This window comes from Pseudopodoces humilis, chromosome 19 (assembly GCF_049639895.1).
Source record: "Pseudopodoces humilis isolate 2021_Gansu_Grassland_sample_001 chromosome 19, ASM4963989v1, whole genome shotgun sequence".
Classification (NCBI taxonomy): domain Eukaryota; kingdom Metazoa; phylum Chordata; class Aves; order Passeriformes; family Paridae; genus Pseudopodoces; species Pseudopodoces humilis.
This window is the reverse complement of record NC_142218.1, coordinates 3,283,480-3,351,121: the sequence shown is the minus strand read 5'-3', so window position 1 is coordinate 3,351,121 and position 67,642 is coordinate 3,283,480. Positions and strand designations below refer to the sequence as shown.

General features: G+C 53.7%; 1 protein-coding gene across 3 annotated transcripts; it reads left to right on the top strand.

The window, feature by feature from the left end:
* The first annotated feature begins 32,356 nt into the window (after positions 1-32,356).
* Positions 32,357-62,624, top strand: MTCL2 (microtubule crosslinking factor 2). Of its 3 annotated transcripts, none has more exons than XM_014254193.2 (16): positions 32,357-33,073; positions 41,634-41,858; positions 43,318-43,476; positions 45,921-45,983; positions 48,652-49,884; positions 50,875-50,994; positions 51,168-51,293; positions 51,635-51,865; positions 52,013-52,120; positions 52,388-52,555; positions 53,549-53,800; positions 53,925-53,996; positions 54,360-54,430; positions 54,675-56,121; positions 56,217-56,358; positions 57,302-62,624. In XM_014254193.2, exons 1-16 carry the CDS (start codon positions 32,357-32,359, stop codon positions 57,328-57,330), a joined length of 5,163 nt encoding a protein of 1,720 aa, XP_014109668.2. In that variant the 3' UTR covers positions 57,331-62,624. The 3 variants fall into 3 exon arrangements, with proteins under 3 accessions (XP_014109668.2, XP_014109667.2, XP_087920560.1); XM_014254192.2 differs by having other exon boundaries at positions 32,945-33,073; positions 50,878-50,994; positions 57,302-62,623; XM_088064434.1 differs by having other exon boundaries at positions 32,945-33,073; positions 53,931-53,996; positions 57,302-62,623.
* The last annotated feature ends 5,018 nt before the right edge of the window (positions 62,625-67,642 follow it).

Genomic DNA, 67,642 nt, shown 5'->3' with positions numbered 1-67,642 from the left:
CCTTTCCTTTCCTTTCCTTTCCTTTCCTTTCCTTTCCTTTCCTTTCCTTTCCTTTCCTTTCCTTTCCTTTCCTTTCCTTTCCTTTCCTTTCCTTTCCTTTCCTTTCCTTTCCTTTCCTTTCCTTTCCTTTCCTTTCCTTTCCTTTCCTTTCCTTTCCTTTCCTTTCCTTTCCTTTCCTTTCCTTTCCTTTCCTTTCCTTTCCTTTCCTTTCCTTTCCGCTCCTTTCCGCTCCTTTCCTTTCCTTTCCTTTCCTTTCCTTTCCTTTCCTTTCCTTTCCTTTCCTTTCCTTTCCTTTCCTTTCCTTTCCTTTCCTTTCCTTTCCTTTCCTTTCCTTTCCTTTCCTTTCCTTTCCTTTCCTTTCCTTTCCTTTCCTTTCCTTTCCTTTCCTTTACGCTCCTTTACGCTCCTTTACGCTCCTTTACGCTCCTTTCCTTTCCTTTACGCTCCTTTCCTTTCCTTTCCTTTCCTTTCCTTTCCTTTCCTTTCCTTTCCTTTCCTTTCCTTTCCTTTCCTTTCCTTTCCTTTCCTTTCCTTTCCTTTCCTTTCCTTTTCCTTTCCTTTCCTTTCCTTTCCTTTCCTTTCCTTTCCTTTCCTTTCCTTTCCTTTCCTTTCCTTTCCTTTCCTTTCCTTTCCTTTCCTTTCCTTTCCTTTCCTTTCCTTTCCTTTCCTTTCCTTTCCTTTCCTTTCCTTTCCTTTCCTTTCCTTTCCTTTCCTTTCCTTTCCTTTCCTTTCCTTTCCTTTCCTTTCCTTTCCTTTCCTTTCCTTTCCTTTCCTTTCCTTTCCTTTCCTTTCCTTTCCTTTCCTTTCCTTTCCTTTCCTTTCCTTTCCTTTCCTTTCCTTTCCTTTCCTTTCCTTTCCTTTCCTTTCCTTTCCTTTCCTTTCCTTTCCTTTCCTTTCCTTTCCTTTCCTTTCCTTTCCTTTCCTTTCCTTTCCTTTCCTTTCCTTTCCTTTCCTTTCCGCACCTTTCTGCACCTTTCCTTTCCTTTCCTTTCCTTTCCTTTCCTTTCCTTTCCTTTCCTTTCCTTTCCTTTCCTTCCCTTCCCTTTCCTCCCCAGTTTCAGTGCTCCATGACTGGTACCTGCAGCAGGATGAGGCACTTCAGAAAGCAATCAATGCTCTTCTCATGCATTCTTAGAAAACAATTAGCAGCAGGAGTGATGAGTGCACATCTAATTACATCCTCTGTCTCACCCATAAGCTACTTCAGTAAGTAAAGGGCATTCAGGAAAAAAACAAAACCAAAAAGGGGTTTCATTCAGTGACAATTGACTCAAGGGAGAGTTTCACTCCCCGTTTATCCTGACCCCCCAAAACACCTCCATGGGTTTTGCACATGGGGGTATCACCTCTCTGCCTAGTGCTGCCCTTTCCCACTGGTACTTAGGGCAGTGCAACATTTGGATGCACTTTTTATTGCTTCCATTATAATCCAAAATTACACTTTTTATAAGGCCATTGTGTGATAGGGCAAGGGATGATGGCTTTAAGCTGACAGAGAGCAGGGTTAGAATTGATTTTGGGAAGGAATTGTTCCCTGTGAGGGTGGGCAGGCCCTGGCACAGGGTGCCCAGAGCAGCTGGGGCTGCCCCTGGATCCCTGGGAGTGCCCAAGGCCAGGCTGGATGGGGATTTTGTTGGGATAGTGGAAGGAATGTTGGGATAGTGGAAGGAATGTTGGGATAGTGGAAGGTGTCCCTGCCTATGGCAGGGGCTGAATTAAGGTCCCTTCCAACCCAACCCATTTTGTGATCCTGTGAAAAGCAGCTCCCAGCTCAGGGAGAGACTCAGCTACTCTGGTACAGACAGGAAGAACTAGTTTGACCTTTAAAATACATTTTTTTGGCTGATGTTAAGTGATAAAACACTTAACTGGGGCTCACCAGCCTTAGTACAGAAAGCCTGACCCGGTGTCTGATTTGGAGAACAAGTCTCTGCTTCATCCAGCCTTGTAAATCCATTAAGACAGCTCCAGAAACACACAAAAACATGCATTTTTCTGAAGAGATCAACACCCCAGCTACCTGTCCCAGCTGCCAATCCGACAGCAAACAGCTCTGCAAGCTGCCACACTGATGGAACAGCTCAGGCCTGGCTCCCTTCCAAACCCCCGCAAAGATTTGCATCCACCTCATTTTAATTGGCCTTTTGCCAGTCTCTCTTTGTTTCTGCAAGTTGTTCTCGTCTCACCAGAGAAGTCACGAAGGCTGTGGATGCTCGGCTGGCCTTGGGAAGGCTGTGCCCCCCGTGCAGCTCCTGAGCTGGTGTTTCTGAGCTCTCCTTCCCTCTGGAGAGCCTGGGAGAGGCACACAGCACCCTCCTCACCACGGCTGTAGCAGCTGAGCATCCCTTCCTGCCCCCAGAACCGCGCTCACCGAGCGCTCTCCTCCACGGGATGTTCCAGGCCAAGGGCTGGGGCAAGCGCTGAGCAACGTGAGTTAAAACAGCGCTAAGCTGCATAAACACACAGCTCTGCTTTGTAATTATTTGCAGGACTTGGCTAGGAGCTTGAAAGTAGCATTTATCTCACTGAGAGTGATCTTCTCCGTGTGCTTTTCTATTTTAGACTTCCCTGCAAACAGGTAGGCCAGGCAGTGTGGGACAGCGACAGAGAAAAGCCACAGTTCCTACCGTGGGAGGCCAGAAGAAAGGGCAGCTGCAGCAATTTGCCATGATACCCCAATTTTTGAGGAATGTGGGTGCACAAAATTAATTTGAAATGGTTTTGTATCTACATTGCCAAACGCCAACAAATAAATTGGGCTTACTCTCAGCTTTGGAAAAGGGCACAGTGCAAGGCAAGGTGGGATGTGATCAGAGACTACTGTAAAACAGTATAATTTTAAATCTATTATCTAAAATACATAGCTCGCTGTCTTTGAGACTGTAATTGAGCCTTCTCTTTTCCTCTGTGGATTTCTCTTGTTCCTTTCTTGGCTCATGGCAGTCAGATAGATGGCTTCATCTTCCCAGGAAAAGTTCCAGTTTTTAGAACCCTCCTTTAATTTTATTTTTTTTTCCTCCCCTTTTTCCTCCCACCCCCTTTTGCTCTTTGTTCTGTTTGCAATTAATGCGAGTCACAGAATATTTTATATTTGGAATCCTGTTATTTGCAGACAGTAGTCAAACGTGTTTGGGTAGCAGCCAGATGCTCAGCATATGCAGCAGAGGAGTGAGATGAAAGGCTGGAGGTAAACAGGGAAGACACACACACTGCTAGAGAGACTGACCCCCACCCCTCTCTGTGCTGCTGCACGTGCCAAAATAGGAGCCAGTCAAAAAAGGTAAATAAAAACCAAATTCAGATGGAAACCAGAAGTAATTTGGAGGATAAATTTTTAATTAAAAAGTCAGTATGGGATAGCAAGTTTAGAAAGATTGCTTCTGAAAGCTTAAGGCTCTGTTTCTCTGCCCTCTATCTTTAGCTTTTTTTATTGACTTGGAATGAGGAGAGAGCTTTTCTAGGTGCCTGATAGGAAAGCACAATCCATTCTATAAGCATCTTTCTCATTTGCATCCAATATTACTGCTATGCCCTTTGAAAGTTTGCAAAAAAATACAAATACAGAAGAAAGGGGCTGTCTGCTTCCAAATTATCTATCTCAAGCAGGGGGAACACAGATCCAGAGCTGGAACATCTTCTAATTGTCTTGCAAGGATAATTTAAATTAGTTCAACTCTTTATTTATGAGTGTGACATTTATTCCTTTGTATTACAGCCATTCCTAAATGCCTTAATGTGATATCAATAGCACTTTGCACCAGCCAGACCTGAACAACGTGCTGCTCCTCGGGGAGGGTTTGTTTTGCCAGGGCTGTTTGCCTGACCAACCTTCAGCCAAGACCTGAAGGACAGGGCACTGCAAGATGGAATTTTGCTTCCCTGGGTGTAGCTCCTGGTGCCCAGCCAGGCTTTTGTGCAGTGATGCCAGCATCTCACTGAGCAGGTGTGGCCTTTGCCTGGCTGGAGATAAAAAGGAGAGGGAGAGAGGATGAGTGTGGTCACAAATACCAACGTGGAAAACGTGGAGCTGGAAATCTTACTGCATATAAATTTAAATAATCCCACTCTACAAACTCATTGCCAATTCACAATGCATATGACAGGGAATATGTCCTGAGCCCTTTCTCTGCCTTTATCTTGTTCTAATAATCCACCCCAGTAGATAAAATCAGCCAAGACATGTCTGCATGGTGCTCTCCAGGTTTTATCCCTGGAGAGCTGATGGCAGGAGAACGTGCTGCTCCCCAAATCACACCTGCCTGTGGTATGACAAGTTCAAGATTTTGATTTGCTTTCTATGGCCACAAATGGATGAGTTCAATAAAATAAATTATTTCTATGGCGTGTCTGTATCATGAGATGGAATCGCACCAGAGGTCAGAGGAAAGGGAATGGTTGTGGTAGGAAAATAATCTGCAAACCCTAAAGGTATGTGGTGTTGGAGACTGGAAACTGTTGTGTCTGAGAGAGATCAACGCCAAAAAAACTTTTTAGAGGAATTTCTGAGATGACAGATCCCTCTGCAAGATGTCACATTCTCTGCAATTACACACTCGTGCCTGTCTTCTGAATCTTTAGGGTAGATCGATCAAATTAAGGAGGCAAAAGCAGAGCTGGAGTTTGTTCTGGCTTTAACAGATACAGATCAGAGCAGCTCCAGCCAAGTGAGGAGCAACTCACTGAAATCAGAGAAGGAAGAGAGACTGCAAGGCCAGAAAGGGACATTCCACAAGGCCACTGATGCTGGCACGGGCAGAAATATTTGAGATCTAAGTAAATGCGGCTGGCCAACACCAACTGTCTGGTCTTAATATTCCCCCTCCCCAGAGGCCAGCTGATACAGCAAGTGATTATACATGACGAGCTGAGCCTCAGAGATGAACAAGCTTGTTGATAAAGGACAAACCAGCATTATATTTTAATGACAGGAGAAATTTGCACATCAAAATCTTGTTCTTCGTTCCGGCAGAGCGCGTTTGCGGCGCGGGAGGAAGCGGATGCGGGGCAGAGGGCTCCCCTGCATGGCAGCACACGTTTGTGGCTGTGTTCAGGGGGGTTTGAAGTGGCATTCGAATTAAAATGCAGCAGAAGAATGGTTAACAGGGGGTGGTATTTTAAGTCTGAGGGTGCCAGCTTCATACAAGGCGTCTCCTTCCCTGTTAATTGCAGGGCACACGCAACAGAGGCCGCTGGCTCTCGAGATGAAGAAATGCATTAGCAATTCCTGCTCAGTATTGCTGTTAAAACACCTCAGGCACGTCTGGCTGTGGCTATTTCAGGAGAGGAGCAATCTCTGCTGCTGAATCCTGGGGCATAAAGTAAAGGCTGCAGCAAATTAACAACAGCCTGCAAATATTTTTGCAACTATCACCTTTGTTTTCAAATCCCACGTGGCATTAATTATTTTCCCATAAAAGTGACATGTACAGAAGCGAAGGAGCTCCAGTGAGGATTTGCTCTTTGTTTTATGGCTCCAGATGGTTTCACAGCTCAAGGTAAGTTATAAAGGACAGGCAGGAAGAGAAAAAAAATCTTGCTTTGTGACTTCTACCTACAAGAGCCTGTAGGAAGGGGATGAGTGGGTGGGGGAAAGTTACCACTCCCATTAACAAAAATGCCCAAACTACCTCTATTTATGTTGTTTTACCCTCTCACCTACTCAACACACTAAACTACAAATGTGGCTGATACAAGCTCGTGTCTCACCAGCCTGTCTTGACAATAAACAACCTTGGCATTCTACAAGTAATTTTCAAAATTGTTGAGAGCTAAGATTAGGGCTTTTGGGGTTTTTTTTTACATGTATTTTTATGCTATCCATTTATCCATTATCCATTTAAAAGAAAACAACTGTGAGTTGTGTTCTACAGGAAAGAAGGCAATCCTTTTCCAAGGTTAGGTTTCTGAGAACTTCACTCTAGCTGTGTCCCTATGCTATTTTTTGAGAAATGGACACTTCAAACTTGAGACAGAGTCATTGATTGAGTGAAACCCCAGCAGCCATTTCTACCCAAAGTAATCAATCCCATCCTTTCACTTTCAGAGGGAATAGGGGTGCTCATCCTGGTAGTATTTTATGAAATTTGCATCAGTTGCCCCCTACATAAAGGCAGCTTGAGATATTTCAGACCTGTTTATTTAGAGGAATGTCTGAAGACAGATACTGAAAAGGAGAAAGCACACACAAACAGCCTGGACTGCCCACTTGGGCTGCAGAGCTACCATGGCACTTCCTAAAGAGCGAGGCAATTTTTGACAAGGTATAATTCACCTTCTGTTAGGCAAACCAGCATTGATATGAGCAAACCAGAAAGCTGCTGACACACAAATTACAAACCAAAGCTGCTATGTGGAAATCATGTCCTTTTCCCAGCAAATTTACAAAGTCAAATGGATACACCAACATTCTGTTGTTTTTTTTCCCAGTGTGCCCCTTCTCTTACTTTCCATCAGGAATCTGCTGAGTTTATTTACCCCTAGATGTTTTAGCCTGCTGCTTGCTCCAGGCAGAACTGGGGTGTCAGGGACTTGCACTTTAAAGCATGAACATTGCTCTCTGATATGCTGATGGAGTTGCAAAAAAAAAACCTGTTCTGGTGAAGACTAAGTGCTACCTGCTCAGAATTTAAACCTGGGAATCAAATGCCCAGTGGGATGCACCAGCAATAAGAACTATAGACAAATCTTCGAGGTCCTCCCTTAGACATGCTGGGAACATTTTTCCACTCAGCCTTGAAAGAGCCAGGATTGTTCCAAGTCACCCAAGTAAAGCTAAATTGTTGATCAGCATCCAGATCAGGGCTGCCTGGTGGAGGCTGTGAAAGAAAAATGGCTTTATTAGGGGCTGTCAAGGCACAAAGCTGGTCCCATGCTGAAGATACAGAGTCTGTGACAGTCTGTGCAGGGGCAGGTTCAGCTCCAGCAGCACGAGAAATGGGCAGCACAGCCTGTCTGCTTCTCTCTGTCTTCTGGGGTGCTTGGCTGGTGTCCAGCCAGAGGACATCAGAGCTGTGTCCTCTTCTCAGAGCAGAACTAGAGCTCAGCCCATCCTCAGTCCCATTCTGCAAAACTAAGGCAGGAATGTTGTGCTCGGTGCCAGGTGTGTCCAACAGACAAGCTGCTCGATGTGTGTCCATCAAACGAAAGCCAGGGACAAGCTCTGGTCACTGGAAAGCAGCCTGGGCTGTCTCCTGCACCCCTGGTGCTTCAGCAGGGAGTGCTCCTCGATTTTGGCAGGGAGGAGTGATTCAGCATGGACAGACAGAGCCAGCTGCCTGTTCTCACCATCTCCTCTCCAAAGCAGACAGATAGGAGACAGCTCCAGACCAGATAAACCTAATAGTCATGTCAGCATGGCACAGAGCCCAAAGCAACATGCCAAGCCTCTCCCTTTATTCCTGCATTGTTTATACATGTTTATAATCTTTAAATCATAGCTCTCTCCCATATTGAAAGGTCCCAAACAGATGCAACAATAAACTGAAATTCAAGACAAACAGATTGTGAGGCAAAGAGACAAAGCACATTCATTTGTGGTGAATCACAAATGATAAAACAAAATAAATGAATCAGTCCTAAAGAGTCTAATTAATAAAGGTTAATTTATTTATCATCCTGGCTAACCTGATATCTCTGAACTCATCTAAATTAATGCAAAATGAACAAAGCACAAAAAGGGCAGCAGTAATTGGAAAGCCACAGTAGAAGCACTTTCCAGAAGCTTCCTTTTCTGCTGTATAAAAAGCATCCCAGGTTCACTTGGTCAGGTGCACAACCAGGCTGGTTGGCAGCAGCATAATTAAAGGATGTTAATGGATTAACTCTTTCTGCCTCAGAGATCTGTCTTCTCTCCCCTTTATCGTGAAAGGCATCAAGACCCAGCTTGTCCCACACATAAAATAAACAGAATATTTTTTTTATTTTAAATAAAAAGAATTAAGTAAATAAAATGTCTCCATCTGGACCAGATGGAAATGGAAATGGAAATGGAAATGGAAATGGAAATGGAAATGGAAATGGAAATGGAAATGGAAATGGAAATGGAAATGGAAATGGAAAAAGGCTCTCAGCAAATCCAGCCTGGGACACTGACTAGCTGAGAAATAGTTGTTTAATAAGCTTAACCACAAAATCATTCCACTGTAACATGCTACTGCTTTTATATATCTGTATTACCCCCTAATTTACAGATAAAATTCAGCCTCTGGATTAGCAGAAACCTCCTTGCACTTGCTGGCTGGTGGTAACTGCAAAGGCAGTGCCACACACACTCCCTCAGCCCTGGTCTCCTCTGAAAGAGAGTTCTGTGGCTTCTTTCACAAGAAAAACTTAAAGAAAAAGGATTTTCATGGTTCACAAGGATGAAGTTGATGGAACACCACACTCTGGGCTGAAGGTGCCCCGTTCCTTCCTGCATGCAACAGACCTGTCCAAGGGCTCAATAGCACAGAGAAAATCTAAGTTTTGTGCTTTCTGTTGCATCATTACACCACTTCATCTTACGCTGGGTAAATTCAAGGTTCCCTCAAGGCCGTTAGCAGATTTTGATCTCAGGGTTTCACGAGGTGCTTCCCTTCCAGCTTGGCTCTTTAGTGTATAAGACTGATTTTTAATATAATTAAACATTGAAAGAAAAAAAAAAAAAGCCTGATGTCTGCAAGGACTGTTTCATGTTGCTGATAAAAAAGTTTTTTTTGAGATATCCTAATATCAACATTTTCATGCCTTTCCACTTCCAGATACTCTGTTGCATTCCCAGCAGGAATTTCTGTCTTCCATCATGAAGGAAAGATGTGGCCACCACCGAAAATCTTCAATAACAACCTACAAAACATGGTTTGAAACATGGAGTAAATAAATAAAACAGAGGCAGAAAGTAGAATCTGAGATTAAGCAGCAGGGCTGTGGTCGTAAGGTCACTAATTATTTTTTATTCCCTTTTTTCTAAGAGGCTTTCTGTGCTGCTGTGCCCTGTGCACTGCCAGGGACAGAGTTTGATTTCTAAAGACATAAGTGGCTGTCACTTACAGAAATACCCGTGGGAAATGGCAGGGGAGCGTGTCAAAATATTCCATTTCAGGTGGGCACGTGGTTTTTCCATCACTTCTTTCCCTGACAATTCTTCAGCTGTTAAGGAACTCTTTCCTCTTTCAGAAGAAAGAATAAAAAGATGCTCAGGACTGTCTTTTTCTGATTTTTGGAAATAAAGATGGGTTTCTGCTGTCTGAGCAGCCCTAGGAGCTGTGATACACTACTGGAGGATACAGCAGAGCAATTCTGGGATGTTTTAAAGGGCACAGCTCAACTGAACTGTAATTGACTTTCACTCATTGATCCAGTATTATTAGTGTTTGTTTAAAAATCAAAGGTTATTTAATTTGAAGTTATTCTACTGCTTTCAGGGGCTGTACATACCATTTAACTGCACTAAATTTGATCAATCCACCAAAATAAAATCTTTTCAGTTTTTCTTGTGGTAATCCTCTCCTCTTCCCCTCACTCCAGACAATTTCTCCATTCCCAAATGCCTGTGGAAGCTCCAGAGCAGCATCCACTGGGCTTTGGCTTCTCCATTGTCAGGAGCTCTACCCATTACCACCCTCCAGCCCCCAGATGGGGACGACAGCTCTGGCTACAGGTTCTAGATATGGTCAGCAAGAGCCTTCAGGAGGCTCTGGGTGGGAAAACATCTTTTTCTAGCATGGTTCCTCGAGGTAAAACAGCTCCTGTGGTGCTTTCTGCGGTCATGGGCTGGGGCTGTTGGCACCAGGAGGTTCCAGGCTTCCATAGAAGGGTGGAACTCATTCCTGTTTAATTTCCACTGGTCCAGATGACTTTATTATTGACATCCTGAAAGAACAGACACACCACAGCCTGAACACCCAAGTGGCTTAGTGAAAATTCATTTTCAGTTGCTTATTCATTCACTATTTCAGGAGAAAGACTTCCAGATATTTCATTTGATGAACATCATTTAAACTTTTTTTTTTTCCATTTAGGTAAATAAGAGGACACATGGTTTAAATACTGTGTACAACTCCATGATAAACAGGCCTTCTTGGGATAGAATTGTCATTATTAATCTCAATTCTCACCTCAGGCTGAGACTGACAAAGTCAGTGTCTTCTTAAGCTTATAAGAAATTCATTCAGTTTGCTGGAGCCCCTGAGGTTTGAGTCTTTAGGATGTGAAGTTTTCACAACAAAAATTATAGCGATATAAACTTCAATTTCCTGTTTTAAAAGCAGCAATTTTCATATGAGTGCATGACTCTACCTGGAACTTGAAGAAAATGGTGAAATGCTGCAGAAGAAAAGCTATGAGCCACAGGCACTGGCTAGAGGGAGAGTATGAAGCTCCTGGAACGTCACTTGGTAAAAGCACAGCCAGGTACTGAGCATAATTGGTACTAACATGTATTAGATCCCAGGGCAGAGACTGGTTTTGTTGGATTCTTCACAGCAGCCAGCAGAAAAATGCCCTGGACCTGAGGCACAACAGTAGTATAAATAATATCAATAATTTAGGCACTGACCATATGGGAGCAGACCCAAAGCTGGAACAAGATGAGTGGATCTGCTGCAGAGGAGGGAACTGTGCCAGCCTGTGCTGAGGAAGTGGCCTGAGAGCTGATCCTGTTCGTGGGGACCAGATGGTGGGTTTGGATTTTTTTTATTATTTTTTTTCCCCCATTTAAAGTTCCTCAGACTGGCAAGGGGAAAAGGGAGAGAGGAATGGCGTGGTGCAGCAGGTTGGTGGGTGGTGATGTGGCAGGGGGATGTGGCACCAGGAGCCTTCTCCTCCATTTGTGGAGTATGACACAGAATGAAACAGCACTGCAGGCTAACCAAAGCCAGCCCTGAATGTGAATGCATTCCTGCTATTGGGTGGAAGATTTTCCATGTTCTCTTCCACTGAATCCAACAAAAGATCTGGCTGATTTACTCCACATATGGGGTCAAGTCCAAGTCTCCTACACATCCCTGCTGTGCCCCTCCTCACTGCAGCTCCGAGGGGAGCGCTGGCAAACACGAGTCCATCAGCTCTCCTGCACGCTGCTCCACTCTACCCACACTTCTCACATGGAAGCAGTGAGTAAACCACCACACTACTTTACTCCCTTCCTCTTCTTTAAAAGGAGTTTGGCTCAAGTTGAAATGTTGAAGAGCAGCAGCTCCACAAAGCGCAATGGGTAGGTCAAGGAGCTATTTAAGACCTCCCCGGTAAATTCAATTTTTGGAGAAAATTAATAAGCTCCTGAGCAGGCAGTAGCACAGAGGAGTGAATTTTCAGGAAGAAAAGCTCAGTGGCAGCTCTGCCTCACTCTGCCAGGCAGCAGCTCTCCTGGAGAGCTCTTCCAGAGCTCTGGAATGGGTGGAAGGAGCAGTGGCTGGCAGGTCACCCACATCCCCAGCGTGAGCCTCGCGTGGGTTTGTGCCTTTGTGTCCATGTGTGTGCAGCTGAGTGTGTGTGTGCTTAAACAGGCCCACACTGCCAAAATCTCAGTCAGTGCCATGGACTGGGGGTCTTTAAGCATTGTGTTCTATCGTTTATTTTTGCAATGAAATGAAGATGTCAATCCAGCCGAGGTTTGCCAAGGAATTGTCACCTAAGTGCGTTCTGTGAGGGCACAGATGTGAGAAGGTGCTGGGGAGACCTTAGAGCATCTTCCAGTGCCCAGAGGGGTCTGAGGGAGCTGGGGAGGGACTTTGGGCAAGGACATGGAGTGACAGGACAAAGGGGAATTTCTTTAAACTGACAAAGAGTAGGTTTAGGTCAAATAGCTGGAAAAAATTCTTCCCTGGGAGTGAAGGTTTGCCCAGAGAAGCTGTGACTGCCCCTGGATCCCTGGCAGTGTCCAAGGCCAGGCTGGAGAAGGCTTGGAGCAACCTGGGCTAGTGGGAGGTGTCCCTGCCATGGCAGGGGGTGGAATGGGATGATTTTTCAGGTCCCTTCCAACCCAGGCTGTTCTGGGACTCTGTCTCTTGCAGAATGCTCTGGGCACATATTGTCATTCCTGACCAACCTTAAACTTGGAAGAGCATCCACGGCAGGCAGAGCAGGCCACACACAGTCAGACAACCACCACACACTGCTCATGATCATCCCCTTCCAGCAAGAACCAGATCATTCCCCAAATCATTTGATTTGCTGGGCTGGGGGGAGCTCCCCCCACCTCCCCCAGCTGAGGGCTGCAGGGAGCAGATTTCCACATTAGCACCCCCAGAGCACATCTCCAGCCGTGGAGAGATTTGCCAGGTGGTGAAAGCACAGCAGGAAAAGGCAGGGAACAGCATCAATAAATTCCAGCAGAACCTCTCTGCTTGCAGGGGGACACTGCAGAGGCAGGGATGAAACCTCTGATGATGCTGCTAATTGCAGCCTTTGGCCCACGGGAGATGCTGTCTTTATTAATGCAATTATGATGTAGCCAAAGGCAGCAAATGCTTCTGCTGACCTTGCTGGGGGAACAGAGGCCTTGAGTCTCCACGGGAAATTGCTGCCTCCCCTGGCAAATGGCACATAACCCAGTGTGTTCCCATTCCTGCAGATTCACCATCTTGCCATTGGACCAGACAGGATGGAAATTGCTGTTTGATGCCACCTCCCTCGCTCCTGCAAATCAGAGATAAAATCCTACAGTGTTTCCTGTCTTTCAGTACAGGAAAATCAGCAGTAAAACTTAACACTATACTAGAAATCAGTCTTGTATCGTGAATTACAAAAATAGTAATAATAACCCTTAAAGAGTCCTAATTACAGATATTTCTCAGCTGTGCTTTAATTGTAATTTGATGACTGAATTCAGTTAGCCTAAAGGCATTCAATGTGGAGACCTGCTCTCAAAAATATATGTACATAAATTGAAATTCTATATTGTGGCAAGAAGCTGCCACTAACAATAACAGGACTGGGGGGGAAAATGTCTCAACCACTAAAGATTGGGATTTCTGACCACACACTACAGACTTGTAATCAAAGCAGGTTCCAATCTCACAGCAACTTCCACTGCTAGTCAAAAAGAGCATTTCCTAAGGTTATGATATATCCTTTGTAAATACAAATTTGAAACAGGATGGACAGCTGTGCTTGGCTTTTAGAGGACCAAGAAATTGTTCTCCAGACATTAGTCCCAAGACTTTAACCCCAGGAGCTCTCAAATTGCACTGACTGCCACCAAGATTTGAGTTTTCCCATAGATCAATCACTGAAAGAAGAACATCCCACTACGGGATGTCTCAATTTGACAGCTCAAGGCAGGCAGAGAGTGAAAAATGAGAACTGCTGCTTTCCACAAAAACCTGCTGAGATCTGGGGGGGCTGGAGGCCTTGTCCAGTGTCAGTCAAGGAATCATCAACACAATTATGGAACCTCCTGGTGACACTGGACCTGGTGGTGGCCCCAGGGCAGCCACTGTGACAACCACAGGGTCTTTGGGCATCGCTCTGGAATAAAGCACAGCCTCCATCTGTTGTCATCTTTGAAGACTTTGTGGGGTTTTTGGAGTCATCTAAGGCAAGGAGACCTGCAAGACCTTTTCTCAGAGTACCTGGAAGAAGGACAAAAGCACCAACAAGGTCATTTTGCAAAGGAAGAAGTGAGTTGAGACAAACAAATGACTGCATGCAGAGGCAGGGGAGGCAGGTTGGGCAGGCTGCTTGCACCTGCCCTGAGAGCTGCTACAGACTGGGACAAGGCCCTGGGGAGCCCTGTGTCACCAGCCAAGGGCCCAGAGAAATACACAGGTCCCACAACGTGAGGGAATAGACGTGGCCAGATGCTTTTAGTCAGATGACTCATTGCCAAGAAGCCTGGGGGCCAGAGTTTTAAAAGACATTATAATGCATTAGTCAACCTTAAAGTAAAGGCTTCTGTGGACCTCAATATCTCAAAATAATTATGCCTTGGAGACATGCCCAAGGTGGCACAGCCACTGTGACAGCACAGGGGAACAGCTCTGCCCCTCACAGCCCCCACCACCCTCCTCCAGCCCAATCACAGACACCATTAACGAGCACAGGGGGATTTGCATGAATTTCCCTGTGCTGCTCCCAGCTCGTGATAGCTCTCCATTCTGCATGATGCTAGAGTTTAGTCTCCTACTGTTCAGCATGAAAAACTGGCATAAAAGCAGCAGCTGGTGCTCGCAATATCTGCTCAGTCCCTAACACCACCCAGCATGTGCTAGTACTGAATATTGATGAAATTCAGATCTTATTACAACAGAGCACAATATGTTCCTTGCCTATACATTCCCTTTAAGCACAAAAAAAATAGTGCTAAATTAGGATCCAGGTCAGGTCCAGTTTCAAAAAGCCCACTTAAGGCAAGGTTTGGGGGAAGCCTCGTGGTTTTTGCCTGGCTCTAGGGAGGATTGCTTTCTACTGCAGGAGGATAACCCAGCTGTAAATGAACCCAAACTTCGGGAGTGTCAGGGCTTCATCCATCTCTGCTTAAGAACACACTTGGATCCAATCTGATGTCATGTGTCTTGAAGATAAAGGCAAATTAACCACTTCAAAGCAGCAAGTGCTTCCATGCACAGCCAATTCTGTTCTCTCTATAGAATCCAAAATAAAAATCCCTGTTTACCAAAAAGCGGTTTTTCATCTCTCTGCGTTTCAAGTTCAAAACAGGAAATGAAATGTTATATGAGCTGTATCAGTGCAGAAATAGAAACAGAAGTGTAAAGGATAAGACAACACTATTCCAGATACAGATATATTTTGAACAAGTTTTACTTCTGGGAATTTAGTGAACTTAGAACTGTGCATCATTGATTCATCCTTTGGTGCTGTTCCAAATTACACAAGATCCACATTATTAACTTGTGTAGTTGATAAAACACATTATGAATTCCCACATTCACCCCCACAACCAAAGAAATTTGGAGGAACAGCAAAAGCAGTTTTAAATACCCTGGTGGTCCTCAAGGCAGTAGAAGATTCTCTGTAAAGAGAAGGAAAGCTCTGAAAGTCATGGCAGGGCTTCATGCACGTTCCTGCCTTCCAGCACCCACACACAGGGCTGGCTCCTGATGGTGGGGCTGAGCCCAGGCAGCATCCCAGCAACCCTCTCCCACCTTACAGGCCAGAAACGAGGTGGGAAGAGACCCCAGAGGGCAGCCCTCTGCGCTGGGGGAGGATCATCTTTACACAAAGCATAGCTTAGCTCCCTTTTCTGACACCGTGCTTGTGCTGAAGGGCCCTGAGGCCACTGCTGCCAGTCCTGGGTTATCCTGGGTTATCCTTCCTGTTGGGAAGTCACACTCAGTGCTCTGAATAGCTGAACCTAAGCCCATGACTTCTCCCAAGAACAGTGGGCAAAGAGAGCATTTTAGTTTTATATCCTAATTCTTCTTTGACATATTTGCAGCTGAGACTTTCTGCTTGACCTCATCTGCAAATTTAATAAGAACGATCTCTATCTCATCCTTGAGATGATTAATGAAGACACTGATTGACAGCAAATCCTTTGCAGAACCCCACTTTGTGAAGCTTTCTCTTTTGATAAGAAACAACTTTCCAGCATGGCTTTCCAACCAGTTTTGCAACCACCAAATGAAAATTTTCTTCGAATGAGGTTTCTCTGTCTTCATTATCAAAACATAATTGAAGAAAATCAAAAGCTTTATTATGTCATTTTATACTAAAACTGCTGCTTTTCTTTTGCTCATAAAACTGAATTATACTGTCACAGGTGAAAAATCAAAATGTTTTGGAAGCCACTTGTTCTAGACAAAGCCCACGGGATGCTGCTGACCTCCTCACTACGTGCTAACATTTTCATTATTTGCTCCAATATTTTCCTGGCAGATTAAGCTAAACTGCTGGTCTGTACATGGAGCTTCCTTAACCCCATTTGAATGTGAATATTTATTTTTGTTTTATCTTTGCCAGGAGACATTACCCACACTTTGCAACGTCTCAAAACCAGTGGCGAACATCTCCATGGTGGAACAAATCACCCTGTGGTGATTTTCCCCAGCACCTACGTGATTCGAGATCAACAATCCAAGCTTTAAAATTTCTTTGTTTTTTTCCTGTGCTGGCTGCCTGGTGGCAGCTGCACATTTGAGTTGAATCTGAAGCAATTCAACATCAGCACAAACGAGCTGGGCTTTGCTCCTCCACAGCCTTGTGCTCCGGGGACCAGCCCAACACGTCCCCAGCTGCCTCTTGTGTCTAACACACTTGTGCAGAGCATCTTCCTCTCTGTCCTTCCCAGTTCCCTCTCCATTTTGTGCCCTGGCCCGTTTGTTCTGCCCTCCCAGCCTCACACACTAGGCCTTTGTGCTCCTCCTTAGCAGTTTGACCCAGTTTCGCTGAGTCTGGACTGTTCCGCTCTGCATCGTGACTTAGCGCTGACAAACAAAGCCTGGGAGCTGCAGAGACAAAGCACATCAGAGGGATCTGGGCCACCAGCAGCCCTGTCCAGCACACCCATTTCCCTCTGCAAACTGGTCCCAGGGACCTGTGCCTGCAGGAAAACAGGACAGACGTCTGGGGGATGCAATTAGCCATCATTTGCGCAAATGCCGGGAAGGACGGCCGTGGCTCGGTTGTGCTCAGCACAAAGGAGGAGGCTGTGCCCTGGGTGATGCAGGTGTCACATGCCAAGCTGGTGGCACTGGCAGAGGGAACTGGGATCAGCAAGAAGCACAGGGCAGGGAGCTGGTGTGGCCTCTGTCCACCACAGGGAGGACCTGGAGCTCTGCAGAGAGCCCAGAGCAGGCACCAGGGTGGTCAGAGGGATGGAGCAGCTCTGCTGGGACAAAAAGGCTGAGGGAGTTGGGGTTGTTCAGCCTGGAAAAGAGAAGGTTCCAGGGTGATCTAATTGCAGCCTTAAGGGAGTCCCTTAAGTGCCTGAAGGGAGCCAAAAACAAAACAAAAACAATGGAGAGAGAGTATTTCTGAGAGCCTGGAGGGACAGCACAAGGGGGAATGGGTTCAAACCCACAGAGAGAAGGTTTAAATGGGATATTAGGAAGAAATTGCTAACTGGGATGGACTGTCACAGATTCCCAGAGAAGCTGTGGCTGCCCCATCCCTAGAAGAGTTCAAGGCCAGGCTGGACAGGGTTTGATGTAGTGAAAAGTGTCCCTGCCCATGGCAGGGGGGTGGAACACGACAATCTTTAAGGCCCCTTCCAACTCGAACCATTCCATGATTCCGTGATTGCTCATTCCCCCTGTGACCTTCTGCTGCCCTCAGTTAGAGGAAAGAGGCAATGAGGAACCAGGGAGGATACACTTGAGCATCCCCACAGACAAAAATCCCATTTGAGTGCTCTACTTGGTGTCAAGATTTGAAAAAGCCCATGGTGAGGAATCTAGGAATTCTTTACAGGCAGAGTTTGTCCAGCTGTGGGAGACTGCTGAGGAGAGGCTGCAAAGATGCTTGGCCAGAGGGCATCAGGGAAGGAATGCACTTGGAGACACTTGAAGAGTAAAGACAACAGCTTTGGTGCTGAAGGGAACAGCTTTTGCTGTGACAGGGAAGGGGAGCAGCAGGGGCACAGGCAGAGGGGAGGTGGTCCTAGAAAATTTGCTAAAACAGGATTCTGGGGTGTTGAGATGAAAAACGAGGGATGGGACCACCCTGCTACTTGAGGTGATTTATTGCTCAAGTGATATCAGTCTGAAGAGGTGAGATCTGGGGAGGAGCAACAAGTCAGCCAGAGCTCAAGGCAGTCATGGGGTTTCTTCCTCACAGAGAAATATATAACATTTTGGTCCAGCAGACAGTTAACACAAAACTTGTTTCTGCTTAATAACCAATTAGCTTTGCTTAATTTGGCAGCACTGCATCTGTCTTTCAGCCAATAAACTGGCAGGTCACATACCCACACACACACCTCTAACACAGCTTCTAGATCCTTTGCCTACCCTGTAAGTCACATTATTACAGCTTAAACCTCTCACTATTTTACCTAACATAATTTCTTACTTACTCAAAGCATATTCTTACAATTATAGGAACATAAGTTTATCATTTTTCTACTTAATGTTTGTGTACTTTTATCTTTACATTAACCCAAGGCTGCAGATTGAATCCTTCAGCATCGGTGGAAGTTTTTATTTTTCCATTTCCCACACTCAGGGAAGTTTTAACTGAGCAGAGTGTGGCAGGACTGCATTTGCTGAGGGAAGAACAGGGCAGCAGCAGAGGTGAAGGCACATTCCCAATTTTCTGACATGTCTGGGTTTACCTGAACACCTAGATGTGGTGTTCTTTTCCAATCCAATGAATAAAGTCTTGTTGAGGAGAAGAAAACAGGGTTCATGCTATTGTCCAGGTTTGCATATTTCTGGCAGCCCATTAAGAGAAATAATTAGAGCTGGCTTGAGGTACCTCCAAACCTGCAGCACGCTGGAGAAGCCCCAGACCCACAGTGGCTGTGGAAGATTTTAATACTTCCCCCTGCACTGTGTATCCCTGGCAGCCCCAGAAGAAACACTGGAATTCTGGAGAAGCTGGCAGGCACACACAGCACACCTGCACAGCTGGACCAGAAGGGCTGAATTATAGAAATGTTAGGCAGAAATTCTGCAAAATTCAGAAGTAGCTTCAACATCAGGACTCAGAGGGAAATCTGAGTCTAAGGAAGCAAAAGGGAGCTGACCTGAATGATAATCACAATATTGGCAGCAGAACAAGGAGGGAAGGGCACGGGGAAGAGGCTGAGGACTCTGCCATGTGGAGATTGGGCTGATGGCTCTAACTCCAGAGGACACTGAAGAGACAGGCTGAGATTTTTGTATGGACAGAGGAAACACAAGAGGAGTGACCAGGCAGAGATAGAATTCACAAAATCAGGAGCTGAGCAGTTCTTCAAACCACAGAATGGTTTGGCTTGGAAGGGATGTAAAGTTCACCTCACACCTTCACTGGCCCAGGTTGTTCCACCTTTGCAGCAGGTAACAATTCACTGTAGCCTTAGAGCAGAGGTGCATTTTATCACAAAACACTTCATAAAGGAAAGACTGGGGAAAGGTCACCCCTCAGTGACTGGGTGAGACAAATTAATCACATTTGTTGGTGAAAAACACAACTGATCATCATTTTTACTGCTGTAGAAGCACGGCTTAAAATAACTGTGTGGACAGTAATGAAGGGCCCTGCCAATCAACATGAGCAAGAGAAAATCCCAAAATCAAGATTATTTTGCTTTTTGGCATGTTACAGGGGTAGGTTGCAACTTGTGTCTTACTTGTTAGCTGGCCAGCGTATTCCTCAGAATAAAAACAAAGAGAAAAAGGCAAATTCAACTACCTGAATTAATTGCACCATTGCAAGCCCATTGCCTCTGGCAGTCACCCACATCTCCCCTGGGGTACAGAGACACAAACATCACTTGGTGAGAGCACAGAGCTCTGCCCATCATCACCCTGCACCCAGGAGGGACAAATCCCACCCCAGCCCCACGGTGGGAACACGGGCAGAACCCAGGAGATGCCACAAAGGGGGGTTAAGGAGCCAGGCAGGATGGCAGGGGCTCAGCTGCTGCTGGAAGCAGCCAGGGCACTGGAACTGGAGGGGATCTCTGTATTCATGGACAGCTCAGGGCACCTTTGGCTCACAGTGCACTTAGACAGCCAACACACAGAGCTGGGAATTGCTGCCTGAATTATTCAGCCTCTCTCAATCCAGTATTTACTGGGACTGAAGAACTCGGAGGGGAAAACTTCCTTTGACTTCAGAGGACTCCAGATCAAACCCCAGTAATACTTTTATTTCTAGATGGAGAAGCTCTGAAATTAAAAAATAAAAACAGAGGTTGACATTAAATTCCTGGATCTTTATGTATTTGCCACAGCACCTTCTTTTTTTTTTATTTAATTGGAATAACCCAGCTATTTGCTTGAAAAGAAAGCAGGATCCCTGTGGCAAATATTTGTCCATTCATTCACTTTCTTGCAGTTTCTCTGCAAAATACCAAGTCTTCTGGCACTATCCACATTTTCCATGGCACTGATCAAAGGTGTCACTATTAACAAGGAGCATCACTGGACAGGGCATGTTCCAAAAAAATCATTTTCCCCAAACAAGGCTCTCAGATCAGGAGCTCAGCATTGAAAAAGCCCCAAAAATCTGCCAGATGCAGAAAGTGAGTGGAGGAAAAAGGCACTGGAAGGGCTGTGGGACAGCAATCCCACAGGGTGAGCACACACCCTGGAAGCCAGCACTGCCATCACCAACTGCAGCTTGTGCAAAGAGCCCAGGACTGCAACAGAGCCAGAGGGGACTGGGGTGACAGAGACTTGGGCTGGCACTGGGGACTGCAAACACCTCAGACAGAGAAATGCAGACCCAGAGCAGGGCAGGCTCAGCTGTAGGAGCAGCAGAAAAGGCAGAATCAGCAACACATACATGGAAAGTGCATGGGATAAACTTAACCACAACTCAGCTGCAGACCACGAGCTCTAAAGGCTTCTTTGGTCAGCAAAGGTGCAAAGGTGTGTCAGCAAACAAAGAACTGGCCCAGGACGAGAAAACCAAAATCACCACTGAGAACATCATAACCCTAGCAAGGGATTCAGGCACTGGTAAATTGCTGTAACATCCCTCTCTCCTCCCAGAATGAAACACCAGCCAAGAGCCAGGGGAACAGGGATGAGCATAAACACCTCCCCCCAAAATAGGGGTAAAAATGCGTGTATAAATACTTTAATTTAATTATTTTCTGTAAAAACTTATCTAATTAAACTACTAAGATATTGTATATACCAGTAATATGTCCTGGGCTTTCCCCACACATTAGATGTGCTTCCTTTTCCCCTGCAGTGACAGGAGGAATGGCTTTAAACAGACAGAGGTATTGGGAAGGAATTGTTCCCTGTGAGGGTGGGGAGGCACAGGGTGCCCAGAGCAGCTGTGGATCCCTGGATCCCTGGCAGTGCCCAAGGCCAGGCTGGATGGAGCTTGGAGCACCCTGGGACAGTGGAAGGTGTCCCTGCCATGGCACTGGGTGATCTGAAAGGTCCCTTCCCAACCCAAACCCCTCTGTGATGCTGTGATGAAGCAGAACATCAGCAGCATTAATGTCTGAGTGAAACGTGGCCCAAGGTGCCATTTGTGAATTGTTTAGTGGGAATTGGCGACTCCTCTGCCTCTGATTGGGTTTTCCTGCTCCAGGGACTCTCCCCAGCTGCAGCTGATGTTACTCACTCCTCATTTTTCTCCCTGAGGAGATTTTGCATAGAAAATCCCCATTTTCTGGCAAAGCCACAAATTAACTTTGTGTTACAGGCAGAAGCCACAGTGTCCCTGTGACAGTGTCCCCTATCCCACAGCACCATCTCGTGGGAGACTGAGGCTTGCAAAAACCCACCAGCAAAACCACCAGCTCGGAATAAATCCCCTTCCAAAACTCCTCTGCTCTTCCCTCAGCTCCAAACCCCTGCACAGCAGGACAAAATCTGCACCTTTGCAGGGCTTGCAGAGTTTTCCCCTAAAACATCAAGAGGTGACAGGGAAGCACTTCCATGGCACAGCCTCACCCCAAGTGTATCTTTCCAGGAGCAGAAGTGCAGAAATGCACCTGGGTCTTTTCAAAGAAATCCAGGTCTTTTCTCCCAGGTAACAAGTGTCAGGATAAGAGGCAACGACCTCAAGCTGAACCAGTGGGATTTAGATTGGATATTACAAAAAAATAGTGTTGGCAGGCACTGGAACAGCTGCCCAGGGCAGTGATGGAACCATCAGGCCTGGAAATGCATTTTAAAAAAGGTGCAGATGTGCTTAGGGACATGGTTTAGTGATGGGTTAATGGTTGGAACTTAATCTTAAAAGGCTTTTCCAAATTAAATTATTGAATTACGTGAATTATTATTGAGTTATTGAATTATTTGAACTATTTAGCCCATCTGTGAAGTGGCCTATTGCAATTCCATCCTGCACAGAAGACCCTCCAGCACTGCCTGCTCAGCTCTCACTACAGGATCACAAGAAGAATCCATGCAAACCCCTGTCCTGTATTCATCTCCACCTCCTCAGCTGCAACCTCAAATATCCCTGAAAAGAATCCCCAAAGACATAAAACAATGTCATAAAATCTCTCCTTGGCTGGTCTGGGAGATCTTTCAGTGGGCCCAAAGCCATGTGCCTGAAGGATATGCAAGTAAAGCTTAGAACAGAGAAAGTTTTCATCACCTCAGGAACGCATTTTTATTTGTGGTTCCATCTTTTGGAGGCCGTGGCTGAAGTGGGCCAGCTATTGCTGGGATGATTTTTCCAATATTTACAAGACTTCCCATGGCAGCACTGCTGGGTGTCAGGGAAAAAGGGGGTCCAGGATATGGGGGAGGTTCCTGCCCAGAGAATGTGCCAGGCTTAGACTCGTGCTCTTTCTCCTGAGTTTTCCTGGAGAGCACATTGGAAGGTGGAATTAACATGTTAAAAATCATTCCTTAACTAAACTTCACTGATTTTCTACATGGAAAAAGCATGATTTCTATCTCAGCAGGCTGCCTGCAGCTTCAGATTCGCAGGATACCAAGAAAACCAGAGGAGAAAGAGTGCTCCCAACCCTGGGTGCTGCAGGACATCAGTCACGTCCCACCATGGGCCATGGAGACACCCAGTCCCTTCCACCTGCTAGGAAAGCACCACCAGAGCCTGTTTCTACAGCTCTGCTTTCCCTGATGGGTCTCCACACAGATATCCCATAAAAACAGCTTTAATAAAATTATCACCCTTTTTAGAAACTCTCACCCTTCCCAGCCAACGCTGCAGTGAGAGAACAGTGGGAGTAGCAAGCAGCTGTTCTCTGCTGCAAACATTTGACATAAAGCACAGCAAATTAGCAGCTGATGCCTCTTCCCTCCACATCCCACAGCTCTGGGGATCCCCTGGGAGCAGCAGCCTGCACACAAAGACAGGAGCCCCAGACTGCACCTCCCGCCTCCATTCCCAAAAGCAGAGTTCAGCCTCCAGCTTGGAGCTTTAGGAGCTCCCAGTTCCTCCAGACCCCCGCCCTGGAGGGTAATTAATGTTCTCCATTTATTCCAGCACGCTGGAAATGTGGTGAGGCAGTCAGGAAGCCTCCAGGATGATTTATTTTTGTGAACAGAGTGAGCTGGTGGTGGGGAAAGCCCTGTGCAGCCTGAGCCCAGGCACAGGGAGCAGAGCCAACACCTCTGGCCCTTCACACCTGGCTGAGGAGGGAGGCAGAGGTTCTGCAGTGCTTCCTCCCTCCTCCCCCTCTGCACCCCATGCTCTTTGCCAGGCTGGGGAGCAGGGTGAGCCCACCCCACAGCCTCCTGCATCCCCTGCAGGGGCCAGCCCATGCAGGGAAGTTGGTTTAGTTCATGTCCTGCAGCCTGTTTGGAGCAGGGTTTTGTCTCAGCCAGGAGCATTTTGAGCCATCTCCACCCAGGAAAGGCTGACCTGCCCACACCGGGAGTCAGCTGCCAGCTGAAACCTCCCAAAACATTCCAGGGTCCACTCCCGTGGGCTTTCTCCAACACTTATTAACCCATTTATCACAGCACCAGCCCATCAGCTCCCCAGTGCTTCCACCCCTCAAACTCCCTGTAATCAAGCCTGGCAGATGCTTTGTTTGTTCAGAAAAGTGGCTTGCCAGAGGTGGAAAGGTGTTACTGCTGAAGATGAACAGATCACACAGGTCGAGGTGTGGAGATAGGATGAGAAAGTTTATTTTTCCTCCCAGGATTTATAGGTTTCTGACCATGGCCAGGGATTGGATGGTCAGGATAACACTTTCCCACTCCACTGGCCGTGAGAGATGCCCATCACAAGATGTGTAACAGAAGGAATGGATACCTATCTCTATGTTTATAGTTACTGTCCTGGGAAAGTCTTAGAAAACTATGTCAGCAAGCTCAGAAGCTGAGTTTTCAGGGTGACAGAAAGGGTTTCTCTTGGCATCCGGATCTTTGGGAATTAAAGCCCAACATGGAAAAGCTTCAGTCACATTTCAAAGCCTGCTGTGACCAGATGGAGACTGAAGTTCCTCCCTAGACTGCAGGGCCTGCTTGGAGCAGGGGATCAGAGACCAGACCCTCTCTAACAGACACACAAACTCTTAGCAATTAAACTGAAATGGGTTTTCCATTAATGAGCAGTAATTAGGGCTGCTGCTCAGAGCCAAGCCATTCTGGGGGTGGTGGCTGTGCCCTTGTGCTCCGGCCAGCTCATTACAGGGGCTGCATTTGCCACCTTCAGGGCAGACACCCCACCTTGGACTGTCCCCTGTCACCAGTGTGACTGTGCAGTGTCCCCACACTGCCAGGGGACAGGATGGAATAACAGAGCTGAGGCAGGAAACCCAGGGGTTAAACTGTAAACAAACTGAGCATCTACCTTATACTAATATAATATTAACTTCCTTATTCAACACGAATCTGTTCCACTGAGTAAAAGTCGTCTTGCCCTTATTGTTATTAGATGCTCTGAAGGCTCTGCAATGACTAAAACCTGTAAGAAATCCCATTTTGCTCAAGCTGTCAAGGACAAGCAAAGCCTGTGTTCTGTTTCTGAAGGGCCACCTCTCCCAGTTACTCGTGAGCTGACACAAAGCTGCTGAGCTTGGGTGAGAGGAGCTGAGAGCCCAGGCCAAAGAGGTGCAGCCTCATCTCCAGCACTGCTCCTGCAGGAATGCAGGACCCAGCTGCTACAGAGGTGAAGGACAACTCAAATCACCAAACACAGAGCCCTCCTCATACTCCACATGCAAGCACTTTGGGACACAGACCGATCCAAACTTGAATTCAGGAGAATTTTCTAAGTGTGCCGTTCATTTTTGGCTGGACTAAATCCTCTTGAACTCTGAAGGTTTGGTCTCTGCACTGGCTCTCCTCTGGATTTTGCTGTCTGAGCTCTGCTAATTAGAAACAGTCTTCAAACAGCACATGAAACAGATTTGCATGATGAGGAGGACACGGGACATCCAGGGCACAGGGAATGGAGCAGTGCAAGGCACCCTCATTTGATCAAAGAGACCTCCTTGCCATATTTAAATTTACTGCTCATTTAAACTTTTTCTGGTATGCTTTTCACATCCAGCCAGCCTTTTCCCTCACATATGGACACCCTCACTCTTTCCTTGCAGGAAGTTACTGGCCCAGCTCTTTTCCCTTCCCACAAGGTGACAGAAAGCTTCTCCTCTGAGCCTGATCACCCATGGCATGTGGGAACCCTTCACTGTTCTTCTGAGCCCCCCCAATTCGTACCCAAATTTTCCCCAGAGGAAGGCCAGGCTGAGCAAGATCTGTCACCCAAATTAACACCAGGATGAGCTGCCCAAGGATGTGCATCACAGCCACAGGGGACAGAGCCAGCCTGGCCCTGGACTCTCCAAACAGGGGAGCAGCAGCACAGCAACCACAGGAATTTTCCCCTCAAGGGCTGTATCTCCTAGCAGGGAAAACCCTTGCAACACAGCTCTTCCCTAGGGCTTTCCAGGAGCACAGGAACCCCCTGGATTCCCCAGGGCTTTCCAGGAGCACAGGAACCCCCTGGATTCCCCAGGGTTTTCCAGGAGCACAGGAATAGCTCTGGCCCACAGCTGTGTTAGGGATGGAAGCTGCACTGGAGAGCTGCAAACAATTCCTCTGGATGTAAAGGTGGCTGTTCACAAACCAGTCAGCAAACAGCACAGCTAGACAAGGAGTGCAGAATTCCCTCACAGCATCATCCCTGAAGAGTTACAAGAGAGAAACCAGCACAGAAAGGAGCTGAGAGGAGGGTTTGCACTCCAATGGAACTCCACCAGCACATGTGGAGGGTGGCACTGGGGTCCCAGGTGAGGATCTTTGGGAGCTCAAGCTCATCAGTGCTCTCAGGGCAGCCTGGGGGTAGCTGGTCAAGCAGAGACCTTGTTTTGATGAGCTGAGCCCCCACAATGGTCAGTGAAAGCCAAATTACCTCGGGAATCACAACAAAGATTAAATATGAGTGGGTTATTTTCTTCTCCTCTCCAATCACTTGATGTCTCTATCCATTTAGTAGATGTTGATAGTTCGTTTTTAAAGCTACAAAGTGCAGTTCTTGCTTTTCTTAGGAGACCCCTCCTTGGAACAGCACTGATGGTTTCAGGAGCTCTCTTCCTTATCACTGTTCAAGTCTTGCCCTGGGTTTCTGATTCCAGAGCCTTTTCTGAAGGGTGAGTGCAAGCTGCCACTGGGGCCAGAGCTGCTGGGCACACCTATAGCTGCAGGAGACTGCAATGATTTCAGAATATTGCTAAAACTTCAGGCTTTGGTTGTTCACTTCTTTCATTTCTGACAGATATATTTTTTTAAAGCTTGTTATGCATACTGGAGACTTCTTAAAAGCCAGTTTGTGGTCTGCACATCAATGAAAGTGTCCAGCCTTGAAAATTCTCACATAGCAGGAGGTTGTAATTTCTCAGTGGCCAGAATGGCCATTTTTCCTTTGACAAAAGGAAAAAGTTTACTTAGGCTTTCCTTTATGTATTTATGTATTCTGCAGCTTTTTGTTGAGCTGCTGTCCTTCCTTCCTGGACCCCTGTCTGAACATCCTCAGGTGTCTCTGGTGGCTGAAGGGGAGATGGACACCTCTGCTCTCAGCTCTGATGGATTTTACATTCCTAGCGTTGTTAAAATGTTCTATTGGGTATCCAGGCAAAATAATAATAATAATAATTTGTATCCTTTAACTATGAGCCCAATCTTTGCAGTGTTAATTTTCCTTGCACACACCCACGGGTGTGATGGGAGCCAAGGGAAGGTGCCTGAAACAGGCTGGAGCACAGCAGTGGGCTCTGCCCCTCCCTGCTCCGAAGAAAAACCACAAAAGCACCGAAGGTATCCAGCACAGGGATACAAAATTCAAATTAAACACTGGATAAAATCTGAAGGAACTTTGTATCACTTTTATGCATAAAAGCAAAACATAATAACATTTATATGTATGATGATTTATGAGCGTACTTCTACAACGCTGCTGTGTATGCAGGGTGTTGAAAACTGTTTTCACCCCTTTTATTTTCCTTTTTTCCCATCTTTTCGCTATTCCCGAAAGCAGCGAGGAGGCGGCTGCGCTCCTCCCTGCGGCCACCAGGTGGAGCTGCAGCCCCGCAGCGCCCGCCCGGCAAAAATGGGGCAGAAAACGCAGATTTGGAGAATTTTTGCAGAACTTTGTTGTTAAGGGCCTCGATTTGCTTTGGGCTTTTGGGTCAGGAGAAGACTCATGGGTGAGAAGATCCATCTGGGCCATTGTCCCTGTCCCAAACAGCAGCCCCTGAGCGCTGAGCTGGGGGAGCCCTCAGCAGTTCTAGGGCCACTCTGATGTCCTAAATCCCCACAGCCATGCCCTGACCATCTCCATCCAGGGCCTGGGAGAGTGGCACCCCCCTGGTCCCGCTCGAGAGCTGAGGGTTGTGCTGAGGTTCTGCAGCAGGATTCTGCTCGTGGACATCCCCATCCTGCCACACTGCAGTGTCACTGGTGCTGGGGACAGCCAGCCCGGGGCTCCTGCACTGCTGTCCCTGCAGAGCCACATTTCCCAGGCTGGGGGAGAGCAGAGCTGGCCAAGGGGAGGGCAGGATGGACCCCAATGTGGTGATCTTTACCCCAAAAGCAAGAGCCCCCCCAGTTCCTCCCCAAAGCAGGTGCCAGGAGCACTGAGAGGCAGCAAAACAGCCCAGAGCCCCCCTGAGCTGTCTGGAGGAGAGGGCAGAGCAGACTGGGGGCTCTGTGCAGCTCCTGGGCTGGCTCTGAGGGCTGGGTGAGGAAGCTGTGATGGCAGGAGAGTGCGAGCTGCCAAGGGCTGGGAGGTGGGATTGGCTCAGGGAGAGGCTGTGACAGAGCAGTGGGTGCTGCAGCAGCCTGATCCTGGCTGGGCCAGGAGTGGGTGCAGCTCAGGGCCAGGGAAGGAGAGCCCAGAGTGTCTCGTGTTTGGTTTTTTCCCTACACCTGCAGGTTTTTATTCCTTTACGGCCGGTCAAGGAGAAGCTTGTGCTGTGCCCTGGAAACTGGGTGCTGCCCTCAACCCAGGCTGCCCTCAGTATCTGGGGGGCTGCCCTGACTCCCTAAATCCCCCTGGCCATTCCTGGGCCCCGGGCCTCCATCTCCAAAGGCCAGCAGCCGTCTCACTGCCCTCGTGCTCTGTTGTACAGCGCGGTGTTGGCACAGCTGTCTGTCCACAGGCTGCTGCTGAGCCCACAGGGGCTGGGATGGCTGCTCCTTCCTCCTGCCTCCTGTGGAATCCAGGCTGTAGGGACAGAGAAACAGTGCTTCCCACCCTGCAGATGCCAGAGGGGACAGCCGGGGTTTGGGATGCAGCTCAGGTTCTGGGGAGGTGGGACTGGCAGGAGCCTCTGGAGCTGCTCGCTGGGCCCAGCACCAGAGCCCTCACCTGACAGGGGAGAGCAGAGCCTCAGCCTGGGCACCTCCCCAGACCCCTCTCTCCTGCCTGGCCAGAGGTTTTTGCCGGTGTCTCTCAGGCAACAGCAAATTTGGGAGAAATCAGTATGATTTCTGCTGGGGAAGGTGGAAACCCAAGGCAGCCCTGTTGCTATGGTTGCTGCAGCCCATCCTGATGCAGCATCATGTTAAGCAGCTCTGCAAGCAGATGTGCCACAGCTGGAAAGCAAAGTGATTCCCCCAGGTGTGAGCATGGCATGACAGGCCACACAGAGTCCCCCGTGCTCCCACAGGGTGCTCAGCTTCCTGTTCCTATTCAGGACCCTCCCTGGCAGCAGAAATCCCCTCAGGGGATGCAGCACTGGGGAGGGGGGAGCCCAGCTCTGGCAGTAAACAATGCATGTGGGTGATTAAAACAATGCACTTGGGGTACCTGACATTCAGAGAGTGTGAGTGTCTGTACAAAGTGCTGGAGAGAGGTGCAAATGCTGTTTGAACAAGGGGGATGCTGAACGCTGGCTGAGCATGACAAATATTTCTGTATCTTTTTTCCCTAAGAAACTGTAGAATCGTCAGTTTAAGGGAGGGGAATTTTGGCTTTTCTCAACACAGCTTGGGCCCGATTCCCTGCGTCTGTCTGTGCTCTTGGAGGCTGAGGGCTCAGGCCCTGCCTCCAGCCACTCCTCAGGGCTTGCTGCACTTTGCTACAAGGTTTTTAGCACCCTAACCGGTAATGCCTCATCAGGGGGCTGGAGAGGAGCCAGCACCGCCGCTGGGAGCCAGGGAAGGAGCAGCGAGTGTGCAGAGCCCAGGGCCTGATGCAGAAAGGTGTTCAGCAGTGAACACCTGCTGCTGGTTCCTGGTTCTCCCCTGGGCCCTGCCCTTTGCACCGGGGACACAGGTTTTGGGATGTCCCCCTGGGGTGCTCCTGCCCTTGTCCACACCAGTGGTGCCATTGACTCCAGTGCAGCCCCCGAGCTGGTGGCTCTGGTGGTGACAGCTGGCACCTGCAGGGTTGGTGTCCCTGTGCCAGGGCCAGCACTGGGTGATATTGCCTCTGGCCACCTGTCCTGTGACCCCTCAGGTTGGGCTGGGTGGCTGGGAGAGCCCTGCTCAGCCCCAGCCCCATCTCCAGTGGAGTGGTGACGCTGAGGAGACCTTTCCCTCACGCTGATCAGGGATGCGCTGGATCCTGGCTGCGGCTGGCTGCCAGCCAGACCTCCCGAGGGCCCAGGGGGCTGGTTAAGCTCATTGCTTTCCTTTCAGAGGCTTCAGAAAGCCGCCTGCCCACATTTAATTCAAATTTATTGAATAATTCTCCTGGGAACAACTAGTTCAGGACCAGCCACTACAACAGACCATCAATGAGATCGGTTGGCACGGCCCTGGCCGTGGAGCACTCTGTGCCCTCCAGCACAGTTCCATGGCAGCACCAGGGTGATGATGGTGGGCACAGGGCCAGGCACCTGGCCCAGGGCAGCCTTGGCTCAGCTCTAAACCCGGCTGCCTGCATTGCCTCCAGCCCCAGGGGATGTTCTGAGATCTGTTAATATCCCTCCCACTTCCACCCCAAACCTGCTCCTGCCTTTGAGCCCTGTTCCCTCGGGCAGCAGTCCCAGAACGGGGCTCAGCCCTCACCTGCCTCCGAAGCCTCTGCCAAGGTGGTGAGAACAACCTGCCTGTGGGGGTGTGTGGGTACTGCTGGATGCTCACCCTGCTGAGGTGGGCTCGCGTCCTCCTTCAGGTGCTGCGATGGCTTTGGATGGCCGGGTTTACAGCCAGGGCTTTCATCTGTCCTGGGGATTGCTCTGCTGGACATGGGGGAAGCTTCTGGCACCTTCTCACAGAAGCCCCCCCGCCACCACCAAAACCTGGCCACACAAACCCAAGAGATACAACAATCTGGGCAGGAGTGGGGACATGCCAGAGCCAGGCTGGGAGGGCAGGGACGAGTCCCAGGGAGGGGGCTGTGAGGGATTGGCAGGTTTTACTCCGTGCTCAGCCCCAGGCAGAGTGGGGGACGTGTCGTGTCCCTCCTTACGGCATCCTGGGGGCCGTTCCCAAGGAGCAGGCTGCCGGCGTGCTGCCCCCATCCCTCGCTGCCCCGCAGCTGTGTGCCTCCTCCAGGGCAGCCCTCCGTGTGCCCGCTGTTACGCAATTAGCCACCGCTCGGAGCCAAACTAATGACCATCATTAAGGAGCGCATGGCGGGTGGGTCAGCGCCCGCCGTGCCGCTCGGGGCATGTGCAGTCATGCAGCAGGACTGAGTCACGGCGCTGCTAATGATGCTGAGCCCTGCGGAGAGCGGGGACAGCGGGGAGAGCAGCCTCCCTGGGCAGCACGTACAGGGCAGGGCCGTGCCACCCTCTGGCCATCCCCCGTGGGGATGCGGGACAGGCCCTGGCACTGCTCAGCCTGCATTCCTGCAAGGTGAGGTGCCAGAGCCTGGGAAATGGCACCTGCGGCTGCGATTCGTCCTGGAAAGTGCAGGATGCCCAGGAACGCTCCTTTCCCAGTGCAGTGGCTGTGCTGCAGTGTGGGGCTGGGACACAGAGCCCCTCTCGTCTTCCTGCTGTCCCTTATTCCACCCACACCCGCCTTGCCGTGCTCATAAGCTGCTGACAGGCTGGAGACGCCACCTCGGCATTCATGGAGCCACGGGGAGGCTCAGCAAGCCGTGGCCAGAGGCACACACCGATTTATAGCGCTCGCTCAGGCCACGAGCCGCAGGGAGCGATATCTGCAACAAAAGCCTGGGATTGTTGTACAATCCTGATGTTCCCGTGCTGGATGCACAGCTGGCTCGGGGCAGAGCAGGAGCGCAATCCCAGCCTGTGTCCAGAGGGTGCCTGGGGAGGAGGGCAGGGGGCTGTGAGCTGAACAGAGGGGATATTGAACAGTGTCCTACTAAACCCCACGTGTCTTTATTTTAAACACATTAGGACCGAGACGTGCAGCGGGCTCGGGTTTACCCCGGGCAAAAGAAGGCGCTGCCTTGGGGCTGTGCTGCCCAGCGTTAAAAATGGGATCTGAACAGCAGAGTGGGGGTCCCAGGGTCGGTGTGATGCAGCAGAGCATCGCTTCTCGTGCGGCCGTGCTGCCGCGCAGGAAAGCACAGAGGAGCGTTTTACAAGCACAGCCGAGGAGCATTTTTCAAACTCAGCCTTTGGATGCTCCGCAGCGGCTTTGGGGCCGCTTGGTAACGTACGACAGACGCGGCGGGTGGGTGGGAGCAGACTTGAACAGGCACTCGCTGCTCCAGGCGGTCCCCTGGAGAGGCACTGTGCGCGCTCCCGCGGCCGGGAAGGCAGCCTGGAGCTGGCCCTGGGTAGCGGAGGTGGCCCCGGGGACCTGCCACCCCCGGGGCACTTCCAGCTCCGAGGATGCCCTGCGCTGACAGCGGTGCCCCGGGGGACAGCCACTCTCAGTGTCCCTCGGGGACCTTCACCTCTGAGGACCTGCGCTTAGAGGGACACCCGGGGGACTCGCACTGCTCAGGATGCTCTGGGGATCTCCTTCCCCAGACCTGTCCTGAGGGACACTTACCCTCCGGGGTGTCCCGGGAACTGAAATGCCCCGGAGTGACCCTCCTCGGCAGGGGTACCCCAGCGACCCGCTCTGCGGGGGACACACGAGAGGACCCTGTCCCCAGGGATGCTCCAGGGACCCGCTGGGGGTGGCCTGCCACGTCACGGCCACCCAAAGGACACGCGTGGCTGAAGACACCCCGGTGGGACCCCTCACCCCGGGGATGCCCTCGTGCACCGGGGGTACCGGGGCTCCGGGCGGCGGTGGCAGGGTGGGATGGCGCGGCTCCGGGCGGGCGGAGGGGTCGCTGTTGCCGCCAGCACGGCCGCCCCCCCCCTCCCCCCCCACTCCCCCCCCCGCCTTTTGTTCGCCGCCCGCGCTCGTCCCCGCCCGGCGGCGGCGGGCGGAGCCGGGGCCGGGCCGGGGCCGCAGCCGCAGCCGGGGCCGGGGCCGAGCCCAGCGCAGCGCAGCGGGAGATGGAGGCCTCGCCGGCAGAGCCGGGCCCCCCCGCGCCGCCGCCGCCGCCGCTCCCGGAGAGGAAGAAGAAGCCGCAGCGGGCGCCGTCGCCCGCCCGGCCCAAGGAGGTGGCCGGCTGGTCGCTGGCCAAGAGCCGGCGCGGAGGCGGCGGGGGGCACCCGGGCGCGGCCCCGCGGCTGGCGGCGAGCGGCGCGCACCCGCACCCCCACCCGCGGCGGCCGGGCGGGGGCAAGGACGGGCGGCCCGACAAGCGGGGCCCCGCGGGGGCCCGGGCCGGCGGCAAGGGGCCGGCGGGGCGCGGCGCGGCGCGGCCGAAGGGCCGGCGGCACGGAGCCGAGACGGCGGCCCCCGGAGCGAGAAGGACGGGGTCGGGACCCCGCTCGGTGGCCGGGCCCGGGCCGGGGTCCGGGCTGACCGACAGCAGCTCGGAGGTGTCGGACTGCAGCGCCTCGGAGGAGGCGAAGCTGCTGTCGCTGGAGCTGGGGCTGAGCGGCAGCGATGGCGAGTCCCCGGGCAGCGCCCCGCCGCCGCCGCCCTCGGCCGGAGAGGCGTCGCCGCTGCCCGAGGAGCCCTCGGCCGCCTCCGTGGCCAGCAGCCGCCTGCAGCTCAGCACCTCGCTCGCCTTCTCCGACCTCACCGAGGAGCTGCTGGACGCCGGCACCGACGGGCTGCTCCGCGAGCTGGAGGATCTGCGCTCCGAGAACGACTATCTCAAGGTGGGCACGGCGTGGCGTGGCATCCCTGGCGCGGCTCGGTGTGGAGCGACATCCCTGGCTCGGCTCGGTGTGGCATGGTATCGCTGGGCAGTAGTGGTATAGCATGGCATCCCGGGGTGTGGGTCAGTCAGGGTCAGCATCCCTGGCTATAGCCTAGTGTAACATCCCAGAGCTTTGCAGGGCATCTGAGGGCATGGCTCAGCATGGTGCAGCATCCCTGGCCTTAGCATGGCATGGTGTGGAGTCCCAGGGCAGGGTCAGCATGGCTTATCACCTCTGGGCACAATAGAACATCCCTTGTCATCGCAGCCTGGCGTCCCTGTGCACAGTGCGGTGTGGCACAGCATCCCTGGCAATGGCAATGGCACAGCGTGGCACAGCATGCCAAACTATGGCTCAGCGTGACACAGCATCCCTGGCAATGGCATGACGTGGCATGGCACTGCGTCCCAGGGTGTAGCTCAGTGTGGCACAGCATCCTCGGGTCCAGCCTGGTGCAGTTCAGCATCCCAGGGCATGGCTGGGCACGGCTCAGCTCAGGATGGCCTGACTCCGATGAGCAGCACAGCACGGCACAGCTGGGTGCAGGGCTTGGCATGGCTCAGCCCAGCATGGCATCCCTGAACATGGCACAGCCAGGGCTGGCCTGGCATGCTGTGCCTGGCCTTCACTTGGCACATCGTAGCATGACTGGATGTAGGGCCTGGCTTGTCTAAGCCTGGAATGGCCACACTGAGCTTAGGGCAGAGCTCAGCTTGGCACAGCATGGCCCAGCTGGGCATGGTCCAGCATGGTGTGGCATGCCTGGGCACCACTCAGCTCCATGTTCCATGGCATGGCTTGGCACAGGGCAGCCTTTGGCACAACATGGGCCAGGTTAGCCAAGCGTGACCCGGCTGGGCATGGCTTGCCCTGGCACGGCACATTGGGTGCAGCATGACCAAGCCCAGCATGGATCCAGCTTGGCATGGCAAGGCTTGGCACAGCCTGGGCTGGCAGAGCTTAGCAGGGCACAGCTCAGCGTGGTATGGATGTGCTCAGCCCGGATGGGCATCCTGGGACACAGTATGGCATAACCTGACCCCGTGCAGTTGGGCACGGCTCCCTGCTGCTCTCAGTGCCTGCTGCTGCTGCCAGAGCCTGGGGACATTTTCCAGCTCTCTTCTGCCCGCTGGTTCCTGTGCTCCCTGGGGCCTTTTTCCAGGTCTGCCTGGTTCAAAGGGACGTGGTTGAGCCAGGGCAGATGTGCTGTGAGGGAACAGGGACACGGAGCCGTCCCACCTGGTCCCACATCAGCCTGATGGGCACCAGCACCCACCCAGTCCTGGTGCAGGCATTCTGTGCCCTCTTCTCTCCTTCAGGGTGTAGCTGTGGCTGAGCTGCTTGGGCAGTCACCTGCTGGTGAGCTCAGGGCTCCCCAACTACTCTTTGGGTGCTGCAGGTTGGAAGTCAGGCCAGCTCTCCTCTGCTGCTGCCCAAGTTTGTGAGAGTGTCAGGATTCCAGCCACGAGGTGGGCATTGGGTGATGCTGGAAAATACCCAGTCAGGCCCCTTGTCCATTAGCAAAGCCCCAGATCACGGCTGGTGTCCCAACTCCTGCCAGAATTAGCAGCAACAGCTTAAGGGCTTTGATTTACTGGGGGCTGGAAAAACGCAGATGAGGCCCCTGGGTTTCCAAGAACACGCGTGCGAGCACTGCCATTCCTGCGGACAGAGCGAGCCTTCCTCCCTTCCCATGTGATCTCCTTCCTGGCAAGCTGCAGGCCAGCAGGGTGTGAGTGATTTACCTGCCCTGAGGGGTGGCAGCTGAAATCCCCTGGCCAGGAGCAGTGGAGAGGGGAGAGCTGCTGGAGGCATGCACCAAGAATTGCCATGGGGATGCTGGTGGCATCGTCCCTTCTTTGCCAGCTCTTGTGTCTCCTCCCTGACATGTGCATCCTGCTTATATCCACGTTTCCGTGTTGTAGCTCACTTCTCCTGGCTCTGGAGCAGGAGGTGGCTGGGGTGATACCCTGGCTCCAGCTGGGCAGAAGCCCAGAGCACACGCCTCTCGTGCTCCAAAAAATGTTGGAAGATTTGCCTAGTTTCTCCAGCAAGGAGCGGAAAACTGGGCTGGGCTGCAGCAGAGTGCTGGCTTGTGCCATCTGTGCTAAAAATTCAGGCATTTCAGTACTGAAAACAAAAATAAAGCCCTAACCCAAGGGATTGGCACTGCCCATCTTGCCATGCAGCTCTCCTCTGCTCGGGTGGATGAATCAGACTTATCCCAAGTGACTTATTTCCTAAGACTCACCCAAAAAGCTGTAAATGAATATTTTTTTCATGTATTCATCAGCATCAGCTAAAACCTGGTGCGTATTTAGAGCGAGATGAGGATTTTTGGGGGCAGGAAGGCTTTGGTGACGTTCTGGCACGAGCCAGACGTGTGTGGTGCTACTACGCCCGTGTGATGCACGCTGGGTTTGGGAGCTTCCCAGCAGTGCTCCAGCAGTGCCAGCTCACGTCCCATCTTTCCTCAGCTGCCATCATAAAACCGACTTGTTTAAGCACACTTCACCCATTTCTCTTTGCAGCTCGGATTTGTGCAAGGCTCTGCTCTCCTCCTCCCACTCTGGCTGTACTGGGCGAGCTGGGATCTCCTCTTGCCCGTGCTGTCAGGCCTGTGCACCTGCTGTGACCCCCCTGAATGGGTTATTCCGAGCGTTTTCCCAAAAAGGGCTGTTTTCACAGGCAGGCTGGCAGCCTGGTGAGGGAGGAGGTGCCTTGGTGTCCTTGCCCCGTCTCGCTGTTGCGATGGAGAGCAGCTCCCAGCCCTGCTCAGCAGGCTGGAAAATGTGAGATGTGATACGGCAGCAGCTGCAGAGGGACAGGCAGACAAAGAGTGGGCACGGGAAGGTTTGGAGCAAGGGGAGGGGATGCTTGCAAACCCTTTCCTCTCCTCTCTGAGGGAAAGGGTTTAGGCAAGAGCCGTGTAACGCTGGCAGCACAGTGCTGCCTGCCCTTTCCTGCTGCCTGTCCCCCTCCTGCTCCCTTCCCTGAGTCATCCCACATCCCTTGGGGCTCGCACACCTCTCCCAGCTCTGAGGAGGAACATTCACAGTGGCTGGGGTGCCTTGTTTCCCCAAGGTAGTCGTGCCACCAGCAAGGGCTCTCTGAGAACATCCCCCAGGGGTACTGGGGGCTGTGTCTGGGCAGCCTGGCTGGCACTGAGTCCCTGCTCTGCTGCTGCCCAGACCCAGCCACAGGGACAGGGACCATGCCTGGGAGCCCCAGTAGGCACCAGCAGAGCTGGGGAGCAGAGCTCTGTCAAGCAGCCACCCTGAAGGGGGTTTTGCCCTCTTGCCTTTTCAGATGTACACAGCATGGGTTGGGCTGCAGAGAGCCCCCAGCTGTTTGCCTGGTAATTTATGGGGGCAGGTGTAAAGCTGAGAAATGTTGATTTTTCCCTCGCTCCCATTGCCGTGCCAGCCAGGGGCAGGGATCAGCGCACAGGCTGCTGCACTGAGCTCCAGCACAACATGGATGGCCGGTGTTTGCTGTCAGAGCTGGCCCAGAGCTGCTGTTAATGCACCCAGAGAAACCCCTGTGTGTGACATGGGTGTGCCTTGCCCATCCTTCCACCCATTGCACGCTGGCATGGGCTTGTGCTGCGCTGCATTTTCTGGGCTCCCCTTGCTGGCAGGGGGTGCCTGAGCACCCTGGGCAGTTTCCTTTAAAAATCCCCTCTGATTTTTCTTCTTTTCCCTAGCAAATCCAGCCATAATTCCCTGTGCTGCCTGACGGGCGCTGAGGGTTAATGGAAAGCTGCTGCTTTTGTGCAGCAATCTCGGAGGAAGCCGTGCTTGTTGCTCTCGTGCACGCTAATCCCCGTCTTTGCACGGGGGTCGCGGCACAAAGGCGGCTCTGCCACACACCCAGCCGGCTCCCGGCCTTCCTCCTCCTCTGCTGAGCTTTGGGGGTGAAGCTGGAGGGTGCAGGCAGGGCTGTGCCCCCCAAAATGCTGCCCACCCCCCACGGGCAGGCTGGTGCTGCTGGGCTGTGCCCCAGAGCCTGGGGCTGCCAAGGTGAGGGGCTGTGCTGCCAGCCAGGGCTGCGCTGCACCAGCCTGTTTTGTGTCCCTCGCTGTTTTCTGCTTCTTGGAGGTAGCAGGTCCTGCTGGGCTTGCACAGTGTGTGTCCCCTTGCTCTGCTCAGGGCTTGCTGCGTTCTTGCAGGTGCCAAAGTCAGTGTGGAGCTCCCCTTGGGCAGGAGATCTGAGGGTTTCATTCTGGTTCTGGAACCTGTGAGGGGTCTGGTCTGCACTCTGAGGTGTGCTCTGCCATCTCCACTGGTCCTTCTCCTGCCCTGTCACTGCCCAGGGTCATCATCCTGAAGCTCAGCCCTTCCTGAAAGAGCTGATGCCCTTCAAGTGCATGTGTGGACACAGCTGTTGCCTCCTCCTGCTCTAAAAATGCATGGGGTTTTTTTTCCTGAACTGGAAACAGGCAGTTTGCATCCCACCTTTCCGCTTCTTCGTTTCCTTAATAATCTCCCCAGGGAGAGACAGTGTCTCTGAGGTTTGTGCAGAGGAGGTTGAAGGTAGATTGTCTCTTGAGCTCCTCTACTGAGCAGAACCTGGCTCCTGCAGCCACGAAATGGGGTGTTTGCTTCTGCACACAATCCCTGGGGCATTCAAATGAGCCTCTCTGGACTGCAGATTCCCAGCGTTTTTTCTGAGATTTCTAGTGTGAAAGCACTGTGAAATCTTTGCTGCTCCAGAGATGGGATGAGCGGGATGCAGTGGTGGGTGATGCTGCAGGACAAGCAGAGGAGCAGCCCATGGGTGCTGGGAGGCTGTGACTCGCAGAGGGATGGGTACCCTGTTGTTTACAGGGCAAGTGGCCCAGCAGGGCAGTCCCCAGGGGCATTTGTGTTAGAGAGAAGTCATTTTTCTCCTCCTCATCTTTTCACACTTCAATTAACATCACTTACAGTGCTCCGAGCTCAGTGCCACCCCTGAATTTGGGATGTTTCTGTGAGGTTCCTCCCCTCTCCTGGTTCTGCTCTCACCTTAGTCCAAATAAAGGTGATCTGGGCATCAACCCCAGAGTGTTCAGGTCGGGCATCAACTCCAGAAAACGTGCAGGGGCAAAGGGTGAGGCTCTGTGGCCATCATGGACCCCTGAAGCTGTGAGGGGACCCCAGTGCACCCCATGTGCTGCCTTAGCAGATCAGCTCTGTCCTCCAAGCTCTCTTCCAGTTTGCTGGCATTTTTCCACTCTCCAGTCCTAATCCTTTTACTGTGGCTTAGCAGCATGGCTTGCCTCCGTGGGGCAAACTGGGGCAGGCTGTGCGCCTGCCAGGCTGCATCCACTCAGAGGATTTATCGCTGTTACGGGATGTGGGTGAATTCCTGCAGCTGCAGCAAAGACAGGCACTGCTTTCCCAGCCCCCAGTGCTGCAAATCCCTCCAGCCCCGCTCCATGGCTGCACTTCCAGGCTTTGCCCAGGCTGGATACGCTGGACACGGCCTCCCCCTAAAATAACGGTTGCTACAACCCAAAGCAAAAACAAGCAGGAGCTCTTAGCAGGGCAAGCCCAGGCTTCCTTCCAGCAAATGCAAGATGTGGTTGGGTTTTTTCCAAGGTCCCTGCTCCCTGCCCTGCTCAGCTGCTGCCTGGGAAAGCCACATGGCAAGTGAGAGCTGGAATGGTCAGCACTGAAGGAGGACTGCAGTTGTATTCAAGCCACGATTCGCCTGACTTTGGTGGTGAAAGGCTGTTTTCCCCCACCCTCTGCAGTGTGCCTGCTCACCTGCAATGCATAATGCCTTTTTTTCCTATGAAAGCTCCTGAGGAATAGATGCCATAAACCAGCTCTCCAGGCTGGTTTGGTTTATGGGGGTTTTGCTGGTGCCCCCAGGGCTGGGGCCCTGCCAGGGGGGGAGGTGGCAGTGCTGGTGGGGGGTTCTCTTTGAATTTATCACCCCAGGGTGCATGCCATCCTTTGCAGGGCTGTCTGCCAGCACACGTGGTTTGTCCCTAGGGGGTTTCACACCTGACATGTCCAGGAGGTTTTCTCAAGCATGTCTGCAGTGATGCCCCTTCACAGGACAGTCTGTGGCTGTCCCTGGAACAGCCAGGCCCGGTGTCCCCAGGACTCCCTGTGCTCATCTCAAAGCCTCGGGGCTGTTTCTGTTCTGAGACAGAACAGAAGCAGATCTGTTCTCGAGACCCCCTGTGGAGAAGCAGAGCAGCGGAGGGTGACAGGACCCTGGTGGCCGTGGTGCCGGCAGCCCAGGCCAGGAGATAATCCGGGATTGTCTCACTGACGTTCCTCCTTTGTCACAAAGTGTTTAAAGCCAACAGTGAGCGACTGTGACTTGTCCCTGCAGCTGCCGGCCCTTTCCCCAGGCTTGGCTTCTCCTTTCGGGGAGTTCTTGCAGCTGGGGCTTTGTCAGGCCGGGTGAGTGTGGCAGCCACTGTGCCAGCACCAGGCAGAGCCAGCACAGAGCTGCCATCTCGGGCTCTAAGTCACTGTCACAGCAATGTGGGGAGCAGTCCCTGTCCCCTCTGCCCAGGGGGAATCAGAGCTGAGCATCCCCAATGTCAGTGCCAGATCCTTTTGTTCCTTCCATGACCGCGCCATGGAGCAGAGCGGCAGTGTGAGCCACTCACTTCTCAAGTGGCAATTGCATCTGGCAGTGTCAGGAGGTCTTCAGTGGCAGGGGTTTTGGCAGGAAAGCAGATGCTTGATCCCTTCCCAGGAGGGATCCCTGGTCCACTGGGTCTTGTGGAGGACAACAGCCGGTGTGAGGGCTGCACCGTTTGCTTGGGGGATTTGGGTTGACACCATGTTCATGGTGATGTGGACAGAGCTTGGTCAGGGACCAGAGGGGACAGTCCTTGAGCATCCCCAATGACCACAGTCCTGTTCTGGATGAACATGGGCACTGGGGACCCCACAGTAGTCGTGTGCCATAGCCCTGGAGGAGGCTTTGGGTCAGTGCTGGTGCCAGCAGGATGTCACCCTTGGCCCTGCTGTGACAGTGATGCAATTGCTCTGTGCCAGAGGAGATCACTGGGAGAGCTGATGGGACTGGGAAGAGGTGGAACAGAGGACCCAGCCCAAGGACTGCTGCTTGGTGGCAAAACAAAGAGCAAACTCTGGTCCCCAGCACCAGTGGCATCTGGTTCATGTCCCCACGTTGCCTCCCCCAGCAGCTGTCCTCGCCTGCCATCTCCTCCTTCCCTCGCCTGCCTCCCTGACACATCTTTTCCAAACATAACCTAATTTTTCTCCCCGTGGCTGCTGCCTGAGCTGCTCCTGCAGCTCCTCTCCCTCCCCCACCTTCCTCTTTCTTTTACCACAAATACTCTCAGGCGCTTTTGTTGGCTCTTCCCCCTGAGGCAACTGGCTCACCCCTGGGTGACAGAACCCAGCTGGCTCTGACCCTTTTCCTGCAAGGATTTGGTTTGGCCCAAGGGGTTGAAGATCTGTGAAAATGGCTCATGGGATGGAAGGATGGATGGATGGATGATGGATGGATGGATGGATGGATGGATGATGGATGGATGGATGGATGATGGATGGATGATGGATGGATGGATGGATGGATGGATGATGGATGGATGGATGGATGATGGATGGATGGATGGATGGATGATGGATGGATGATGGATGGATGATGGATGATGGATGATGGATGGATGATGGATGGATGGATGGATGATGGATGGATGGATGATGGATGGATGGATGATGGATGGATGATGGATGGATGGATGATGGATGGATGGATGGATGGATGATGGATGGATGGATGATGGATGGATGGATGGATGGATGATGGATGGATGATGGATGGATGGATGGATGATGGATGGATGGATGGATGGATGGATGATGGATGGATGATGGATGGATGGATGATGGATGATGGATGATGGATGGATGGATGGATGGATGATGGATGGATGGATGGATGGATGATGGATGGATGGATGATGGATGGATGGATGGATGGATGGATGATGGATGGATGGATGATGGATGGATGGATGGATGGATGATGGATGGATGGATGGATGATGGATGGATGGATGGATGGATGGATGGATGGATGATGGATGGATGGATGGATGGATGATGGATGGATGGATGATGGATGGATGGATGATGGATGGATGGATGATGGATGATGGATGATGGATGGATGATGGATGGATGGATGGATGGATGGATGGATGGATGGATGGATGGATGGATGGATGGATGGATGGATGATGGATGGATGGATGGATGATGGATGGATGGATGGATGATGGATGGATGATGGATGGATGGATGATGGATGGATGATGGATGGATGGATGATGGATGATGGATGGATGGATGATGGATGGATGGATGATGGATGGATGATGGATGGATGGATGGATGGATGGATGGATGGATGATGGATGGATGGATGATGGATGGATGGATGGATGATGGATGGATGGAGAGCCATGGTGGGCAGGTGTCTCAGGGGAATAGAGGGCAGAGCAAGCTGCGGGGTCTAACACAGCATCTCCCGGCAGGATGAGATCGAGGAGCTGCGCGCTGAGATGCTGGAGATGCGGGATGTCTACATGGAGGAGGACGTGTACCAGCTGCAGGAGCTGCGGCAGCAGCTGGACCAGGCCAGCAAGACCTGCCGCATCCTGCAGTACCGGCTGCGCAAGGCCGAGCGCCGCAGCCTGCGCGTGGCACAGACCGGCCAGGTGGACAGCGAGCTCATCCACAGCCTTGAGCAGGACGTCAAGGTCAGCCCGGGGGGCACCTCCCCACCCAGGCAGCCCCCAGAGCCCCTAAAGGGGGCTTGGATGAGTTGTGGGCATGGAGGGGGCAGGGGATGTCGGGGTGCAGGGAGCTCTGTGAGGATGTGCAGTTTGTTTTGTTGGAGATGGAGTTTGTTTTGTTGGATGCTGATGTGGGAAGTGGGGAGCAGTGCTTTCAGCTCACAGGTGATCTGAGGGCATCCTGGTGCTGGAGAGGGCCAGCACTGCTGAGAATGTGCCAGACTGGAGCCCAGCCCTGTGCCCTGGGGCTGAGCTCCCTTATCCTGCTCCTGTGGGGCTGTGATGGGGCCACCACTGCAGGATGGAGCATAAGGAGCGTGCAGGGACCAGGACCCTGCAGCCTTGGGAGCTGCTTCTCTCAGTCATTGGGAAAACTTTGCAGAGCCCCAGGCACGGTGGCACGTGGGGCTGGGGCAGGGACAAGAGGATTTCTGCAGGGTGACGTTGCTGTGCCCTCGAGGAGCCTGGTGAGTGTTTGCTGAGGGCTCTCACCAACGAGACTGCTGCCAAGAGGGGGTGTGGAGGCAGTCGGAGACAGCTCGGGATGGATGTGCAGCAGCTCGAGGACTAACTTTGTTTTTTGAGCAGAAAACAGCCGGTCCTGGAGCCAAGACGTGCCACAAATGTGGGGCTGCAGACCCGCCCCGCTGCCCATCCCTGCTGGGGCCCCAATCCCCTCCCCAAACCACCCATCAGCTCCCCCCAGCTTTGGTGGCTGCTGCCAAAAACACCACCTCCAGCTTCTCCCTTTCTGGGAAAGAAAGCACAGCTCATCCTCGGGGGAACAGGAGCCTGACCCCATGGCCTGAGATCCCCCAGCCCTGCAGCAGAGCTTGCTGCTGCCTCCCCAGTGCTGATATCCCAGCCTGTGCAGACCAGTGGCATTTGGGACAGTTTTTGCTGTCCTGCAAATGCAGGGGCGAATGTTTTGTGTTATTAAGCTCCCTTTATGCTGGGGACTGCTCCTGTGCAGGGATCTGGAGAGGGGGAGCTCTGGGGTGGATGCAGGCACCCTTCACCCCAGGGCAGCTGCTGGTTTTTCTGTAATGTGATGCAGCAGCTCGCCTTTCTCCTGACCAGCACAGCTGCTGCCTGCTCTGCTGCTGCCTCCCAACTCTTCCAGCCTCCTGGGGGCTTTTCCAGCTTTGTGGTATGGGAAAAAGGTGATGAACATCTCCCAGCATCATGCTAGGGCTGGGGAAGGCAGGATTTGCCATGGGGATGGGGGGACGCAGGGCAGCCTTGCAGCTGGTGAAGGAACAAGAGCAGTCACAGGGGCCAGGGGGTCACCCCCAGTGTCTCCTCCAGAGGGTCTCAGTAACCAGCTGGTGATGCTGCATGAGGACTGTGGGTGCCCAGGAGCTGTAGTCTCAGCCCCCTGCACATTGTGCCCAGTCTGGTGGGAGCCCTGTTGTGTCCCCAGGTGGCCAAGGACGTCTCTGTGCGTCTCCACAATGAGCTGGAGGTGGTGGAGAAGAAGAGGATCAGGCTGGAGGAGGAGAACGAGGACCTGCGCCAGCGGCTCATCGAGACCGAGCTGGCCAAGCAGGTGGTGCAGAACGAGATGGACAAGCTCCGAGAGGTGAGTGGGACACGGGAGGGGGACCAGGAGGTGTCCCCAAGGCTCTGCTCACAGCAGGTGTCCTGGCCCTGGCTGTGGGATCCCCCAGCCCTGCCTGAGTCACTGAAACCCAAACCGTGCTACAGATGCTGGTGAAACCCGAGCAGCGCTGCCCTCAGCACGCTTCATCCCACCCTGCGGGCACAGGCTGGCTCTGCCCCATCCAGGGGGGGCTACAGGGCTTCCCCACTGCACTGGGGACACTTTATATGTCCCTGGCCACTTGCTCAGGCCAGCCCCCTGGGCCGTGCCCAATTCCATCTGGGCAAAGCTCCGCATGATGTGTGGGGCTCCTGTTCCTGGCAGAGTGCCTGCTGCTGGCTGGATCCTGACCACATCCTGCAGGTTCAGACTGGGCTGAGGTGTCCCAGCAGTGTCCCCCTGGTGTCCCAGTGGTGCTGTGGAGCTGGGTGGGTGCACAATTCCCTGGGCAACCACAAATACACCCATATGCACAGGTCCAGGGCACTCCATGTCGTGCTGTGTTTGGGACCAGCTTCTGGCCGGGATCTGTGTCATCCTCGCTGACAGGAAAGGCATCCTGGTGACAGCATGGACTTGAGATCCATTGCAGCCCTTGTAACCCACTTCCCTACTGCCCGGGATGCCTTTGGTCCCAGGGGAGTCTCGGGATGCATCTCTGGCTGAGCCATCAGCGCAGTGCGGGGGAGGAGGCTCTCACTTCCCCCACCGTGCTTCCTGCACACGGCTGGGGATCTCTGGGGCCATCCCTGCTTAAAGCTGAGCCCAGCTGCACGATCCAGCTGCTCCCATCCCCTCTCAGCCATCCCCACCCGGGGTGTCCTGTCCCCGGGCTGGGCAGCCCCCGCAGCAGCAGCCGTGACATGGCTTTCCCTGCAGCCCGGAGCATGGGCTGAATAACAAAGGGCAGCAGCGGGAGCTGGGCTGGAGTTCTCCCACACTCGGAAAACAGGCAGGGAAAATGCTTGTGTGGTCAGCGTGGGGTGGGGTCCGGCCCCTCGCTGCAGCTGCCCCAGCCCTGGGGACACTGCTGGCTGGCACAGGCTCAGAGATGGTCCCCAGGCTCAGGATGGCACATCCCCAGGCTAGCAAGGGCGTTGGGGTTACTCACTGATTGCAGAGTGCTAATTAGGCAAACATTAGACAAAGTGAGCTAAAAGCTCTCCTCCTCCCTGCTGCTGCAGGGCACAGAGCCTGGCACAGCTCGTTAACAGCCAGAGCCAGGGACTGCGCAGCCTCACCCCTCGGGGCTGATTATTCCTGCCTTCCAAGGGCTTCCTCCCATAACTGGATAATTGTCTGGGGATCATTCCCGAAGGCACAGGCATTTTCCCCTCTTCTGTCTCCTAAAGGGGTAGGAAAAAGTGGGATCAAGCTGTGTGCCCCATGCCAAGTTTGCCACAGCAAGCTTGGGTGAAGGGACGCTGAGGCACGGCCAGCCCCGGGCTGCTCCCAGGGCGAGCAGTGACAGCCACATCTGCCCCAGGCTGCTGTTCTTGGGGCTGTTTGGGGCTGGTGCTGCCCTTTGCCAGCCACAGTTCCCAGCAGGGCGGGGGTGAGGGATGTGATGTGGCACAACCAGCCCCGGGAGAGGCTCTGCAGCTCCAGCAGCTCCAGGGATGGTCGTGGCCTTAATAGGAAAGCCTGGAGCCCAGCACCTTGGCACAGGCAGCAGCTTACATTTCACAGCTGCTTTCTTTGGCTGCTGGGCCTCAGCACCAGCTTGGAAATAGGTCCAGGGCAGCTGCATGGATCAGCCAGTGCTCATGGGAGGCTGTGTGGATATTCTTGAGGGTCTTGCCCAGTTCCCTTCCCCAGATAACTGGCTCTGCCCTGGTCACCTTTATTTTTACCGTGCTTTTGGTCTGCCTTTTTGTTCTATCTGCCTTCCCCACCTCCCAGCTGTCCTCACTAGCCTGGACATTGTCCCTTGTGTCCCCTTGTGACCTTGACAGCAGAGTCAGCATCATGCTGCTGAGGGACCAGGACATGTCCCTTGCTTGGGGAGAAGTGATGGGGAATGTCATCATCTGCTGCTCTCACACTGGAATGTCCTGAGAGCTGTCCCTTGGCCTGGGGGCTGGATTCCCTGCTCCATCCAGCCCTGACAGGGACAGTGACTCAGCCTCTCCACTCTCCACGGCTCATTTCCTGCTCACTCCTGCTTTTTCACTGCTCGTTTGCCTGCAGGGGGAATTTCTGGCCAAACCTCATGATGTGATGCTTGCCAGTCTTCCTCAAAGCAAAGGGCCTCTCTCAGCCCACCAGGGCTTGGGTGTTTTCCTGGGGTCCACGAGCATCTGGGAATGTCAGTGTCCGTGTCCATCCCCATTGAATCTGTCTGTCTGTCTGTCTGTCAGTCAGTCAGTCACTGCTGGGGAGCAGTGCCATTGCTGAGGGTCATGACTCTTTTTTTCCTGCAGAACTCCCTGAAGAAGCGGGGGTCTCGCTCCATGGGCAAGACTGAGAAGAAGCCGTCAGTGCAGGTATCAGCACCTGAGCACCCCGGGCATGCCACAGTGACCCAGCAACACCCAGGTCAGGGTGCCAGCTGGGGACTGAGCCCAGACCAGGAGTAAATCCAGCCATGGCAGCGCCATCCCCTCCTTGCAGGGCTTTGCAGAGCTTTCCTGCCTCTCAGAGCCCTGCATAAGGGCGGGATTGATGTGCTGGGCCATCCTCTTTGTCCTCAACCGATCCCTTGTCTCATTTATCAATGGAGCAGTGGCCTGCGGTGGCTTTAACCCTTTCCCTGTTTAAGGAGCTGCAGGTTTGGCTTTGACATTGCAAAGCTGCTTCTGCTCTTGTGGCTCTCACAGCCCATGTCCCTTGTGCCAGTGTCAGCAGCTGTGCTTGAGGCTGCTCTGGGAGCTTCATGGGGTCTGGGGGAGCAGAGGGTCCCTGTGGGGATGGCTGGAGGCCACACCACTCCTGCCCCTCACAGGCTGCTGGGGCAGCACAGGGCTGGGGGATTTGCCTGTGGCAGGGGGATTTCAGCTGTCACTTGCTGTTGAGCTGAGCTGCTGTGACTCGCTAATGCTGTTACCAGGGCTCGGAGAGGCAGAGCTGCTGTTGCAGGGATAGAAAGGCAAGAGGAGAAATCCTCTTTCAAAGGCAGAAGACTTGAAGGGTTTATTTTGGGGAACGGATCTGCTCCCCCAAAGCTGGGACACGGAGGCAGACCATGCAAAGACACTCCTGACATGCTGTTGAGTGTCGTGGCAGGAACCCTGAGCAGCACAAGGGGTTTGGATGACCTGTGTCCTTCTTGGCACAGGCCCTTCTGTGCAGCCACAGGACACAGACCCCCCCAGGACCTCAAAGACTTTCCCTTTCAGTCTTTTTTTATCACCTCCCTTTAACTCCATTCTTGAGAGCCCTTTCTGGCCAGCTGATGGTTCCAGCATCCTTCCCCTCTTTTCCCCAGAGAGCTCTTACAGCCAGCTCTGCCCTGAGTTGAGTGGGCTCCTCCATCATGCCCTTCCTGAGGCTGAAGCCCCTCATCTGCCTCCTCCTGGGGCAGGGGACAACCCCAACCCTTCTGCTTCCTACACCCCCATGGAGCTAAGACCCTTCAGCTTGGGGTCAGGGTGGTCCCAGTTCTGTGGTGGGAAGTGCTCCAGGAGCTCTGGGCTTCCCCAATGGGATCCCCCTCGCTCCCTGTCCCCACACAGCCGTGGCTGGTGGCTTTTGGGCACAGATGCTGTGACTCATCTGTGGCTTCCTGGGCCCCTTTCCTGCCCTGCTGTGCTGGGTGAGCAGCAGCACTCCCCAAAAATGGAGCTGGAGGGAACAGACTCAACACTGAGGTCTGCCCGGACCCCAGGAGCCCTCCAGGTGGTCTTGGGGATGTGTGTGTGTCAGTTTGCTGATGCCAGGGCATAGAGGGATACATTGGGTTGCTGCTTTTATTTTTTTTTTGCCCCTGGAAAAACAGGAACTGAGGTCATGTCTGCCCTGCCCCCTCCAGCCCTCCCCTAATCTCCTCACCTAATTAGGGGAGCACAGCTTTAATGCGCCTTAGCGAGGTCGTGTCCCAGTGCACAAGCATGGAAGTGCAGCAGGGTGGTTCCTGTGGTCATAGCAGGACCTTTAGGGAATAAAATGGCACCCTAAACTCATGGGAAGCCCCTTTCCATCACCCCTGGCCTTGTTATGAGCAGTCCAGGAAGTCTGCAGAGTAAATACTGCTGCAGGGTTTGGGGTGAGCGTGGGCATGGCTGGGGGGGCTGGGGGTCCAGAGCACCCAAAGAAGGGGCTGGTTGTTTTTTTCAAGGCAAGGAAAGGGGAAAAGGGGTGAGTTGAGCTGGGCAGAGAGCTGCCAGGGTCAGCAGCCACCCAGCCAAAGGGCTTGGCCACCTCCAGCACTGCCCAGATCCAGTGGGTGCAGTGAGGTGAGGGTCACAGCCTGGCAGGTCCCTTCCTGGCAGTGACCACGCTGGAGCTTGGAGCACTCAAGTGACCCCAGGGCACAGGAAGCTGCGAGCTGGACGTCAGGAAATCCTGGTCCTCCATCCAAAAAGCTCCCAGAGCAGAGAAACGGTCTGTCTGGGCAAACAGCCAAGATCCTAACTGCTAAATAATAAAGGAACACATGGAGAAACGGTCCTGAGAAGCAGAGGGGCTTGGGAAGGGACTAGTGAGCTGTTGCTGAGGCTTTGCCTGGGTTTTCAGTGCCCTGGCAAGGTGGGGGCAGCAAGGCTGGGGGTTGGGATTTCAAGAGGTTTTCGGCTGCTTCTCTGCCCTGTGATGAGAGTGAGGGGCTGAGCGAGAGGAGCAGAGCCCTGACAAGGACATTGCAGAGGCAGCAGTGCCAGTTTTGGGGAAGAAACCTTAGTAACCCTGTGGAGTCTTGAGAGCTTTCCCTTCCCCTCTGCCCTGTTGTGGATCAGGCTGGACTTGGTCCACCCATCCCTGGTGGTGGCTCAAGGGCTTCTTGGGGAAAGATCCGCAGGTCTCCTCATCCAGGGCATGTCCTGTCTCCAGGCGCACCCTGAAAGCCTCCAGGATGGATCTCAAAGCTTTTCCCCCTCCAGGAGCAGAGCCAGCGGCTTCCCTGGGATGACTGGGGTGGGAAGGTGGCATGTCCCCAGGGCTCTCTGGGAGTCACCATGGCCCCTGGGAGCATGTTTCTAATACCCACCCCCTCCCCAGGAGGACAGCGCAGACCTGAAGTGCCAGCTGCACTTTGCCAAGGAGGAGTCAGCCCTGATGTGCAAGAAGCTGACCAAGCTGGCCAAGGAGAACGACGGCATGAAGGAGGAGCTGCTGAAGTACAGGTCCCTGTACGGGGACCTCGACAGCTCCCTCTCAGTGGAGGAGCTGGCTGACTCTCCCCATTCCCGGGAGGCCGAGCTGAAGGTCCACCTCAAGCTGGTGGAGGAGGAAGCCAACATCCTCAGCCGGAGGATAGTGGAGCTGGAGGTGGAAAACCGCGGGCTGCGGGCGGAGATGGACGACATGAAGGGCCAGGGGGACAGGGAGCTGCCGGGGCAGGACTCGCGCTTCCTGGTGGGCGTCTCGAGCTGCGGGGACGCGGGGGACACGGTGGCGGAGCTGCGCCGGCACCTGCAGTTCGTGGAGGAGGAGGCCGAGCTGCTGAGGCGCTCGCTGCTGGAGCTGGAGGACCAGAACAAGCTGCTCCTGAACGAGCTGACCAAGTACAAGTCGGACCACGAGCTGGACGTGACGCTGTCGGAGGACAGCTGCTCGGTGGTCAGCGAGCCCTCGCAGGAGGAGCTGGCCACGGCCAAGGTGCAGATCAGCGAGCTCAGCGGCAAGGTGAAGAAGCTGCAGTACGAGAACAGGGTGCTGCTCTCCAACCTCCAGCGCTGCGACCTGGCCTCCTGCCAGAGCACCCGGCCCATGCTGGAGACCGACGCCGAGGCCGGAGACTCGGCACAGTGCGTCCCCACCGCCGGCTGGAGGGACGGGATGGGCGGCAGCGAGGCCGACGGGCAGGACAGGGGGCTGGGCAGCGGGAAGGTGCCCGATGGCCCCGCCAAACTGCTCAAGCCCAAGGACTTGGAGACCTTGCTGGGCATCCGGGACCAGGCAACTCTGGTCAGTAAAGCGATCGATGTCTTGATTTCGGACGCCAATGGGTTCACCGCGGGGCTGAAGGCGTGCTTGGACAATGAGTGTGCGGGGGTGCTGCTGGGCGAGGCGGTGGGCAGCGGCGGCGACAGCCCCAGCGATGCCAAGCTGATGAACGTCCTGCTGATGCGGCTGGGCGTGCTCCAGCAGGACCTGGGCTGCTTCGTGAGGAAGGTGGACCACCTCACCGGCGGCTTCAAGGAGCACACGGACTCTTTCCCCTTCTCCAGCCCCAGCAGCCACGACATCACCAAAGAGGGGCTGCAGAAGGAGCATGCCTCTGACTTCCAGGTATGGGTTCTTCCCACATCCCTCACAGCAGCTGCCGCTTTATTTGCCACCACGTTTCCTCCTGCTTTAACGGAGCAAACCCTGATCCCCAATGTAACCTCCCTCCTGCCTCTCCAGAGCAAAATCCAGACTAACACCTCACTGCATGCCAGTGGCACCGGGGACAAGGTAGGACTCTGCTCCAACAGAGTGTGCCCAGGGCAGGAGGCGGTGGACATCCTGGCACAGGCTGGTTGTGCCAAGGCTGCCCTGCCCGTGGCCAGGGGCTCTCAGGTGCAATCCCACCTTAGCAGGGGCTGATGTTTTGGCTGCTCTCCCTGGCTTAGCCCAGCATGATGTTTCAGAAGCTCTTTGCTTGTTGGGCGAGCTAGGTGGGAAGAGAGCAGCCTGCAGCACCTCTGAAAGCAGCCCAAATTGCAGGGACCCCGCTTGCAGGAATCCTCCGTCCCCAGAGGTACCCAGGCAGGGTAATTTGGAGAGCAAAGGCTTCAGGGCAAATCTGCATCCAAGGCAGAACACCTTTGGAGCAGTGCAGAGCAGCTCATGCCCTGCTGTCCCGCTGCTCTCAGGGGTCCCAGCTCGTGCCGAGGGTCAGGGATGTCAGTGGTGGTTGGGGCTGCAGACACAAGCCCCTTTCTGGAGCACACTCGCTTGTTCAGAGTCCTATTGTTGTGCATGTGGTCCCCTCAGCCCGAGGTCCCAGTCTCCCCCAGTCACTGCATGGCACCGTAACCGGTGTTTGCACATTTTTTCCCTCTTTCTCTCTTTTTTCCCCTTTCCCCAAACAATCCAGGCCACGTGTCTCCTCATCCTGTGTTTCCTTTTGGTTTCCGCATTGTCTCCCGCCATGGTGGTGAAGCTCCTTCTCCTCCTCATCCTTTTTGTTGTCTTGTAGTTCTTTACTGTTTCGGAGACCCATTGTTTTGTTTTCTGGCTTTTTTTTCTTCCCGCTCTTTTGGTTTGTTCTCATTAACTTGCCCACGCATGCAGCAGCCTGATTTTAGGGACGCCGACCCTTTCCGCATCCCCCACACCAAGGACACGGACCCCGCACATCCCCGGAGCTACAGAACCTGCCGGGCCGAGGAGAACGACTCCTACGCCACCGAGGTACGGCACAGGCAGGGAGCCGTGTCCCCTTGGCCAGCGGGGTTGGGAACAGGGCTGTGGGACGGGGTTGACCCTTTGGAGAGCTGGTGACAAGGGAAGCTGCAGAACCTGGTCAGGGGGGGACGCAGAGAGGTGCAGCCCACCTTTCCCATCCCCTTCCGGGGCTCTTACAGATGAAGGAGCTGCAGCTGGTGCTGTCAGAGGCCAACGAGAGCCTGCGGGGGCTGCAGGAGCAGCTCTCACAGGAGAGGCAGCTGAGGAAGGATGAGGTGGACAACTTCTCACAGAAGATCTGCCAGGTGAGTAGGTAACAGCCTCTGCCCCAGGAGACAGCTGTCCTCAACCCATGGTGGTGCCACCTCCAGCCCAGTGACCCACGTGGGGACCTGGGTGCCACCTGGGAGCACACACAGCATGTCCCACTTTAAAGGCTGAGCACACTCCTCTTTGCACATGGGCATGCAGGACTTCTCCCATGGGACTGCCTCAATGGCCCTGCTGTCCCCAGCATGCTCCCAGGCTGGTGCAGGTCCCCCAAATGGGGACATGGGGCTGGCACCAGGTTCAGCCCAGACTGTGGGGTGGAGGCATCACATTGCTGCCACCAGTGCCTGTCCTGGAGCCACTGGTCTCTCCACAGCTGAAGGAGGACCACCAGAAAGCACTGCTGCGACGGGAGTTTGAGCTGCAGAGCCTGAACCTGCAGAGGCGGCTGGAGCAGAAGTTCTGGAGCCAGGAAAAGAACCTGCTGGTGCAGGAGTCACAGCAGTTCAGGCAGAGCTTCCTCCTGCTCTTCATGAAGCTCAAGTGGTTCCTCAAGCGCTGGCGCCAGGGCAAGGTGGTGCACAGCGAGGGCGAGGACTTTTTGGAGGTACAGTGGGCTGCCATGGAGGGATGACCACACTTTTGGATGTGTCCCTCATGCCTGTTTGCCCTGCCCAGCACTGCTTGGGTGTCCCCCATCCCTGGCCAGGGGCTGTGGGTCCCCATATCACCCCAGGCATGGTGTCACCCGCAGGTGAACAGCATGAAGGAGCTGTACCTGCTGCTGGAAGAGGAGGAGCTAGCCCCGCAGCAACAGGCAGACAACAAGATGTGTGCCGGGGACACCTGGACCCCCAACACGGTGAGCAGGGTCCCCACGAGCCCAGGGGGTGGATCAGGGTACGATCAGCCCCTGCTGTGGCTGTGTGGCATGGGGTGGTGGCTCCTCTCGGGGGTGCATGGCTGGGTGGGGATGCTCCTCCGCAGGACATCACCCTGAGTGTGGTCCCCTGCCCTGGTGCTTCCCCTGTCCCTCACCTTGGCAGCAGCCTGCAGGGCTGGGATGCAGAGAGGGGAGCTCCCATAGAGTCCCACCCTGTTGCCTGTGTTCACCCCTGTCCTCCTGCAGCCCAACGAGTGCATCAAGACTCTGGCAGACATGAAGGTGACCCTGAAGGAGCTGTGCACGGAGCTGCGGGAGGAGCGGCGCGGTGCCAGCGAGCTGCAGCAGCAGTTCACCAAGGCCAAGGCTGCCTGGGAGATGGAGCGTGCCGAGCTCAAGTGCCACATCGCCCAGGTGGGGGCCCCGGGCACCCCGTGGGCTGGCAGAGCTCCCCCATGTCTACTGGGGGGCTGGGGGCCTGCCTGTGCCCTGTGCCAAGCGCTGGGCTGGGAGCAGGGTGGCACTGTGGGAATCTTAATTAGCAGCCACTCAGGCAGGAGAGTTTCCATGGCAACGGGGCTGGCATGGAAATCTGACTGTGGAGCAGCAGAGGATGGTCTTTATTCCTGTCTGGGGAGGGTGGGATGGGACAGGGGCTCAGCATCCCTCCTGAGGACAGGCAGCTGAGAGCAGCATCAGAGCCCACCTCTCCCCACCCCTGGTCACAGCGCAGGATCCCTGCAGATGCTGCAAAAGGGATGCATGGCTGCAGGGAAGGCAGGAGGTGGAGGGAGGGCAGCCTGGGCACTGGGGGAGCTCCTGCCTGTAGGATGAGTCCCATCGGTCCCTCAGCCCTGCCCTCCCAGTGCTGAGAGGTTTCCACTCACGCTGTGCTGGCAGCAGCCCATGGCTGTACATCAGCTCTGCTCCCCAGCACAGGTGCCAGCACTTTCCAGGCAGGATTTCTCCAGGCAGAGCATGTCCCCAGTTCCCATATCTCCTCAAAAGCGAGCAGAGCAGCTGTAGTGGCAGCACCCCAGTGGTGCTGCACCCTTGGGGACCGCTCTGGCAGCACTGCAGGTGATGCTGCCCCTCTCCAGGAGCCGTGTCCTGCAGGCAGGAGCACAGCAGGGCTGGCAGGACATTCAGCCTGTGTCCTGCTGGGTCACCATCTGCTGGGCTGGCTGGCATGACGTGGCTGCAAGCCAGAGCTGGCCATGGCTTGGCCGTGCCGTGGACAAGCCATGTTGCGTGTGTCACATCCTTGGGGACGTGCTTATTGCCCAGCCTGGCAGCATGGGACTGGCAGTGGCAAGCGGGATGCCCGCAGCGCTGCAAGTTTGCTGGAGATGTCCAGCACCACGCTGGAGCCACGGGTCCCTCACAGCCACCACCATGTCCCCACAGCTGGAGTCAAAGGCAGGCAAAGGGATCGCGGAGCGTGCGCTGCCAGACTGGAAGGTGGCACTGAAGAGGGAGCGTGAGGAGCACCAACATCTCCTGGCAGAGTCCTACAGCGCTGTCATGGACCTCACCAAGCAGCTGCAGATCAGTGAGAAGAACTGGAACCAGGAGAAGGTGGAGCTGCTGGCTCGCTTCAAGGAGGAGCAGCAGCAGGCAGAGCAGCAAGCGAAGGACCTGCAGAACAAACTTAACCAGGTATGGTGTCCCCCATCCTGCACGTGTCCTCCAGCCTCTGCTGCTTGCCCCGAGAATGTTTCATGCTTTTGCTTGCCCAGAGAGGCTCATGTTGCAGCTGTTGAGTGACCAATACATTCTCCAGTTGCAGAAAGGATCCAGTCCTTGGGCATTGAAGCACTCTGAAATGGAGAAGCACAGCAGCAACTGGAAAGAGGTGGGTAACAGAGGGTGGAGTGCTCTTAGAGCTCAGGTCTCTGCTAAGGGTTAGATGGGAGGATGTGAACACCCCAGTGAACACCCCTTAAACAGCAAATGAGGCTGCAAGGGAGAGCACCAGGAGAATGAGAGCGTGAAGGGCATGGCTGGACCCCAAGAGCTACTGTGGGGTTATAAAAAGCTGATTTTAAATAGATGTGGTTACAGCAAGCTCCATGCAGTCCTGGGACTGCTGTGCCTCAGTGTGTGGGGAAGCTGGTGGTGCTGGAGGGGAGCAGGATGCAGCCCCTGAGCTCCTGCCCATCTCTGTGCTCTGGTCCTGTGCTTGCTTACCCCGGAGCTTTCTCCTGTGCCCTCCTAGGCTCTCAATGAGAAAATCACAGACAAGGAGACAATCTCTGAAGCAGAAGCCAAGGGAACCAACCTCAAAAGGTGAGTGTGCTGATGCCTCCATGGTCCCTGGAACATAGGAACATGGAGGGGGCCCCTGGGCTTGACATGCCTGAGAGTAACAGGGAGATGCAACCGTGTTCCAGGGTAGTCCTGGAGGCAAAGGGCTCCCTGTGAGGAGCAGGACTGGGTGCCCAGGGAGGTCCCATTGGGGTGGGAGCAGAGTTCCTCAGCTGTCCCCCAACCCCCTGTCCCCTTTTGATTCCCATCCTCTCTCCTCCCACAGGACCAAGTCTGTTTCCTCCATGTCAGAGTTTGAAAGCTTGCTTGACTGTTCTCCCTACCTCCCTGGAAAGACCGTGCCAGGGCTGGGTGACCATGCCCGGGGCAAAAAGGCATCCTCGACCACCCAGATGCTGCCCAACGGGATCCGGGACAGCGCCAGCCTTCCTCCCTCCAACTGTACATATGTGAATATCGAACAACCTGCCCCTGACAGCCTGGTCAAAGAGAAGCTGGGCATCTCCTCCTGGGACTACTCACAGGCAAGCGGCCTCTCTGGGCACGACCCAGCTCAGAAACAAATCCAGAGGAGCTACACGGCGCCCGACAAGACTGGGATCCGCATCTACTACAGCCCGCCGGTGGTGCGGCGGCTGGAGGCGCCTCTGGTGCACAACAAGGAGGGCAAGATCATGATCGAGCCTGGATTCTTGTTCACCATGGCCAAGCCGAAGGAGCTGGAGGAGTCGGCCAGCGCCGAGGGCACCTACAGCCAGTGGCTGTGCAACTTCTCCAAGCAGCAGCAGGAGCTGCTGGACAGCGGCGCGGGGGAGAGCGCGGTGCCGCCGGTGCCGCGCTTCCCCCCCTCGCTGCACGACCTGGAGATCTCCGGCAACATGAGCGACGACATGAAGGAGATCACCAACTGCGTGCGCCAGGCCATCCGCTCCAGCTCGCTCGAGAGGAAGGTGAAAAGCACCTCCAGCCAGACGGTGGGGCTGGCCCACGTGGGCACACAGACCATCCAGACGGTGAGCGTGGGCCTCCAGACCGACCTGCCCCGCGCCGCCGGCGTGCACGGCAAGAGCTGGTCCCCGCGCAGCTCCTCCCTCGTGTCTGTGCGCAGCAAGCAGATCTCCTCCTCCCTGGATAAGGTCCACTCCAGGATTGAGAGGCCATGCTGCTCCCCAAAATACGGCTCTCCGAAGCTCCAGAGGAGGTCTTCCTCCAAGCTGGACGCCTCCAAGGACAGGAGCCTGTGGAACTTGCACCAGAGCAAGCAGAACGGCTCTGCCTGGGCCCGCTCCACCACCACCCGCGACAGCCCCGTCCTCAGCAACATCAACGATGGCCTGTCCAGCCTGTTCAGTGTGGTGGAGCACGCGGGCAGCACCGAGTCCATCTGGAAGCCAGGCTGTCCTGAGAGCAGCCGGGCCAAGCCCGAAGCACCCAAGTATGGCCTCGTGCAGGAGTTCTTCAGGAACGTCTGCGGGCGGGCGCAGAGCCCCACCGCCCCCCAGGAGAAGAAGGAGGTCACTGGGGAGGAGAGCAAGAGAGCTGAGCACCTCAGCCCCACCACCCACCACCCAGCCGAAAACATCTCCCGTGTCTTGAACAAGAAGGTCCTCAAGCAGGGCAGCTGCGAGGACCCCAAGCCCTCGTCCCCTGGCCAGGGCAGTAAGGACGCAGCCCTGCGGGACCCCGAGCTCATCTCGGCCATAGCCAGCGAGGTAACGAGGCACGGAGCCCCCCGGGGTGTCCCGCCGTGGCGGGGATTGGGGTGCCTGACCCCTCTAACCCCGCTGTGCCCTGTCTATCTTTGCAGGACACGGCGTGTGACTGCAGCTCCCAGTCCCTCACCTCCTGCTTTGCCCGGCCTTCCCGCTCCGCGCTCCGCCACTCCCCCTCCAAGTGCAAACTGCACCCCGCGGACCCCCCCAGGGCGGAGGAGAAGCCGGGGGCCTCGAGTGAGTGAGGACGGGGGCCCGGGGGACACAGCGTGCCTGCCATCCACTGTCCTGCCGGAAGAGCGCCCGCGCTGAGCCCGCGGGGCTCCTCTCGGAGGCGGCACGGGCTCATCTGTCTCCTAAACGTCCCCTCGGCCCCGGGGACGCTTACGAAGCAGATGTGGAGCCGGAGGCTGCCGGTAGCCCCGGGCTGCGGGGACGCCCTGCCAGGGTGGCTGCATCACCCGCTGCCAGCGCGCCGGGAACGAAAAGTGAGCCCCTGCTGTGCCGAGGGCTGGCGGGCGCTGAGACACGGAGAGCAGCCGGGGGAGGCTGCTGGGGTGAGGCTCAGCAGGGCCACTGCAGGGAAAGGCTGGCTGAGGGCTGGTGCCCCTGGCTGGAGGGTGCTGGCTGCGGCTGTGCCAGTGCTGCTCGCCCTGCCTGGGCTCCGGAGTATCCTGCCAGCATCCTGCCAGCATCCCACCGGCATCCTGTCGGCATCCCGCGGGCCCGATTGCCGCGAGGTTGCATCAGCCGCGGGCCGCGTGTGCTTCCCTGGCAGGAAGGAGGTGGGAGGCTCCCTGTGGTCACCCAGGCTGGGCTGGCTGGGGCCCTCCCCAGCCACCCTTGTGCTCTGGGGGTGCTGCTGAGGCCCTTCGCTGCTGGGAAGGGCCCGGGTGGTCCCCGGGCTCCTCCAGCTGCAGAGCAGGGATCGCTGGGTGCACAGCGTGGGGAGAGGTGGCCTGTGTGCCTCTGTGTGTGTGTGTGCACATCCCCTACTCCCAAGTGGCCGTGCTGCCCCTGCCTTGCACCCACCTCCCTGCTTGGGGCCACTTGTAGTTATTTCTCCTCCAAGTGCTGAATATACGTATTTCTCTTTTTTATTTTTTTTCCTTTCTCTCTTTTTTTTTTTTTTTTATTTTTTTTTTTCCCTCCACTTCTGGCTCTGCCCAACTCCGGACAGCCTGCAATGTAAAACCAAGTGCATTTTAAAAATACCGAAATGAGCTACATTGGAGAGGCACCAATTGGATTAAGAGATTGTGGCTTGGGAGGCTGCAGCGTGGCCCGCGGTCTGCGCCGCGCATCCCTCCATCACCACCAGAAAAAGCCTTACCCAGGGAGGGAGGGGGAAGCAGCCACGGCCCCCACGGCACTGCACAGCTCCTGGGGGTGGGGGACCAGCCCCACACAGAGCAGCCTTGGTGCCTCTGTGCAGCTCCAGCAGAGAACAGAGATTTCTGAGGCAGCTGCCTGACCTATTTTCGAGCTGCCTGCCAGGGGCCAGGCAGGGATTCACCCAAATGGAGCTGCCTTCCGGTGCCTGGGGCTCAATGCATTGCTGTGGGGCTGTGTGCCTTGTTCTGGGGGCTCTGTACACTCCTCCAAGGGCTCTGCAATGCCCCAGGGGCTCCATCCACTGCTCCAAGGGCTCTGCATTGCTCTGAGGCTCTGTACAGTGCACCAGGAGCTCCGTGCACTGTTCCAAGGGCTCTGTGCATTGCTCCAGCAGCTCTGTACACCACTCCAAGGGCTCTGTGCTTTGCTCTGGAGCTCTGTACACTGCTTCCAGGGCCTCTGCACATTGTCATCTCGCAGTTTCTCTTAAGAACTGCTGGTGCTGCCGAGGCTGCTGCCCTCTCCTGTCCGGCCGCTCGCTGCCCGCAGCAGCTGCTGCATCACTGCCACGTCGCAGCCTCCGTCAGCATCTCCACGACAGCCGCTCACTGCCTGTGTCTCTGGACACACCAGCATCAGCCAGGGCCCAGCAGCCCCAGCACCGATGGCCTTTTGCTCCTGCGGCGCCTGGCCGGCCCCTGGGGGACCATTGTCACCCGGGTGGGGGACACTCGGGGCAGGTGCTGCCCACCCTCACCAGCAGCCGGGGCCAGGCTGTGTCCCTGCCTGCCACGGAGGAGTCGGGTCCAGCATTGCCACGGGCAATCTCCTGCTGTACATAGATCCTTTTGAGGTGACTTTTAGCATTTTCATGGATAATTGGGGTTTTGGTTTGGTTTGGTTTTTTTAAAAGACTCTCTACTTTTTGGAATGTGGTTTCTCATTTTTACAACTGCCTTTTAATTATTTGTAATATTGGTCAGTTCTGTCTTACTCTGTAAATAATGGTGCTGGGCATTTCCCAGGGGTGCTGAGATGAGGCTGGCAAGGAATTTGTGGGGAAAATTTGCTTAAGGTGTGGAGATGGCTGATTCCACTGCAGTCCCTCCATGGATTCTGCCCCTGTCCACATGCCAGTGCCCAGCCTGGGGTGAAACCCGAGTTGTTTTGGGCAAAGCCACTCTTGCTCCTGCCCTGTCCTCCTGCTTCCTCTCACCAGCCCATGCCAAGGTCGCATGAAGGGCACCTCCTGCCCCGATGACAGGCTCTCTGCCCACCCCATCCTGCACCCCTGTGTCATGCCTGCTAGTTGTGTGATGAATAAAGGCCCTGCAACCCCTCACCCCACCCTTGGTGCTGCCTTCCCGTGCTGTGGTGGGGGGACCGTGCTGCCTGTCCTGTCTGGGGCAGTGCTGCTGCAGAGAGAGGGGTGACACGATCCTGTCCCCCTGTTCCTGCCATCCTGCCTGCTGCCCAGCCCACTCATGGTGTCCCATCCTCTCCTCACCCACCTCTCTGTCCCTGACACCATCCCCATGTGCTGACCCCAACTCCAGGGCTCCTTGTCAACTCCTGGGGGTCCTCACTGCCAGCGCTGTCACCCCTCACCAGGCTCCCCTCAGCTCTGCACTGTCCTTGTGCTGCTGGTGTTTCTCACAGCTGCCCTGTCCCATCCCAGCCTGCCCAGCAGCTCACCCCAGCCTGCACACACCCCCACATCCCCCTTTCCTCTGCTGCCAAGGCTTCCTGCCCTTGTGCCCCCAGGCTGGACTCAATGATCTCAGAGATCGTTTCCAACCTGAATGATTCTGTGATTCCCTGATCACCTGCTGGTCCCAGCCTCCCCTAAGGTTCACTCCATTAAACTCACCCACCCTGAGGTCCTTCATCACCAAAACCCACTATCCTTCTTTTGCTCTTCCATCATCCTTCATGTCCCACCCCTTTCATCCCTGCTCTTTGATCTGCCGTGTTCCATCCCTCTTTATTGTGCTCTTTCATCAGCCCTAGCCCAACCCAGCCCTCTTTCCTCCTTCAGGTGCTATTCCATCCCACTTCCCCTCCCCATGTTTCATTACCCACCATACCCCATCCTTCCTGTGTATCTTCTTTTATGTCCCAACCCTTCTTCCACTGCTCCTCTGTTGTTCACTCATCCCTCCTTCCTTGCAGTCATCTGCTGTGTCCCATCCTTACCTTCCACCCTCCTCCATCACCCACCAGGTCCCATCCTTCCTTTCTGTGTTCCTCCATCAGCCACCATGTCCTGTCCCTCCTCCCTGTCTTCCTGCAACTTCCATCATGTCCTGTCCTTTCTTACGCTTCACTGTCACCACCTCCAATCCCTCCCTGTTCTCCCCACTCCTTTCACATCCCATCCCTCCTTCCACACCTTCCAGTGTGCTGTCACCAGCTGTGTCCCATCCCTCCCTTCCATGCTGTGCTCCTCCATTACACACCATGTCCCCTCCCACCCTCTTGTGCTCCTGCACCCTATCCCTCCTTGCTGTCCTCCATCACCTACCACCTCCCATCCCTCCTTCCTGTGCTCCTCCACTGCCCTCCATATCCCACCCTCCAGTCTTCCTGCCACTTCCATCCCATCCCTCTAACCTGCCCCTTCATTCACCACCTCCTGTTCCTGATCTTCATTCACCACCACCTTCTTCTTGAATTTTTTTCCTTCTTCACCTTCACCATGCCCCATCCATCCTTGCCTTGCTTGGCCTCCAGCTTTTCCTTTCATATTCATGTCAACATCTCACTGTCTTCTTCAGCTCCCACCACCACTGTCCTCTACATCTTACCATCAGTTTATCCCTTCTTATCCTCCATTGGCTCCCACCTTCACCCTAACTTCCTCCACTCCTCATCTTTTCCACATCTTTCTTCATCCTCTCCTCTCTTCCTATCTCCTCTCTCAATCTCCTTCACTTTCCCATCCCAAAATCCATCCTCACCTCCCACCATTTTACCATCATTTCAACTGCTAATGTTACCCAAATTTAACTTCTCCACCTCCACATTTCCAGTCCCCTCTTTGTGCTTATCCATTTCCCATCTCCTCATTCATCCTCCTTCACTGCCCTCCACTCTTTGTCTTCTTTTATCGCCTTAGTGTCTCTCTGTTCCCCCTGTCATCCATGTCCATCTCTGCTGTTTCCTCATCCCTCCTCTTCTTCTCCATCTCCCCTACATCCTTTTCCTCCACCACCTTCTATCTAATCTCTGTTTTCCTCTTCCATTTTGTCCATCTTCATCCTCCAATTCCCCTGTCCTCCATCCTTCCCCATTCCCCACACCACCCACTATTTGCCTCTTCTTCCTCACCCTCCCTACCATCTGCCCAGTCTCCTCATCCTCCCCAACCTCACTTTTTGTCTTCATTGTCCTTTCCACCATCTTCCATCTCCTTCACCCTGCATCTCATACTTCTTCCTTCACCTCAGTCCTTCCTGTGCCCCTTCACTTCCCATTGTTCCCCATACTTTTTCCTGCAGTTTCACCTCTTGCCCTGTCCCTCTCACTCTCGACCTCTGGCTATCTCTTCATTATTTGCCTCCCACAGTTTGCCTGTTTCTCCTTATGTTCCTCCACTTCTCCCCACCTTCCTATCCCTCTTCACCCCTTAAGTGTCCCACCAACCTCACAGATTTCCCTCTCCACCCCTCCCTGACCTCCAGCCACCCTTCCTTACCTCACAGCTCCCTCTCTAACTGTCCTTACATTCTCCTTCATCTCCTACCTGTCCTGATTTCCAATCTTCTCCCAGCCCAATCTCTCCCATTCCTCCCTGCACTCTTTTACTCCTAGCACATCTAACTCCAGCTGCGATTTTCTGCTTCTCACCTGCCTTATATCCCATCCCTTACCGACCTAGGAAAGCCATTACCAACTCAGCCACCCCTGATGCACACAGGAAGGGCCCTTCCTGACATCAGAAAACACTTCTCCCTAGGGCTAGTGCAGCTAGGACTGGTCATGGGGGAAAAGGGGATGACCTCTGCCCTTGGAAGGTTACTGAGTAACTCAGCTAGATAAAGTCACCAATATCCTGATCTAACATTAGCAATAACTAATATGGAACACGGAGCTTGACTAGATTCCCCTGTGATCATTTCAAGCAGTGAAAGATTTCCAGGAGGGGTGAGAAAGGCCAGGAATGGCTTTAAAGGTGTTGCCTGGGATGCTGCAGGACATGAAGAAATATCCTTGCCACTTGCAGTTGCTCCATGGTGCTCAAGCAGACCCACCACACACTACTCCAGCAGCACCATCGTACCATGCTCAAGCAGGGCCATTCCATGCTGCCTGAGCACGAACATCCCACCCTGCTTGATCAGCATCTCCCCAAACTGCTCAAGCAGGACCTCTCCAGGCTGCTTGGGCAGGATCATCCAATGTAGCTGGAGCAGAATCTTCCCACGTTGCCCAAGCAGGACCATCCCATGTTGCTTGAGCAGGACCACTCCAGGCTGTTCAAGCAGGACTATTCCCAGGCTGCTTGAGTACCATGGGCCATCCCAAAGAAGCTTCCTGAAAAGCTGCCAGCTCCCAGGCCAGTGAGTGATCCCTGAGCTGTCCCCTCAGACCCAAGAGCCAGGGATCTTTCATCATCCTTGTTGTCCTTCCCTCAGGCTGGGCCCTGCAGGGCCACGGCCATCCCCTTCCAACAGCCTTACAGCAGCACTAGGGCACGAGACTGCTGGCACTGCTGCCAAGGGGAGGACAGCTCTCCTCTCCATCCCAAGGGAGCTCCAAACCCTGCAGGACCTGCATGCAGGGCCTTTCCAGAGCCTCCTGCGTCACTCACACACAAGGGCCAGCCAGCCTCGCTTCACAAGACTCTGCCTTGCCATGTGGAGCCTCCCAGCCATCCCATGGAGGGGATGATGCCCTTTCCTAGGGGCTGTGCCTGAGGGGCTGTCCCACCGCAACACAGGGACAGGGCACCAAGTGTCTTTATAGGGTGGGGGTGACATTTGTAAAGCATTCCTGCCCATAAGCCTTCCTGGCTGGTAAATCTGGGGAAGGGTGGAGGGAATTCGCTACCTGTGTTAGGGACTAGCTGAACTTACGTGTCTCCCCAAGCTGGATTTCTTATTCCAAATGTTCAAACTGTTGTATATTGTACTGGGATTTTTACATTGAATTATTGTAGAAAACAAAAACTTAAACTAAGTCTGTTAAAAAATAAACATTAAAAATCTCTATGAAAAAAAATAAATGTGAGCTTGTCTCCACGTCCTCTCCCTACGAATGTGCCAGAGCAGGGATGTGTCTCCAGCGGTGGCTTTCCAGCATGAGACCACACCACCCTCTGGTGTCAGCTCTGACCTCAGCTCCGTGCTGGCCCTGCTCCAGCCACGTCCCTTTGCTCCCAGCACATCCTTGCACTGCCTTAAATCCTGCCCAGTCAAAGCAGATCCCATCCTGCTCCCAGCACATCCCCGCATGGCGTGGGGCAGGATGCGACCAAGCCAGAAGGAAGCAAAGAGCAGAACTGTTCTGTTGGGTGCTGGCATCACCCTCGCAGCTCCACCAGGCACTGGTGCTGCTCCCCAAGCTGCCGGAGTGTGGGATGTGCTCCTGTGTCCATGCCTCGCCCTGGGCATGACCGAGCCTGAGCTCCAGCTATCCCTCCCTGCTCAATAGAACAGGGATAAAAGAAGGCAGCCACGTTTATGGGAGTGAAAGGACACGCTCTGAAGCCTGGGGACAGCTCACACAGGGAAGCTGTTTATTAAACCCCAATCTCTTTGCTGTGCTGCTGATAAAGGTGCTGCCTCTCCTGAGCCCAGTTTCCCTTCCTCTGCAGCCCAGGCTTCCAACAAATCTCTTACCGACCTGCCCCCCCTCTCTCAGAATGAAAATAGCACCAGCTGGCAGAGCCCAAGTAAACAAATGAGCCGCTGTGAGAGGAGAGAGCATCTTTATAAGTTAATTGGCCCCATCCAAGAGTCAGACAGACATTTTCCTGTGGATAGATCGCTCAAGAAGCTCAGGCAAACAGCACTAACATGTCTCCTGGGCTTGATTTATAAACCTGATTGCATTACTAGCTCATTTCCATATAGAATGATTATGAATATATTGTCTGTACTCTGCAGAGGGCTAAATTACCAGGCTCTCATATTCATCAGCTACTCCTTGAAGCTTAAAACCGCCTCAAATTCAGAGCTCTCTCTCTCAGTGACAGCAGGGGTAGAAAGGAAACAGCTCGGGGTTGATCCTTGTTTTCAGCACAACCTGGCCTGTTTTAACACCCTGATTAGGCTGGAGGGAGGGTGCAGCCTGAGCCAAAGGGCTGTGGAGCAGAGAAGTGCCGGAACCCAGAGCCAAGTGTATTGGTACTGAGCAGTTACATTTACAAACAAAGGAGCTGATAACTCCCAGCAGGACTGAAGGGCTCTTATCGCGGTGCTGATTAAAATTTCCTCTGCAGCCAGCGACGAGGGGGAGTGTCCTCAGTGGGGAGACAGTATAAGCCGGTGTTTAACCCTGTTGCTGCTGAGTGCTGATTCATTCAGCACAAGTGAAGGGCTGCCCACCCTGGCCATGTGCTGAAAATCAGCCGAGAAAGAAGATCCACAGCCTGGTCACATCCTCTCACTCCATCTCCTGTGCCTCCCACTCCATCTCAACCCTGCTCTGCAGGTCCCAGGAGTTTTTGCTGGTGTCACTTGTGATTCCTTCCAAATCCTTTGCTCTTTTGTTCTGCCTCTCAATTCTCTACCCTTGCCTGTGGTTAAAAAAATCTTTCCCTTCCCACTGCAGGATGTTCTGATAAAGGCTCCCACTGCCTCTGGCATGGCCGTGCAAGGCACAAACTTGTTTGTGCTGTGATAAGTTCACCAAGAGTAAGGTCCATGATAAAAAGATGCCTTCTCTGATTAGCATCACTGACAGCTGTATCACCAACCTGCTGAATCTGCCTCACCAGGCCCTGGTCCAGGCTGCCCTGCCCAGGAGATGCTCTGGGAGGAGTGGACAGGCAGTGGGAGAGGAGGTGGCTTGCTGTCCTCCTCCAGACAAGCCCATGAGCCTCAGCCATCACACTGGTGCCTTGGTGTAGCTCAGACACCTCTGTGCCTTCCTGGGCTCCTTCCTCCACTGCTGTGGGTTGCATCCTTCCTGCCCGATACTCTCAGTGATTTGCATGAATGGGGATGTGATTCCCACATTTATTGGCAATAAGACCAGTCAGAAGACAAGGCCCTGGGACCCCACTTGGACCCCCAGGTAAGTCACCACTTCATCTGGAGCAGTACTTTGCCCAAATTAGCACAAGTTTCCCATGTGAGGCTGCCTCCTACTGACCCCACCAGGATCAGAAGGTCTGAGGTTTACAAACTGGTTTACAAAGCAGTTCACACTTTCCAGCTTCTTTCCCCCACCCTCAGCATCTCTAGGACTGAGCTCTTTCATGTTTGAAAAGATGCAGTGAAGGCTCCCACCACAGCTTCCAGAGCATCCCAAGCAGAGTGTGAATGAGACACCACATATCCTGGCCAGTGTATTTTTCTTGACCCCCTGAGTCACTTTAAGAGACCTTAATATACATTAATGTAATGTAATGTATACACTTCAGGTACTTTTATTCCTCTACAGGAAGAGGGGAATAAAGAGCCTATAATGCAGCTGATTTTCCAGGACTACCTGCTGAATTAGGAGGGTTGGGAGCCAAGCTCAGAGCAAGCCCTGCAGCATCCAGCCCCACCAGCTCCCAGGGCAGGAGCCCAGCTGGATGCAAACTGCCCTCAGGTGGAGGAGCTGGAGCAGCAAAGCATGGTCACACAGCAGGAGCCCCTTTCCTACATCCTGTAAAATCACCAAAAGAGGCCTGGACATATCAACAAAGCGTCCAAGGCCAGGTTGGATGGGGCTTGGAAGAACCTGGCCTAGTAGAAGGTGTCCCTGTACATGGGAGAGGCTTGGAATGAAAAGTGCTTTAAGTTCTCTTCCAATCCAAAGCATTCCATGATTCTGTGGTTTTTCAGCTGTTACACACGGAAATGAAAATGTGAGGAGGGCTGTGTTTGTGCCATGGGGGTCTGACTGGTGGTACCACCTCTGTGGTTCACAACCCTGTATGCAGCTGCTTGGAGAGTTACTGGAAGAGGAGAGAGCTGGGGAAAACAACAGGAGGCTGTTTGGAATTTTCTGCTTTGCAGGTGCTTTCTGAGAGGAGATGCACCCTCTCCCCATCAGGCAGCTTCCTGGGGCACAGCTGTGGACAGCTGCAGCACAAGAACAAAATTCCCTGGCTGGACAAAATGCTCAAGCTGGACAATGCTGGATGAAGGACAGCTGTGGGGCTCGTGGGACATGGTGCTGCCCCAGCCTCATGCCTTGGAATGTCCTACACACACGGGCAACAGTTGCTGGACAGAAATCATGCTGTCACGGAGGCTGGTGGGGCATTTCAGCTGGCCAAATCACTGAAAGCAAAAGGCCAATGAGAAGGGAAGCAGAGGGTGCCTCCCAGATCTGCAAACCACCTCTTCACTGGCTCTGGGACGCTGTCCTGTGACAAGGAGAGTGACAAAGCCCTTTCCCAGCAGCGGGGTGAATGACAGCCCCCTTCCTGGCACGTAGGGGGACAGAGGGCTTGTTAGAGAACTGCTGGTAAATGCAAAATCCCTAGGACACAAGCTGCTGGAACTGAAGGTTGGCAACCCTTAACAGAAATTATCAGCTTGAGGTAGATTGTGAAGGGCTTTAGAAATGCTGGGTTTGTCCCACTTCTCAGTGTGGTTTCCAGCTGGGGTTAAATGATGTGCCAAGTGTACCCATGGAGCTGTGTCCAGACCATAGATCCAAGGGGAGTGCTGGAGTGCAATTCCCATAGCTCCTGAGGAGCTGCAAAAGTGCCCCTGTCTGAGAGCCCAGGCTACAGAGACAAACTGACTTTTTCTTTAAAAAAACCCCACCTTTTGTAACAGGGAATTTGGAATTAATGATGCTGCTGGCAGGTTCAAGGGAAATTTCTTGCAGGATTCAGCTGTATCCTTACTGGTCTACCCACAGAGAAAACCTGGGCTCAGAAACTAGTGATCCCAGGCTGAAAGTCCAAAAAGCAATGGGCTAAAACTAGGCATCTGGATGGATTGGGCTTGTGCTGGAGGCCTCACCTTCATCCATATGATAGAGACTGAGACCCTGCACACTGATCTTCCTGTGTTTTTTTGTTCTTTGTTTTTGTTAAAAACAATTAAATAAATAATATGAGGCCACACTGTAGCTTTCCAGGACAGGGATTTTATAGCACATGGCTGAGGAAGCTTTGTTACACGGGCTACAACATGGTGTGAGGGTGGCTGACAGATTTGGGATGTAAATCCTGCTAAGCTCATGTTGGAAGTGTGTAGAGAGTATCTCTGGAGTGATACTGTCCACAGGACACAGCCCATGCAGGGAGGTTTCACCTGAACTACTCCTGGGTTTCACCTTGGAGTAAACCAGCTGTGTCCTCCTAAATGAAGTCCTGAAGCAGTGTGGGCAAGCAGAAAATTGACACTGGAGCAGGGAGCTGCAGCACAGCTGTGCCCTTCAAAACCAGGGAACATCCTTAATGAAAAATACACACCAGCACTGCTGCTTTTGCCTGTAGAACTGTTTCTGGCCTCTTTGCTGAAGAGAGCATTGCTTGGACTGGCAGATAATGCTCACCAGTCCACAGGTTTGTGTCTCCTCCAATATACAGCAGGGCAACACTCGCAGGGAGTGCACAAAAGCACGGCAAATGCAAGGATACCAGAGTAGGCTGTACTTGCTCTGATATTGTGCCAACTTCAAGTTTATGAACTTTAATCTTTTGAGTGCTCCTTGGCCCTGGACCAAACCAGCACAAAATTCCCAGGGCAGGTGGCTGCCTGGGCACAGCAGTGCTTTGCTCCAGAGGCTGCTATTCCCCAGTGGAGAAAAGGAATTTGAGGTTTTGGGAGCCTGCCTATGAACCATCCTCTTGGCAGGCCATGTCATAGGGGCAGGCAATGCTGTTGGGGCAGTTGGGCTCAATGCAGGGAATATTAAGGATTGGGATGACAAGGGGTCTGCTGCAGGAGGTACAACCACAGGCAACTCCTGCTCTGAGACCAGACTCTTGGAATCGGAATCAGCTGGTCCTTGGCAGAGACCCCAGCTCTTGTCTCCCGCTCCAATGGGCACGGCTACTCAGGAGCTT

Bases quoted from the DNA above. Each gene is read 5' to 3' on its own strand.
- MTCL2 (XM_014254193.2), top strand. From the start codon at position 32,357: ATGGAGGCCTCGCCGGCAGAGCCGGGCCCCCCCGCGCCGCCGCCGCCG. The intron at 43,477-45,920 runs GTGAGTGGGACA...TTTTTCCTGCAG, and splicing joins AGATGGACAAGCTCCGAGAG to AACTCCCTGAAGAAGCGGGG. The intron at 52,556-53,548 runs GTGGGGGCCCCG...ATGTCCCCACAG, and splicing joins TCAAGTGCCACATCGCCCAG to CTGGAGTCAAAGGCAGGCAA.